The following is a 72,089-nucleotide window of genomic DNA, read 5'->3' as shown; positions in this document are numbered from 1 at the left end:
CTGTAACAACAGTTGTGATCGCAGCTTGCTTGAGAACCCCCTTCTTCCCTCCCAGACCCCTTGGGGTTCAGAGGCAAGCTGCAATATAGGTAGCTTTAGCTGTGTTTATCTGAAGAGACTCCGTCAGGACCAAAGGTACTTTCCTATTAAAAGGAGTCCAGATTTTTGGGTGGAAGAAAAGGACAGTTCGGCAGGCTACAGATTTAGCCTGTGGGGCTCAGGCCTGGCACCTCCCCTGCATTACTAAATGGAAGGAACATTTTCTGTTTGTGTCCTCATATTAATTCAAATCAGTAATGAAGTTGGGAGCATCACAAGGTTTTAGCGGTATACGGGATTAGACCAGGCTTAGATAACTGAATAAATGAACTGACTTAATTAGCTCTCCTGAAACAAATTATTATACAGTGCTCATTTCCAACTCTCATATGAACCCCAAAGAGTTCTAGAAACACATTAATTCCTTGAATAATAAATCTTATATTTTTGCATACCTACTGCAATTATGATGGATAATGAGATTTTAATTAATCAGACCCAGATTTTTTAATGCTGTTGAAGTATGTAGATACATTAGGGACCTATTTATTTGGTAAATCTTGGAGAAAAAAAAAAGCAGAAGGCAACAAGAATAACAACAAAAAATGTCTATGTTCAACTAACCTATATCTAACAGGCTTCTTAACAACATCCATCCTGCAAACATCCCTGTCTTGAATATGAACTCTGTAAACTGTCAAATCCTGGTCAAAATATTAACTTCAGTACATCTCTAAAGGCAAAATACAGTTATTAAATATTATGCCACCTGGAATACACTCCTGGTTTTACGCAAATAAGATCTTTTCTACTGTAATTTGAATGCTCTATGTATAAAGATTATTTTCTTGCTCATATATTCTATGCTTCCAGGTACTTATGAGTGAGAGCCACTTGTTATTATTAACATGGCAAAGCAGCCATTAAACCTTTAATATTTTTCATTTTTTTTCAAACCCTTCTGAGGAGATAGCTAAAGATCTCTCTCATGCAAAGGTAGTGGCATTGCAGTTGTCATTAATTATAAATCAGTTTCTAATATGACTGAGAGCACAAAGATTGCAGGGGGTCTCATTAACATGAGATTAAAATTTCCTTGAAGTGTAATTATTTTGCAAGAGAGTCTTGGGCTGGATTTATGACAACGTATTGCGTCTCTGCACTTACTGCACTGACAAGAGAGATTTTGTTCATCACGGGGAGAATATCAACAATGTACACTACTTTCCTTGGAGAAACTCTAGCACTGGAAGAAAAACTGAAGGAGAAGGGACTTTAAATTCTAATTCCAGATTTCTAACAGGTCCCCTTTCTTCTTAGCTCCTTTTTGATAAAAGGAAAGTCATCGCTGGAGATGGCTGAGAAAGTCAAGAGAACAACACTCTGGCAGTGTAAGGTCAACTCCTGTGCGTGTTTGGAATGGGAAAAAAAGGTAGCGCTTCCAGCTTAAACAAAAATGAATTTTAAGTCTTGATGTGAAACTTTGAGGTTTCAAATTTTTTTCCTTTCTTCAGTGAACCTCGCTGGATTTGACATGGTAAATAGGTTTGGGTTTCCCTTCCTCTTCCCTTCTCTCCCTTAAAAGAACTCTGAACCATTTCCTCTGAAAAGCCACTTTTCTTTGAAAAATAAGGTCAAAAGAAATTTTTTATTAAACCTAGCAATTGGCAGTAGCATATTCAAGCTTCTCTTCCCTCTGGTTGAATTGTTAACCATTGCGCTAAAAAAATGTAATCCTTACTGAGCCACAGAGAAAGGAAGGGGGCAGCAGACCCGTCCACAGCTATGGCACAGCTGCAGGAGTCTGATCTCAAAGTCTGAATTTTCAGAAGCAGTCAGCTGCAGAAGTCCCTCTGTCTCAAGGAATTAGGAAACTAGGTACTTTCAGCCTAGAGGGTATTTTCCAATCTGTATCTTTGGGCTCTTGCATAACTTTAAAAATCTGGGCCCTGTGAGTGCCTCACTGAAGACAGCCAGATGTGTTCTCCTTGGCATTTATTTGTGGAGAGCTTCGGTTAAAGAACAGATTTTTTTCTCTTCATTTCCGCAGAAATGCTCACAAATGAGAGCCAGCTCCTAGCTGCACTGAGCGGGTCCCTGGTTTGAAAAGCAACCACCAAGCCCTGAGTTGCTGTCAGCTTTCCCAGGCTGATCTTCCACGTTCTCCTGTTTGGTGGCTATTGCATCCCATGCCAGAAAACCCATTTCAACAGACAGCCGAAACAACAGGGATACAGAGGATGCTAAATGCCATCTGACCCAGGGAAACTGAGGACACACTGGTCAAATAGCGCTAGGAAATTTTGTTCTGTATTTGCAGAAATAGTCATCTTAAGAAAAAAGGGATCTGCCTCAAGACAATGCATGGTTTTGCTCGAGTCTCTATGGGAAGAAACTTGCCATTTATTATTAGCATCAGTGCTGCTGCAACCCACCTTGTCAATTCAAAGATTCATTTATAAGCTGCTTTGATATGTTGTGCTCAGCTCTGAGTACCGAAATGCTTTTTTGTGCAGTTTCCCCCACCCCCCCAAGTTTGGTTGCCCTCCCCACCACCAATCTAAATTCGCTTTTATGTGCTAGGAAAACAACAAAAAAAAAAGTGTGAATTTGCCACTTCTGAACATCTTGTCCTCTTAATTTGTACAGTGCTGGTTTGTTCAGCACAGAAACAGTACTAGGAGCAGAATAAATTTAGCTGCGAGGCAGGGTGGGGGCAGGGAGGGGGATGGCAAAGCCAGAGAGGGTAAGCAGAGAGGGGCTCTGCAATGGTGCTGCTCCTCTCCCATTGCCCTGCGAGGAGGTTTCATCATGCCCCTGCCCTCCTGCTGCAACCTTCCCTTTGCCAACTGCAGACTTCAGGTTGGAAATGCCACATCCATGCACAGCCTCTGCATCATTTTCTCTTCCTCCCTTCTTCCCACTTTCCTCATAAATTTGCCTTTCTTCAAATTAGCTTTGCTTTAGGTTCTTTTTTTTCTCCCCTCCTCCTTCCAGCTCTTTATTCCCTGGATGCCACATGCCCTCTCAGGGTCTCTTGCCCTCCTTGGGCACCCCGTGCCCTCCTCCCAACCCATCCTCTCCCTTCCCCTGCCCTGCTCCTCCTTGGGCACAGCTCCTTCCCTCATCCACTTTCTGTCGCTTTCCCCCAGACTCTCCCATTCCCATTTATCAGCTCCATCTCAGTTGCCTCCTCAGAGTCCTCCACTTCTCCCTTGCTACGCATTGCTCGTGCTTTGTACAAGGAGACAGACAAGGAGGTCACTGAGCCTTAAGACCAGCATTACTGAGAATATATAATGAATATACATACCAGAGTCACTCAGGAAAAAAGTTGGGGACTGAGGTGAAATGGAAAATTAACTGAAAGCACAGAGCAAATATCTTTGCGCATCTGGGCCTAAAGACTACACAGGGGAGCCTTGGCAAGCTGCTCTATGCAACGTACAGGCAGCTTGGAGGAAATCGGTAGCAGCAAATCCACAAGTTAACCCAGACAACTTCTTGAACCTCTTTCCCATTCAATTTTAACCAACATTTTGGTTGGATAAATAGGAAGTTTTTCTCTTTTGAAATAAAAAGGGTAACTGGAAATCAGATTTTGTTATTTCAGAATATCAAGTCTTAACATTTTATTCGGCAACATAATGAGCTGATGGCCTTTGAAAAGGAGAGAGGGAATGGCCAGCTTCATCTTTACTGTATTTATTATATGTAACAACTTTCTTGGCCGAGATGAAGACAGAAATAGACAGATCAGTTATTAGCCCAAGAGTCAGGACTCCTTACATTTACAGAATAGAAACAGGCATGTAAACCATGAGAAGTGGTTATCTTCAGCCAGCAATTTAACAACAGCTACAGAGAGAAAGCAGGTCAGAATCTACACTGCTAAAAGGGATCTTGCACTATTTGATGATCAGCACCACAATTTGGAGTGTTCAATCTTTTTTCTTGGAGAACCTGCCTGTTCTTTGGGGTCTGTGGAAAGGTAAGGATTGCTGCACTGGTATCAGCAAGTAAATATGTTAATTTAGCGCCAGCGATTCCAATGCACAGACTTTCACCCCCACAACATGAGTGAATGTCTGCCTACCACCACCTGCTGATATGATCTTAAATCCCTGGTACTCTCCAGAGCCTGAGGTGCAATGAGCAGGTTTTGCAATCAGTTGGAGCGGCCTGAGGATTGCAGTAATTTGTGCCTCCCCCAGGGAAGCCCCCACATGGGGTAGGTGGCACCAGGAAGCCTCAGTGTCAGCCCCAGTAAGGGATGGCTGGTGGAGCTGTGGTGCCAGTGCAGCCTGACAGCTGGGGCTCCCTCCAGGAGGTTTGTCCCTAAGCTTTACAGGACAGCTGAGGACTGTCAAAGGAAGACTGCATGCAAAGAAATGAAAAATGACTTTCGATAACATGGCTGATGGCTATCCAGAACAAGCCCAAAAAGGTCTAGCCAGAAACCCTGTTCTTCATTAGCACAATTATGGCCCAACAAATCAGTGCAAGTACCAGGCATATACTATTAAAATAATTTCTGAGTCTGTCCAAAAATGTATTCATTTTGTCAGTATATGTCTATGGAAAGCAGAGTTATGAGAGAACAAATGCATTTGTGTCATTAGCCTTCTCTCATGGCGGTGAACGGTACTGGGCTTGGAACAAATACATTTTCATTTTATGCTTCAGCCACCTCCAGCACCTGTGTGAATAACACAACCCTGACCTACAATGTCACCGCAACCATTCCTTGCTGCAGTCATTTCTGCAAGAGCTGGAAGAGTCTGTTCCTGAAGCAAGTCCAGCATGTGGGCAATAGGGTTTTATTGCCAAGTGCAACAAATATATCCTATTCAGATACTGGCAAAATAACGTCTATCCAGAGATCTCTGTTACCACTTAGAGAGAACTTGTACAAAACCATTCACATGGGGTCACTTTCCTTGTAAACCAACCTCTTGGTCAAGCTCTCTTTCTCCTTGTAAGAGATGCATCAATGTTTCCCGGCCCCACCAACCTCATGCAGCTGGGTAAGAAGGTTAACCTACCCGCTAAAACCATTTGCTCATCTGTCGCGTGAGACCTGCTCCAGAAATTTCTATACCCAGTTACGGTCCCTGACAAGCCATGTCCCCTCACAGCCCTCCCGAGGAAGGCACCTTCTCGGCCACAGGGAAACAGTTAATGACATACTGCTGTGTGGTGGAACATGACTGATACTGAATAAGCCCAGGTACAGGACTTCTGGTCTATAGCAGATTGCTGTCATGATATCATTTTTTAATTTTATCTATATAGAGAAATAAACATATGCACAGACCATGTTTATTTCACTCTATCAAATATAATTTTAACAAACATGACACAATTTTTACTGTGTAACAGAATGTCTCTGTTAAATATTATAAGTTTCAGTGCTTTGTAATTGTATTTCAATAGGCACAAGAAGTATTTCACTGCACAGTGAATGCATGTCATTAAATAGTATAAATTTACACTCTGTTGTAAATGAATGTTCATTTTACATTGTAATTTTTTTTACTGCAGAATGTTGCCATTTTAGTATTCACTGTAATCACTCCACTGTGTCGCAAGCAAATGTCATTTATATGATATGTAAAAATTCAGAGAATTCAATTTAAGGGATCTCAGTCTGAAATATAAATACATGCAAGCCACGTAACACAAATAAACTTACTCCAGATGGTTGCTTATAGCAGATAAAATCAAATCTCACCATCCTAAGAAATTAAATTCCCAATACAAATATAGGCAATTTAGTAGTTTCTGCTGACCAAAACGGCCAGAAAATTAGCACCAATCCAAACATAATAAATGTAATGAAGTTTTTGCCACTAATAACAGACCAAACGTTATGTTTTCTAGATGGTTTAACAGCTTTTCCGTCTGAATGTTTTTGAGAATCCACAGAGATTCCCCCAGCTAGCTGGCCCAGAAAATACTTTACATGTAAATATCTAGAAACAGAAAACTATTGATACAATAAAACAAACTATTCTAAAAGCAACAATGCTTTATTTGCTCCTCTACCATTACAGCTGCCTGGAGTACTTACAGTACAGCCCAAGAGCATTAACAAACAGCCAAGCTATTTCTTCTCTGTTGATAGTCACCTTATTGCTTTCAGCAGCTAGCAAATTAAACCTTCAAAATAATTCTCATGTGCACTGGCTGTAAAGTGAATTTAAATTAAAGTAATACATTACAAGAAAAGTGAGTACGTAGCCAGAGTTCTCAGCAGCCTCTTTCTTTTTCCAAAACCATCCTCAATGCACACAAATATAGTTACACAGTTCACACCTGCCAACATACATCTGCACACGCCATATGGTGCAGGACACACCTTACCCCAGCACTCACACACATACGTATTTGCAAACACCTCCTGCCACTGGGAGACAGATGAGTCCAGCCAAGTTCTACTAAAACCAAACAAGAAATGCTTCGCTGCCCATTTCTCCTCTGTCAGGCACGCACACATCCTCCCTAGGGGCGTGCCAGAGCACAGAGCAAGCTTTAAAATGGCAATATTCACCCCAGCCACGCTAAGCAAATGAAGGCCTGTGACTATCCCTTTGCAGATGGATATGAAGCCAAAGAAATTAAGTTACTCACTCAGCATCACAGACCAAACCTGCATCGGGGCAAAGACTTGAAGAGAAATCTTGCGTAGCCCTGGTATCCTTCTCCTTATATTTATCCATAGATAGTTCCCAAGCTTAAAGTTTGGGCCTAGGAGCAGTCTGTGAGGCTGTCTCATGCCTTTCACTTCCTGGCTGCAGTGCAGAGCTAAAACTTACACTGAGAAGGTTTTAATTGCTTTGTTTTCCTGAGGTAGCGCAAAAAGGATGGAGGTGAACCGATAGATCTGAAGTGCTCTAAAACAGGCTATGGCCTCAAACACAGCTTCTTTGCTTCGAGGCTGATGGAGAGAGCCAAGCCTCAGAAAGTCTGAACAACCTGGTGTGGGTGAGCTGTATTACATTTCTGAGAGGTAGTTATTCTGATGAAAGTCAGCTTAGAAGAGACTTAGGAAACCCACTTACTAACAATTTATTTATTAAATAATAATTAAATAATAAGTTATTTGAAATCCTGTTCCTTTTGTTTCTGTGCACATATAGCTCAGTTCCAGCTTCTTCTGCACCTACTGCTTGAAGATTTTAGGTTAGACTCAAGAACAATCCTAAAAATCGCTGCTCTTATTCTAGGTCAAACTCAAGTTAAAGTTAGCTACTTGCAAGTAACCCCCTGCAAGCGTCTCAATGGGATCATCACAGCAGAAATGGCTTTAAGTCCGGCATCGGGAACAGTCAGGTTGGGAAATGGGTATAAGCAGATTTAAATAGGTTGAGAACCTGACTGCATCAATGCTGTGAAACCTAACAGGCATTCAGTACAAACATACTGCACAGAGTAGGACAGAAAACCAGCAGACAAACGAGAGCAGCCCTTCACATGGTAGGTATTGCTCTTCCACAGGAACACAGAAATACCAAAAGAGACTTTTTCTTGTGGGGCTGCCCAGCCCCTTGCAGAGCAGGGTGAACACTATGAGGCCTGCTTTACAGTGGAGATGTCATGAGGCTCTCCAAAGCAGCCCCAGAGCCATTCAGCAATTCACTGGGTATAGGTGCACAGCCTACAAGTCCCAAGACCCTACCTGTTAGCAGCCAGCCACCTGATCTGTGTCTCCAGGTGTTCTCAGTGGAGTTTGTGCTGGCTAGGGACACTCAGCTGGGAAAAGCTCAGGGCTCTTCCACCTCAGCTGGGTCAGGATGTTACGCTTAGTGCACTGGCACCAGATCTGTGTCTGCAGTAAAGGCCGGCTACCATAACACTGATGCTCACAGTTTTCCCACCCTGTGAAAGCATGTCTCACCTCCTCCTCATTTATGTCCCAGCTGAGCGTGGCTTTAATTATCAGGTCTTTTGGTTTGAGAGAGGTGCAGGGTAACTAACAAGCTTTCTTCTGTAACCTCAGACACTTCAGAGGATTGGAATTTAGCACTGCAAACCTTAACAAAACCAGGTCTGGCTTAATTCATTTCTAATATCCCCTCAATGTCAAATAAGGAATTCCTTCATCACAGCCAACACACAAGCCCTGAAGACTCCCTTTCACACAAAGCTGTACGTCATGACTCTCCTTACCCTTACGCACTAACGCATATGAAGCATCAGCTCATTTTATTACTCTGTGCAGTGCAGATTTGATGACCAAAATCTGTCCTAAACATTCTTGAGACATGCCTGGCAACTCCTGGTGTTAGCACGTAGCTCCTTCTGGATTATTCCTCAGCATTGCAAAGGTGCCAGTGCTGTTGCTGGGTACAAGGTTGGATTTACTGGCATTGCATTTCCAGATTCAGCCTTCCAGGTTGGAAGTTTCCAACCACAGTCCCTTGGAAGCCTGTCAGTTACACATGGGTCCAGCATCAGAGCAGTTTAGGAACCCTTTTATAGGAAGAGACCGATATTGCTGGATGGGAACTGTGTTATCTGCACTGCAGGTCACCAAGTACTCTGTGTTCGCTGCTAATTAAATTCACTGTTGGAAGCTCCTTACATCTCCACATGATACGTAGCTGCAGAGCTGGATGTTGCCCCTAATTGCTTTCTGTAACAGGGTTATAAAAGTCATGCTCTTATGTCCAGATACGGCAGGGACCTGACAACAGTACATGATTGTAGATGACATGAATGCCACACTGTACTGTACCAAAATTGGATATTAATGAGGACACTTCAGTCCTCTTTCAGTATGTTCTTATTTTGGTCATTGAAGAGCTGTTATTTCACAGGAAGATTAAGGAGCATTAAAGTAAAACTCAAAGTAAAGTTTGGGGCTATCCATATGATGTGATAAGTTTAAGACACAAGATATTCTGTATGAGCAATATTATTAATTGCCAGCTTACAAGATTTCTCTAATAGCATATTACCCTTTGTTTTCTTCGACCTAACACTGAAGCAAACTGAATGAATGAGTACATACCAATGCAGCTTTGCTTGCAATGACTGATTACGTTACTTGGCAAGGAGCTATGTGTCGAGCGTTCACTATATACAACGTGACCGGTTGCCTTTCCCCCGCCAAGAAAGAACTGCTGCACAGTTCAGCATTTGAGTAAAATGGGTAAGAGGCACAGAGCCGAGACTACACAAAACCATCCCAAATAGGACTGGTTTTACTCTCAACCATGAATGAACTAGGGGAAAAAAGGAAGTTAACCCAGCCCGAAACAAGCCTCTTGGCACCAGCACTGTTGCTATTTCCAGCTGAAAAGCACATTCCTTGGGAATCTGACTCCTGTGGAAACCTTCCCTGGGCACAATCTCCTGTGCTACTAGGCAAAAGATTAAAATTAAGTCTCAAAACATGATTCATCCAGGCCAAGCAGGAGAAAAGTGTTCCTAATGTTCGAATTACCAATGAGTATATTCTGCCACTACTTGTACTTTTGCAGTCTCACCAGATGTCAGAGGCAGAATTCATCCACACAGGTTTTGATAGGTGAACTAGAGGTCTGGGTTTGCCTATGTAGGGATAGGTGCTACTAGATCATGAAGTACTTTTCTGTGGTAATTGCCTAAAATCGGTCAGGGAAATTGATCTTTAGAAGTGCTTATTGCCCACTTCTGAAAGCAGAGCATCAGCTGCCTGTGCAGATGGAGATACCTCCACTGCAGAGGGTAGAAGTGCCATGCTAAATGATCCCTGCAAACAAAACCCACATGGCGCAGGCTTGCCTAAGACCAATAGCAATTGATTATTAGCTAATTAATCAGTTAATCACATTCTGATATGCATTTGGCCTAGAAAATGCTCACTAGTCCTACATATGTAACATGTTTACATTAACATTTTGGAAAGCTCAGCAGCTTTCAAGTTTTTTTATGTTTGCATACAGCAGAGATCTCTAGGAAAATCTGATCAGGAAGCATAGTGTAACTAAATTATTATAACAGACACCTGTCTGAAAACAGTCTCAAAGCCAGGCAACTACAATCACTTTACACACAACTAACTTGCTGCTATCTAATTATATTTTCTATCTATTGCTGAGTCAAGAATAAAACCCAATTTTGCCAAACATTTTAAGCAAAAAATAAAAAAGACTGGGAACAGCCCTGTCCCAAATGGCTTTCGTATTTAGAATCATAGAATGCTTTGGGATGGAAGGGACCTTTAAAGGTCATCTAGTCCACCCACCCTGCAACTGGCAGGGACATCTACAACTACATCAGGTTGCTCAGAGCCCCATCCAGCCTGGCCTTGAAGGCTTCCAAGGATGGGGCATCTACCATGACTCTGGGCAACCCGTTGCAGTGTTTCACTACCCTCATTGTGAAAAATTTCTTCCTTATATCCAGTCTGAATCTACCCTTTTTTAGTTTAAAACCATTACCCCTTGTCTTATCGCTACTGGCCCTGCTAAAAAGTCTGTTCCCATCTTTCTTATAAGCCCCCTCTAAGTACTGAAAGTCCGCAATAAGATCACTCCGCAGCCTTCTCTTCTCCAGGCTGAACAGCCCCAGCTCTTTCAGCCTTTCCTCATAAGAGAAGTGCTCCATCCCTCTGATCATTTTTGTGGCCCTCCTCTGGACCCTCTCCAACAGGTCCATGTCCTTCCTGTACTGAGGACCCCAGAGTTGGAAGCGGTCCTCCAGGTGGGGTCTCACCAGAGCAGAGTAGAGGAGCAGAATCACCTCCCTCACCCTGCTGGCCACCTTCTTTTGATGCAGCCCAGGATACGGTTGGCTGCCTGGGCTGCGAGAGCACACTGCCGGCTCATGTCCAGCTTTTCGTCTATCAGCACTCCCAAGTCCTTCTCGGCAGGGCTGCACGCAATCCCTTCATCCCCCAGCCTGTACCGATACCGGGGATTTCCCCAACCCAAGTGCAGGACCCTGCACTTGTCCTTGTTGAACCTGACGAGGTTCACACAGACCCATCTCTCCAGCCTGTCCAGGGCATTTAGACATGCCCTTATCCAAGGCCAGGGTAATAAAACATTTTAGCCCTTTCCAACAGCCAGATCTCAACAGACTCAAAACCATCAGCAGCACATCTCTAACTAAAAAGTGCCACTGAACAAAGCTTGCCTTGCTCAGGAGCAGTAGCTCACACAACATTAGATCAAGTTTTTCAGCTTATGGACAGAGAAAAAGATTAGGTTATCCTGTCTGTCTTTGCATCTCTCCCTGTCCTTTACATTTCCACCAGGAATCCAGGTAGGACTTCAATGGCTTTGGTTTGTCTGAAGCATATTTCCAAAGAAGGCATTCAGTGTCAATCTGATCATGAGACTGAGGCAAAGGGGAGAACATTCACACAACTCACTGAATGTTTCTGTTTCAAATGCACGGCAGCAACTTGTTAAATGATTTCTCAGATGGCAAAAAGAAAACCCTGGGGGATCAAGGCATTATTTGCTGTTCTGTGCCTGGAACATCTGAGATTTCCCTGTAATGGAAGAGGAGACCATGGGGAGCTGCAGATGTTCCCAGCAGCATCTCTCTGCAGCAGCAGCAAAGGCAGTCGCTTCTGGCAGCTCCCAATATGACAGCTGTGTCACAGAGGCCTTGATGACACTAACATGTTAAGGTCCCAGTTGAACCGCACTGGTGTTCACCAGTTGCAGGTGAGGGGCGATAATACCCAGCTGCACATTCACATTCTTACAAGATAGTTGTAGAAACACTACGCACTTGACTACACCAGCAGCTTAGCACCATTTCTTAGACCACTACTACTTTCTTATCATGATACAAAAGATAATAACTGCTCGTAACTCAGGTGCAATAGAGACTTTATGTTAGGGCTTCCTCAGTGTTGCGTCACCCTGGCTCTGACAGGATGGCCATTGTGCAGATAGGAAGGTAGAACATCTCTGTTTCAAGAGCCTCTACAGACCAAAAAGCACCATTTTGCTGGGGACGAATAGCATTCAATTTCACACATTCTTACATTTGCTTACTGGCAATATATAAAAAAAAAAACAAACCAAAAAAACCAAAAAGAGTGAGAACAATCTCAGCATGTACATTATGTAAACAATCATATGAGAGCAACATTAGAGGGCTGCTGAAAGCTCAGCAGACCAGCTTACAGGGGTTGGTGGGAACATGTTTACTGAGCTGGTTGCTGATGCTTATTTGCAATTCAAGGAGTTTGTGATTGATCAGACCATTGTTTCTTCCCCTCTGACCAAAGTCTTTTCCACCCTCAGGGAAATACCAAAGAACAATTAGTGAATAATGCGCTTTAAGTATAAACCTGTGGCATTTGGTGGATATTTTAACTAATGGTGGCATTTCACTTAATGATATCAAATAAAGAATTATACAGCCTGATTTCCCTCGCATTGTTCCAATCAGCAGCAACTGCAGTCTGAGTCTCAAGCTGAAGATTATATTTGCAAATCAGATCTTGGGGGCTGGGGGAAATAAATCTGTTAGTCCATGGCTTGATCAAAAGTTTGAAAGCTAGTCTTATAATGAAAGGGTGAAATCTTGGCTGCAAAGTCAACATGAGCCTCATTCAAAATTTCTCACAGCTCTTTTAATAGCATAAATGTTTCAAGCTAGTACATCTGGGTCTCTGAAACAGTGGCAGCAGTATTTCAAATATTCTCAAAGCCAGCTACTTGGATGGGCTTGAATTGGTGACAATAATTGTGAAGATTAGCTTCTCAGGCCAAACAGAAACAAGCCAGGGCCACGCAGGCAGGCTCAGTTCTCTCACAGGAAACACGTGAGCAAAGCAGGATGCCAGGGCTCCAAAGAGGAAAAGCTGGAGGGCATATCAGCACACGTGCCGAGTGGCAGAAAATTAACAATTTTGATACTGCAGCTACTCCAAAACACATATCGCTGAATAGAAAAAGGCAAAGAATAGAATAGTAGAAATCAGTGCAAAACTAGAAAATATCTGGCATGTTTTGGGCACCAAATAATCAATATTTGCTCCCCAAACTGTCTGAACTGCTGAACCAAAACTTCATTTAGGCCACAGGAGGGACCACAAGGGATGCATCAAGCAGCATTCAGCAAAGCAGCACATACCAGACCTTTCCCATCAACAGGATTCTCCAAACAGACCATTTAAGGCAGGTCACGAAACAGCAAGATACCAGATGCTTGCATTTGCTTTTTTCTTGTCACATTTCTAAAACAAACTTCTTCTTAATACAAATCTGACCAAATTTAGATACAATGCTGCCTCTTGCCCCAACCCTTTTAATCAATTTGATAAGCAAGCCAGATTGTATGCCAATGCTTCCAACAATTAACTTGCAAGAAATCCTGTGATGAACCTTAGTCTCTTTTCACACTGATTTTATTATACGCGCAGATCTTTACACTTACTCATATACAATTTGAAGATAAAACACTGCCAGGGTAGCAGACAAACCAATGACCTAAATGTTCCAGAAAATTAAAAGATATATGCCTTAGCTGTCCTGCAAGGCTCGCAGAAGCAGGAAGAAGTATCACCAAATAACCCGAATTCAATAATTTCCCAGAAGCACCAGTTCTCCTAACCTTAGGGAAATTCTGGTGCAGCTAGTAAGGGAAAATACATCTCTCCAGCAGCTAACTACAAACGGAGAAAGTGGGATGCTCAGGAAAAAGAAACCATTGAAAGAAGATTAATACACTGGAAGATATCTATGAAGAGAGGGGGCAGAAGATTTCTCCTCTGCCAAGGAGTACCCCAGGCCAGAGGGTTACAGATCCATCCTGTGCTAATGCTTCCTTTCCGCTTTGATCACAACCACCGTTATTTTTTTATTTCTTTTAAATACTGGCTTTGAAGTTGTCAGTTATGGGAATGAAATAAAAGGATGTGTTACAAAACATCTCTTGATTAGCCATCTGACCAGCTCAGCTTCTTTTAAAGTTATGCAAGAGAAGCTGAGCAGGCCCTCAAGCACAGGATGCTCGTGGCCTTAACTGGAGCCTGATCAGATTGTTCTCTTCCTATTGGAGGAGGCAGTCTTGCAACCCCACTGCTGAAATGGTGCTTTGATAATACCTTGTGGAAAATTGGCAAGAGCAACCATTTAATGTCACATTTCTGCTTTTACTGTACAGCTCTTATTACTTTATATGCATTAAAAATGCATGGCTCCTTATAAATCTTTGATTACACTATGCACTAGACCTGTTACATTTTTCACCTCCCTTCCAGGATAAAATCTACAAAATGCACATATGCCATACAGGACATGGGATACTTTGCAAATTTCAGCACAGGCATTCATTCAGTGGAGAGCAGCAGCTGTTCCCAGGAATGGTACCAAAAACAGGAAGGCAGAATTTGTCCTTTTTAGCAAGCAATTATGTTGGAATTGTGAGAGGCAGTCTCAGTGTTTCAGGGTGGTGCGTTTGGAGGCTGAGGTGCCCTCTGTCTCTCATTGTCCCTCCTCTCGTGTTCCCGCTACGAGAGAGAGCGTGACTGGAGACTCCTACCAGATGAACTGTTATGACTTTTTTTTTACAGCTCCAGGCAAGAAAAATACCCCATGAAAGGGACATACTTGTCGGGATAGCCAAGTTTCCTAAAAAAGTGAAACAGTAGCCTACAAACCTACCTAGTAGTTGGAAGGAAGCGCTCATAAAAGACGCATAGCAGCTACTGACTGCATTTGTTGATCCTACCTCCTACCGACAGCTACTCTGGACAAAGCCACCAATGTATTGCCCTATTTGCAAGTGTTCTCCACCCATCTTACCCTTCAGCCCTACTCCTCATATCTTCTGCTGCTGCAGCCCCACTTCCATGTAGCCATCACAATCCTGTGCTGTTCCTCTTGCCACCCAGTCCTCAGCAATCAAGCACTACCATCACAACACCTCCTAGCAAGGCCAGGCAGCCTGTATTAAACTTGCTGCAGAGACAAGAGCACCCCTAAGGAACCTCCTTACTCCCTGAGAAAGGAGAGGTGCAAATCATCCCAAGGCCCATGAAGCTGCAGAGGCATCCTAAAAAATGGTTTGATAAGCCGAGAGAACAAGGCACTTAGCAAGGGGAATGCTAAGAAGAGGAAAAAGCAAAAATAAATGACAACACACAAAGCAAATATTTTGGAGGTATACATCACGCTGCCTGAAAGAGATCCCACTGTAATTCTTGCCACGCCACCTGTTGCCTTGAGACTTACCTCAATAAAGTAGTTGTGCCATTGTCCAGTTTAAAGCTGGTTTTGGAAGAAGGAGGTATTTCTCTGTCCATGCTTATTTTTTTTTCCCAACAGAGGTAGTTTGACTGCATTTAGGAGTCTGAAATAACAAGACAAAAAAACACCCTGACTTAAAGGAAGGGGTGGGAAGACTTCTTCAATCACTCAGGTGGTGGTGAAGCAAGATTTGCACCTGGGCTGATTACTCATTAGTCTGCAGCAGGTCCTGGTAGAAATGCCCCACTTTGCTCTTAACCCTTGCAGTACTGGCACCTTTCCTGGCCCACTTGGTGTCACCTCCTTGCTGGCTGCTTCACCACTCTAACATACACACACTGCTGTGTTTTATGCTTTAAAATAATCTCCTAGTGCTTAGGTATTGTGCAGATTACAGCTAGCAGGCTCTAAGGTTTTTCAGTCTCCTTTCTTTTTTAAGCCGGTATCAGGACAGCTGCTCCTTGGAACTGCCTGTTCCATGTATCAGGAGATTATGAAGAAAATGTGTTATTTCCATGAGGGCTGAGACTGCCATTTTCTCCACTTACTGATTTTTTTTTTCCCCTGATCTAGTGCATTATATGAGCTCCTCTCTCAGTTTCATTTTTTACAGCCATGGTTTAATATCCTTTAGAAAATGTATGCATTATTTAGCATACCGCAGAGTGAGGACAGGCCAGGTGTGAATCATTTCACATTGCAGAAAAACAAGTTCTCTTTTCTGTATCATTATAAAATCCGCTTCTACAGAGAGCGTTTCTCTACAGCTAGGCTACAACATTCAGTTACCTTATGACCCTTGATAAATATTCAAAGATCACTACACCAGGATTTCCTCTGAAAGGCAGGGTATTTAGAAATAGGGACTAGTCAAGGTTAGGGGAAACAGTTCTATGTGAAGCTTGGCTTCTTCAACAGAAGATCAGAATTTCTCAAGAGTTAGAGCTGAATATTGAGACAAGGAATAGCTTTGCCTCTGGTTCCAACGCTATCTGAGGAATATCAGTTATCAAAGAGGAAGAAAGACACAATTTTACCAGGAGTGATAATGTGTTATAAAGTGACAAATACTTCTTTTTTTGGACTTGGTGAAACATAGCAGATACAGAAACCACCTGAAAGGTAGGTGACACTATGCAATGTTGCCATGCAGGCACAGTATCACTCCACCTGTGTCAAATTCACCTTGGATGATGTTTCTTTTTCACCACAGCATTGAAGCTTTCCCCTTAAAAATCCACTTTTTCATGCTTTCCTTTCATTTTCTCCCCAATTAGCTTTTTCAGTGGAGTTAAACTGGAGGCTAATCCCTTTGATTTGAGGGTTGTCTACATGAAGGTACTTGAGAGAAATCAATTCAAACCAATTACGGGTTTAAGCTCAATGCAGAGGAGTCAACCTGCATGAGTCCACCTTATGGATACCTGTTCATAGCAGCCTGACCACAATTAAGCAGAGTTTGTTTCCACAGAGGACAATGCAGGCTACGTGTGTGGGATGCACCTGATTTGTCTGGGTGCATTAGCTGTCAAACTTTCACAAAACCTGCAATAGCCCGTTTGCTCAGGACAACCTCCCCATGATAGCACAAAACCTGCCCCTGCAAGCACTGGTTTGTTTACCTCAGTGCAGACATGTGCTTCAAATAGTTCTATACCTAAATCAAACGGCAGTGCCTTTAGTTCCCAATGAGCATCTACCTGGAGCATTAACATGGCTTACCACAGTATAAATCTTAGTTCAGGCAAAGCATCCCTGAGCAGCCAGCCTACGCTCTCAGGTGCTGCTACTTCATGTGGTCAGGAGTAGCTGGGTTGCAACCTGTTGCTTTTCATTTTCCTGAGCAGGGACTAAGGCCGTGAGTGCAAAGTGATCTGAAAGGCCACTGTCCTCTCTCAGATTGATAGGGCCAACAAGGGAAATATGTGCGTGTGTGTTTTAGAGGACAGATTTAAGCTGCTGGTCTGTTTTCCTTGGCCACAAAAAAGCCTCAGTGCCATGTCCAAACTGTTTCAAAATGCCACTCCATTATTTGCACACAGGAACCTAAATAATGTGCACTATCTAAAGCTCTTCTGCACACTTCTGCTCCCGAGACATTCCAGCACCAGAGATGACTACATAAAGCTTCTTCCAGCCATCTCCCCTTTTTCCCTTTTCAGGGGAGGCCTCATCCCTGCCCACTGGAGCTGCTTTTTACAGACCACCCTGTTACAAACAGCCCAACGATTGTGTCTATAACTGGGGAACTTGGCTTTCGACCTCTGCTCAGAGCACTGCTTCCCCACTAGTGCTGAGCAATGCAGACAACATGAGCAGACTGCTCATGGATCCCGTCCTTCCCCAGTGAGTGTCTTCGCTGCCAGGTTACAAAATCACACACCAGCTTGTGCCCTATTTTTGGCCCGGTGTGTTTGTTTTTTTCTGTACAGGAGTTGGGCTTGCACAGGAGGAGGACAGAGCCAGACCTTACACACACCCTGGGCACCTGACTCAGACATAAGGCAAGGGACTGAAGTTCCTCTAGACAAGAGGGGAGATGAACCCAAGTCCTCTACCTCCTTGGAAAGAACACTGACCACTAGGATATTTTAAATTGGAAAGTACTACCTCCTCCATCTCCTTCAGCAAATAATAATACAGTTACATGTAATAATTTAGTTTTGTAATAGGAAATATTAACAATGCCAACAACCTTTCATGCAAGACCTCCTAAAAAGAACTTTTATGCTTTTAAAAATCAACAACCCAAAAATTAAATGGGAGGTTAATGTGATCCTCTTTGTACAGTTGAGTCTGCTACATATGCAAGCGCTTTGTGTCACTTTTTTGTACCAGCATAAGCATATGGGATCAGACACAGACGAGGAGTCCTGAACTTTTCTGCACAGATGAATTAATTCAAGCTGAAGCAGCAGCACAGATCTTGCACTAGCCAGTTCAAAAATAGTAAAGAAATCCCTTTTCTACATTTAGCACTGTGTGGAAGGGATTATGTGTTCATTGATGAGCTCCTAGGCTAGCTAAAGTTTTACAAGAGCTATCTCTCTTTATTTCTACAGTCAAAAGGGTGTAGGAGTTTTGAATATTTGCACGATATTATCTCCCTTTTTGCTTTCATTGCATTCAGGAAGGCTGGCTCCACTAAGTAGCACGTAAATCTTAGCTGTCTGTAATCTGTAATAGAAAGATGTTTTTGAAAAAGGGTTTCTTGGCAGACTATTATCCATTTTGTACCACTTTTTCTTGCCTTGTTCTGTCTCTTTTTTCTTCTATGAGAAGGAAACAGGGATTTTTTTCCTCTCTTTTTTCTTTTTTCTGGCCTGATCTTATTCTTGTGGCTGATACACAAGAGCACTGATACAATGTAGTTTTTCATTTTGGCAGCTTTTTTTTAAATGGATTCCATAGCATGATCTGACCAGTGACAAATGACCCAGCACTTCGACTTGGCATACTAATGCTGAATTATCTGGCTTCCTGGGGTCTGATGGAGATGCAGTGAGAATTAAAAAAAATTACTGCACAAGAGCAGCGGTGACTGATGTAGGGTCTGCATGCTGAGCTTTTGACCTCAACCGTTTCTACAGTAACTGTGCTATGTATTGTGCTTTCTATTCTCAGACTCACATTGGAAGCCAATTAAATTAAAAGGCTATTCAGTTCATTATATTTGTCTCCAGGACACTCAAATAGAAATGCAAACGATTCCTGTTCAGAGTTTCCCGCATCACAGAAACTGATATTGTACTGCTAATTTGTGATAACAATATAAACCAATATGCAATCTGCACTGATTTAAAAGATGTGCATAGGATGTACACTGAACTTACGGCACACTGATTAGGAAGATCATGAAATTAAGCCTTCCGAAGGGCACTTGTTTCAAACCCTCAAGGCAGCTCTTTTTCTTGGTTTAATCAGATAGCTAATCATTGTAACTCACACTTTCCAAGAGCCAGATTCATCAATACTGGGAAACATGGATTTGTAATATTGAACAGTTACAGTCTCAGGAAAGCTTGGTGAAAAAAAAAAAGCTGTAGAACGGTGGTCGGTAAGCACTTTGCTGCTTTATTTTTAAATAAATGGAGGAAATGAGAGAATATTTCCTACTAAAAATAAAGCAAGAATCATTTGAGGACCGATCCACCAATTTGAACAATAAAGAAACATATTCCCAAATGTGCGGTTCTCTTAAGAACTGGTCTTATCTCCAGCTCAGTGAGAAATTAACATTTTTGTCAAATCACAGAAAAAAAATGGACAGGAAACATTATTCTACTGCCTGTATTTTTATTCTAAATTAAGCTTCTGGTATAGTTCCCCATGTCACTTAGAGTGATAGTAATTTCTGATCTGGAGGAATGACCTTCACATTGAAGGGAAGAGAGAGGACTTGAACACCATCCTGCAGGATACAAAATAACAGCCTGCAACATGCCATTTGTAGATCATTTTTGCAGGCTAGCGACCACAAATTGAAACTTGCCTATCATCAATGGCAGATCAAATTTTAGGGCTTTTACAATGGTCATGGTACTGAAGGCTTGTTGATAGAGTAGATGTGGGCTTCTAATGGAGGCAGCAGCCTTCATTGCAGTTTATCTAGACATGGCTGGCAGGATATAATAAGCTAAACAAGGTTGAAATGACAAAAATGTCTCCAGGCTTATGAAAACCTGGAACACTATTTCTAGGAAAACCTGGCAGTTTAGATGAAATTGACAAACACTTAACTCCCTTTTCAGATAGATGAAATCATTCTGGGCCAGAATCATTCACCTGCAGTGCTGAAACTCATGGACCTTCCACCAGGGGTGAGCTTGAAGACAGTTCTCTGGGTTGAGAAAATGAACTTGCTTCCCCCAATATGATTAAATTAGTTTTGTTTTTTTCCCCTCCCTGCCTCTCAATAAAATTTCAATCAGTTGTTGAAGTACTCAAGGTGAAAAATTTAAAGTGAAAAACTTAAAGTAAAAAAAGGTTTCTTAAAATGGCTTGGAAATAGAAGCAAATATGAAAATTTCATGAAGGACACATGAGCATGTCTAGTTATCCTCTACTACAATAACTAGAAGGCACTCAATAAAATGAAAGGCAGCTGATCTAGAGATGACTGAAGGAGAGGATCTTTTCAACGGTGTATTATTAGCCTGAGGATTTTATGCCACAGAGTACCAAACAGGCCAGCAGTTTAGCTGGCTTCCAAAAAAGCGTGAAAAAACCCATAATGTATTGCAGCCAAAACAGCAGGGGCTTCTGTATGTGTGCACATATGCATATGTATTTAATATATCAATTTAATAGTAATAATTTAATATTTAACAAGTGAAACAGCAGAAAGCAAGCTCTATACAATAAGGGACAGAAACTCTGTGCAGGCACATTTTTCTATAAATTGCCCTGCTGTAAAGTTTCTGAATTTGAAAATCCATAGGTCTATCTGATACGGAGCTTCCAGTCTTTCTGTATCCTTTGTTGCCTAATTTCCTTGCTTTGAGACAGTTTTCCTTACTATTGTAATTCCGTTGCAGAACACTAACCTTGAATTTGATGCAACAGTCATGGGGCAAAACTTTTTCTTCCTACCCCAGTTTTACAACTTAGATGACGAGGTCTCCAAGAAGGAAGCTCTGTCTTTGATAATTTTTGTTTGGTTCTCTAAGTATAACAACCGGTTTCTAATAAAAACTCCAACAACTTTTTCAAAGCTTTTATCTTTCTGTATGACATCTTCCAAACTAAGCCTTTTCCTGAATGTGAGCTTATTTGAAAAGACAGGACAGGAAGAGTTCATCCTGGATTTCTCAATTCATTTTTCTTAAAGACTAATTTTTCTTTTTTAAAAAGAAGGTACTTTTGGTGATTAGAAAAACCTGGAGGGAGAAACTCTAAGTGGAACTCATTGCTGCAATGTAGTTGTGGCCAAAGACTCAGCCAGATTTGAAGGAGGACTTGATTTTATAGAAGCAACAACATTCAGTTACAATAGCTGATGATAAAAAGAAGTATAATGGAAGGAAAAGAAAACTTGTTTCATGTAAGAACTTAACATAAAAATGCATTCAGGACAAGACCTGATTAGGACAGATTACCTTATTTTTTTTCTTTTTATAGAATCATAGAATCTTGGTTAGAAAAGACCCTTAAGATCATCGAGTCCAAGTGTTCTGCACAATCACTTCAGGCATTTTGTACTGTCCAGTGGTATGAGAAGACCTAAGATCTGGAAGTTTATTCCTGTGAAAGCAACAGAGAAACACACTTTTAAATGTGGAAAAGCACCTGACCATCCTGATAGCTCTGGATATTGACAGTGTTAGCAGATACTGTACCATGCACATATTCTATTACGTTATTCTGCTTTTGTATTTTTGTTAGGACAGAAAATTAAGTACTTTTTGCATGAGAGTCCTGAAAAAAAGGAGAAAACAAAAAACAGACTCGATTTTCTCTGCAAATGTCATCGTTTTTTAAATGCAGCTCTTTCCGAAAATAAAGAGCATTATAAAGAAAACAATTTTTGGTAAAGAATAAATCAATGGGAGTTTTTCCTAACATACTGCAGTAGAGTGGCTAATGTGCCCCAACTGTGAATAGACATTCAATACAAGACACCAGCTAGTCTACAGTAACCCACTTAAAAATCCCAACATCAGGGACATGGGGTTCCCAGCACTGGCAGTCTCACTCCACCCAACTACTTCTGCTGTGTCTCAGGACTTGCTAACATGGGCACAGCCAAAGGTGAGTAAGGAGTTTCCATGATATGCGCAGACAAGAGAGAAAGTTGAAGACAGGACATCTCAGCCCAGCCCAGCCCAGCCCCACAGAATTTAATACAATCAGAAAATCCACAAGCGTATGCTTATTCTTTAGGTGTGGGTTTATTGGGTTTTTTTCATCACTGCTGAAGGGCTTGAAACTCACAGTATTATAGGGCTTGTATCATTGTTATACAGGTAATATTAGCATATTTTATTATTTTTTTTATTGAGGGTTGACCTTTAAAGGTCCTTTCCAACCCAAACTATTCTATGATTCTATTATTTAGAGCAACATCTTGACTCAATTAAGTTGGATGAAATCTCTAGGTGCGCTTTTCTGCCTTCACCCTGATTTCCACTGCGGCAAAACCAAACCCAGATGAAGAGGAGACCAACAGTGAGAAGCACACTCTCTCCAAGGTTTATTACTTCCACTGAGAATGAGGTGGAGACCAGTTCTTCCCCACATGCCCAAAAGATACTCCACCACCTTTGTATATTTGGCATAAAGGCAACTGTGAACACCCGGACCTGACCTCCGGGACGAGGGGTAGCAATCAGGGGGATGCAATGTACTCAGGAAGGGGAGGACTTAAGATCTATAAAAATCATCAGGAGACAAGCACAAACAAATTACAACACAGTGAACATATTGTGAAGGGCAACTATCCCTATGGATGCTTCCCCCTACCAAAAAAACCCACGAAACCCCCCCAGCTTTTATTCATTGAAACATGGTAACTCCTTTTAGGCACTGTTGATTCACATACAATATACACAAGATGGTGCTGATAGAGAAAACCTATTTCTTACTAAGAGTAAATTCAGCAGGCTATTCTGTCCAAAGCACCAATCTTTGGTGATACAGAAGTAGGACAACTCTAAAAACAAGCCTTCTTGTAAGGAAGATTAAAAAAAAGTCAGTCACATCTTCAATAAAAGCTTACTAAAGAATAAAAAAAGTCCCCTGAGACTTAAAACAGAAGCTTATAACGAGGCCCTTCTTAGTTAAAGTTATGGTGCTTTCCAAGGAAAGATATGGAGAAAGATATGGAGATAAAAGGAGTATCACTGATAATTTTGTTAGTTCATTTGTATAATTAAAGGTTTAAGCTATGATGATCAGCCATGTCCTGGCTTGAAATAGTCAAATGTGAAGCTCTTGAGTATTCAGATTTTAGGAATTAGACCAAAAAAAGTTTCAAAATTAAAGGGTATTTTGACCAAACCTTTAGTTTAAAGTCTCTCTCAGGTAAACCTAAGTGAATTAAATATAATTTTTCGTGACTGATTAGAGTGTACATTTGACCATCAGTTGCAGCTCACATTCTGCTACCTACCAGCTGGAACATTGATGAGACTTTTTATAACTTTGTTACAGCTACCTTGTGGAACAATTTAATTGTATAAAATCTTATAATACAGATGCACAAGCGAAACAATACCAGCTGCTGGCTTCTGGTCTTGTCATGCTGCTTTACCCCTTTACTTCTCCCTGTGCCATACAGCACACCCCCACTGCACAGGGACTGCCTTTGAAGGATGCTATCTGCAGGAACAAGCTGATTTTTTTCTGCCTAACACCCAAGATGCACAGTCCCTGAAGGAGCAGTAGAGACACAGGGCTTCAGAGGCTCAGATCTTTCCGAGGGAGCCTCCTGAGCAGAGATTCTCTGATAATGTAGGGATTTTTTTTTTCTTTTTGGTGAACAGATAAGTTAATACTGAGAGGACAATACCCACCTATCTAACTGCTTGAAATGATTCTCTTTTCCAAAGAAGAATTCTGCAAGGCTCTGGCACAGGGCTGCCATCTCTAGCCAAAGAGCAGAACAAGCCTTGTCTAAATTAGGCATTTGGATTTTCCGGATAAAACGGCTTAATGTCATCTTTGTCGTTGGCTCTACAGCAAAACAATGGAAGATGAAGCAGCATTGCAAACAAGTAAGGTGACGCAGCTCATCAACATGCAGCGCTTCTTACTATGCAGCACACTCGCAAGTGCATCATATTTGAATGGTACCATTTATCTTTATAGCCTTCTCTTGCTAGACTGTATTTCATTTCTTCCTTTGTCTGACCTGCAACTCCTCTGCCAGAGGTGGTACAGAAAATATGCAGCAGCAATGGGAAGGAGAGCAGAGGCAGAGAGAAGTATCAATTTATACTGCAGACTTTGTGACTAATCGCTGAGTAGCATCTCTTCAGAATTAACATAATCTCTGAAAGGTTCCCATATGTTTGAGGCTGACTGTGTGCATGTATGCTAATCAGCTTCAAATTATAATCAGGATATTAGAACACAACTTTGCTAAGCAAACGGCTGAGAAGATCAGCAAATATTCGTCAGTGAGAAGAAAACAGAGCTTTAGAGGGGAGAATCTGATTCCCATCAGCTTCTGGCTGATCAGCACGCAGCCTGGGGAGGGAAAGAGCCCTTGCAGAGGGACCACTGAGGGCACTAGGCCAATGGGACCTCTCCCTCACGTCCGAGGAGTGTAGCAGCCAGGCTTCGTCTCTCCTGTTTCCCTCCAACAACAACAACCGCAAAAAATTACTTACCATGCAGAGTGGCTGTTGTCTAGATAAAGCCCCCTTCCCACAACTGGTGAGAGGATTTTTTTTTTCTTGCAAGCCCCCAAAATAAACCATACAAGTAGCCTCACAGAGCAGCAAGGTGCCAGGTGATTCAGCTTTTCTGCACAGCAACAGCAGGTCAATATGCTTCACTCCTAACAGGCTGGCATCAATCAGTCTTCTCCCCCTCTAGGCCCGAGGACTCCTCTTTCACAGGACTTCTCCAACCCCAGTAGTGCAGCCCATCATGCCATGGGCATGCAACCACAGAGATCGAGTGCATACACTCTGCACGCTGTCTGGGCTCTGTTTGCAGCAGCAGCTACGTGCAGCCTCTCTCACATGTGCATACCTTACATGACACAAACAGATTTGATGATGATAATTTAAACCTCACATTTCTTCTGCTCTCCACTTGGTCCCTTTCTTTGGTACATCCTGGAGGCCTCTTTGTAGGAAAGAAGAGGTGTGGAAGTACCTAACAAGATATTCATTAAGACCAGATTTTGATAGAGATAACAAGCCAAATCACTCCGAAACTTCTGTTTCTCAGCATCCAGGTTTACGGATCACTTTATTTACAGCTAGAAAAATTACCTGCAGCAGTATTGCTGGGGAGCTAAAGCCTACAGTAACATTTAGCTTCCATTTCAGCTACTCTACATTGAATATTCCCCTTGGAAATTCAGAGAGCCACTACATTGTCTGTTACATGTGTTATATAAAGGCAATCAGAATGAGGTATTTGGGCACTGACCTGCTTGATTTTATTTTTCGGTATTCTCTCCTTCCCATCCCCAACACACATTTGTGAAGCATGAAATACATTCACCCTTCCTGACTCAGTTCTATTCTTTTTCAATCCTGACAGAACACTTGAGGTTGGTAAGTGAACTGTGCTAGGCTGGGTCATGTTTTCAAATGAAGAAAAAACCCACAACCCAGCAGTGGATTGATATAATTTTGCTTTCATAGCTGACAATCATTTTTCATCATTGTTTCAAGCAAGAAAGATTTAGCAATGGCTGCATAAAACTTCAGTGGCACAAACCTTTGATGTTCTGTCAAGCAGCTTTGTTTTTTTCCTTGTCATACACACTGCAGCCACAAATTACTCCCTGGCAATCCTAGTTGAGGATTATGAAGATTATTAGAAAAAGCTGAGGTTTAAAGAGTTATTAAAAGTACCTTCTCATTTCAGCAACATGCGAACCAGCAATTGTGTTCTTCACAAAAAGCCTGATTTTCTTATTTTAACGTGCTGCTGATTTTTCTCTCTCAACTTGATCTCTTTGGCTGGGCATTTTCACCTCAAATTCCAAGTAATCAAACTGTCACGAGCATCGCCTACTAAGAGAAAGCACTGAAACAAACAAAAAAAGAACATTAGCAATCTGCTTGTGAGCTGCAAACACATGCACAGAAGCTGAGGAGAGCACATGTTTTTCTGAAAGGCCAGTTGTGCTAGTTGCAGTGTGAACTCCACAGGATAAAGCTATATGGCAATATAGAATTAGAATATAGAGTTCTATTTTATTTTAAACTTCTTCCCTCATGAATGGACATACCATCTATTTCACTACTAATAAAACAAAGCAAAGCTAAGCGCTCTGAATTCAGGACAATTTTTTGCCCTGGCTTAAGCTCCATGGGGCTGTCCAGAGGTTTCTTATGGATGCCAATTTAAATCAAACAGGTAAAATGCAACTGACTTGTCACCACAGAAGTTGGTGCTTAAAAATCCACATCTTGTCCAGGAAAGCCTTTCACCTAAACAATGTGTACTCTTGCTTTTTTTTTTTGTTTTGACTTGCAGTTTTACTTCATCAACAGCATCTGCAGATCACTGCATTCTGTATTTTGCAATGACACTGGATCTCTGGATAGAGGTACTGTAGACCCTTGGAGCATGTGTTCCCCTAACTACAATTGCAGGTTTGGGGATGCAGGTCTCTGAGATTTTTGCTTCATGACTACAAGTAATTTTTATCATCCAAACAGGCTTTAGTTGTAAGATGGGGGTAACAAAACTTCTCTAAGCAATTGATCTGCCCAAGGTTACGTAAGGAGGGGAGGCTAAAGAATATCAGTGTCTTCCTCGGATGCTAGAAGAGGTTTCTGAGGCTTCCTCAAAGCCTTGGAAATTAATACTAAAGATCGTTATTAGGATCTTTAGATTTGAGAATGATGCTTAGGCTCTATTGCAAATATTTTACGGGAAACTGCCCTTTTTGATTAAGCTCTAATACAATCTAGGAGGAGCACAGCAGTTTGATGAAGGGATGGGAGGGAAGGAAGAGTAACAGTAAGTCAAAGAAATAGGCTTAGTTGTCTTACAAGATTTGCAGATGAGTGTTTCGTACACATAATCACATGCAGGCAGACAGATATTCAGATCCCCAAAAGCTGGGTTTATCCAATGATGACAGGACTGGGTAATTCACTCCAAATGCCTCCAGTTTCATTGCTCTCAAGATTTAAATTGACCTCTTCAGAGACTAGACAGTGAAGAAAGATCAAATCAAACAAACTTTCCCTGTCTTACACCTTAAGAAGTCAATGAGACTATACACGCACCGTTTATGTGATTACTTTTTGGTGTGCTAATGCTCTCACTTCTTTCTCAGCATTTAATTATCAAATACCCAAATGAACTCCTCAGGATAAAGCTACAACTCAAAAATTATTCACTGAAAAGAGCTGTTGAATAACATGACACACACACGAATCCATTTGTAGATAAACCCCAATCAGCAAAATTCATTGACTAAATTATACGTGGTGAATTATTCACCCATCTCGCCACACAACTTTCCCCCTCTCCTCTTTAGACAAATTCCTAAAATGATCAAAATGCTGATCACAGCCCAACAGTTTATACAGCCTCTTGCCTGTACGTCTCCCTTCCAGTTTCTTCCCCCCGGTGCTTTAGTAAGCAAACCCTTCCGGTTCAGTAATTTGGCAAACCAGTGGAATTTTTACTTGCAGTTATATAACTGCAGCAAGGCACTCCAGTCAGTAGGAATGCCATCCAGGAGATTCACAGCCATAAAAATGCATAAACAGCCACTGCTCCCTACCATAGGACTTCTATTGGATATGCAGTCTGTAGTTCTGAACGCTTTGATTTATTAGAGTGAGAAGCAATGTGAAAACACTGTCAGGCTTCTGGAGCCACTGAGACTGCTCCATTCACATCATGCTCACGAAAAGCACAGGAATCTGGTAGACTATAAATTAGAAGATCCTGGAGGTGTGGGGTGGGAGGAGGAATCATGAGGGTAAACTTAGGTTGTGATTAGCTTTATATCCTGAGAAACATTAAACAAATTCTGGCTGTTTCATGACTTACACCTTCCCTTTCCCACTGTTCCTTTATTTATAACTTTCCAGCAGAAGTGCAGACCAACACTCCCCCTGCTCCTGGCTTGCAGCCACTCGGGCCAGCAGGATCCGCCTGCTCCGTCGAGCTCTTTTTGCCATGTCTTCTTTGGAAACCACTTATTAAGGTCTTAGACCTGATGTATTTTTAATTCTGCTGTGAAGGTCTTGCTTACAGAAGGTGCTGCTTTGGCTAACAAGGCCTTCCACCCAGCTGTGACCCCATACCACTCTCTTTTCTTCCCCTCACAGCTACTGTAATCCCACTTTTTGAGGGATCGCTTTTACCCAAGAGAAGTGAGCTCTCTTTTCCCACTCAGTTTGCACAATGCCTGGTTTATAATATTAGTATAACAGCTCTGTATTAAAGGGTAAACTGCAGCCACAAAACTCATGCTGCATAGATTTCTAAACCCGAATTAGCCTTCAGTCTATAGTGACAATTTGTATTAGATCCCATGGTCCAAGGCTTTGTTGACAATTTTCAGTCCTGAACCAGCCCCATAACTTCCTTCACATCTGATACCCTATTTCTGGAGTATAAGATTCTGAGAAGGGCCAGCCCTCATTTTTGCTCACATTCTGCACACAAGCGTGGAACCACTGAAATTCCCTGCTTTCCCATCCCCATCCTTGCAGGCTTCACAGCCAGGTGTGAGACTTCCTTTTAGCTTACCAGAACTCAATGGTGAATCCAGCTGGTCCTTTTGCAGTAGCACTGAAAGCTGACACTACCAGAGAAGCCAAACCAAAGTCAGAGTTTAGAGCCAGGATACTCTACTATACCAAATGCTTACAGAAGCTTATACAGCAAGGAAGGCTTTAAGGAGGAGAGAAAAAAAAAAAAAAAAAAAAAAAAAAGTCCATATCAGTAAAAAAACCTTTTTACCTCATTTCCTTCTTACTTGTTTTAGAGGTTTCTCCAGCAAACTTTATGAACTATTTAATCCTGATTCTTTTCAGCTACAGAATATTCTTAAAGAATTCTTTTTCTTACTGTAATTCTTTACACAAACACCACCATTCATACCTTCAGCTCCTCAGACAAAAGGGACCTTTTCAGCAGAGTACGTTGGACTAGACCTCCTTATTGCAGAGTTGTCCTTTTAATATGTTTCCTTGGGCTCACTCCTTGGTTGATGAGGTAAGAGAAGGCAGGTGAGACTGCAATTTTGGGAGGGGCAATTGCCTGCAGCCCTTAACTAGTCATTTTGCAGCTAACTCTCTGTAAGGCAGCCCTCTTCCACATGGTAAATAGGCTTATTTACTCTTCTCACATCTCATTCCTAATGCTTTCAATGTATCCTAAGTAGACAAGCAACCAGCTTCTGTCCTTGGATACCAGCCAGTTCTCCTTGACTTCACCAGCATGTGTAGACTATCTGAGGAAAGGATTTAGCTCAGTATAGTATTTACACTACATGCTAGTCATTAAAACCGCCACCAGCTCCTGTTTCATGAGCAAAGATATAAATTCCAGGTCATTACATAAACTGACTTTATAGTGCATTTGCAGAGGCCATTAACTCAGCTACAGCCCTCTGCTCACCCTCCAGAGGAGGAACAGGGACGACATTTTCTGAAACAGCAATGTCCTACTCTCCTCTCCTGCAGAGGTGCTGGTATGAACCAGGAGGAACATTGCACATCTCACTCACTGCCTGGTCCCCAGTAAGAACTTGACCTCGATTCTGTGGTGCACCAGGAAAACCAATTTGAGATCTTGCAGCTGAGCCAACTAACATGAAAAGGTGAGAGAGTGCCTTCTTGTGAGTAAGACTGTGCTACAGAGCAGAGTCATTTCCAGGACTGTCTCAGATGTCCTGTGCCTCATTTCTCCATCTATAACTCAGGGCTAATACTTCTGCCTCACAAACAGGTGATAATGAGATGAGAGATGCTCAAAGATTAAGTATAGTCCATAAAAACATGACAAGTTTAATTTGGTATAAGCTGGCAGCAACTTTAAAGTTTCAAAGGCAATTCAATTCACAGTTTTTTAGTGCTGTTTCAAAATGTTAATGCCTACTCTGCTACTGCAGTTTGCTTTGCAAATCCACAGCTGTCAAACAGAAGTCATTAGGGGAAGGGGGAGAAGCTGGAGTTTTTGTAAGAAATGATCAGGAGCAAATTAATTCATGTTGGCTATGAATTTTGCATCAGTAGATTTCAGCGCAAATCCAATTGTAGTAAACAGTTTATATTCCCCCTCTAGCTATTGTTTTGAGCTATCTTCAGATGCATATTGACCTCCCTGAATTGCTTTATAGGCTGTTCACATTGCAGCTATTTTCTTTGCAGCTGATACCCCAAGGCTGGTATCTTCAGGCTAAAAACTGACACTGTGTAGAGCTCATGTATACCAACTCAGTGGAGCTGTGCTGATTGATAGCTGAGGGTCTAACTTGTAATTAAAGAGTAGAAAAACTGGCTTCTGAAGAACAGTTCTGGGATGAAGGTAGAGTCTGCTATGAACTCGATGGCTCTGGAGTTTCAGACAACGGCTTTTAAAATTTTCTGTGCAGGGAAACAGCCTGTAAGAGGTACCTGTTTCCATCACCTAACCAGTCACAACTTATTGCCCACACAGTTGTGCCAACAAACTGATCATAGGGTGATCCTATACATGAAATCAGTAAAATATTCCAAGCTGAAATTAAAAAAAATTAATTCTAGGTCATTTACCTAATCCAGTTACAGCGCAGCTCCGGAAACAATTTCATGACCACAGACAAGGGAACAGGAGTGTGTGAAGATCCCTAAAATTATGGAGACTGTTTTTGGAGAAAAAAGCCACTTTTGGTGGCTTTCCCAGCAACCAGTCCTCAGTGAGATCATCCTCACCTGCTAAAGCGAAAAAAGCAACTGATGAGAGCCCTTAGCCTAGTAGTAATCAATTCAAAAGAAAAAAAAAAAAAAGGCATAATAGAGGCCCTCCTCATGACATTTACTCTTCAGGGCTGCATGTCCATTGTTAATAGCCAATAAAAAATTCCTTCCATAAATTCTTTGTGCCATTTTCAATGTCCTTCGTACTTCTGGTTGTTGGCATGCCAAAGACCTCTTCTTGCCAGATCTTCTTGCCAGAGCTTTAAATAATGCACAGACACACAACTCACTCCAACTTAGATTTGACACTTTTCCTCAAGATTAAATGGACTACTCGCAGAGACAGACAACTCACTAACTTCAAAGTTCCCTGTCTTAGCTAACAAGAAACAAATTGCTTCCCCAGTGACTCCTCTCAAGGGAACAACGCAGGATAAACCTGTGATATTTGCATTAATTCGTCTTTAAAGTGGAATAGATTCCATTTCTTTAATATATTTTCACATTATTTAAATGGACTTGTTTTAAAAGCCAGTAACATGTTTGCTTTGGGGATATTTTGCATTTATATTTACCTTTTGGCTGGCAGTTCATTTTATGGGAAGATCTGTTGAAACTAAAGCAGTTGAGGATTACAAAGATTTTAGAAAGGATTTACATCTGAGGCCACTTTGATCCTGATTTTCAGTAATGCTACTTTTCTCTGTTTAGTGACATTTAAGGATATTGGAAATCTTTCAATGACAGAGCACACCAGCGATCTTGGCTGCCTGAGGAAAGCAGGGCTTTACCGCGCTTGTCCTGATACCTGCTACCTATGGAGCGGTTTTGATCAGCAGATATCAAAGCACTTTGCAGAAGCAGTTGATTTCATCCTCCCATTTTTGCAGCAGGGGAAACAGAGATATGGAGGCGTGAAGGGAACAGTATTGTGTGAAAGCCAGTGGAATAAGGGTTGATTTTCTTGTTTGCACACAACAAACACCATAGATTACAAGGTGTTTGCTCCCCCTGTTCTCTCCAGTTACGTCAAAGTACTTTGAGACCATTACTAAGGTATTCCTGCCCTACCTGGTCTTGTTTTAGGATTCACTGTCCAGTTACCTACACTTCCCCCTGCTGCTGGGGGAGCTCTGTAGCAGAGCAGGTATAAAAGGGGACCACGTATCAGTCCAGTGCACAGTCACCATCTTTTAGTTTAATCTGACAGTAAAAGTGGACTTTAGTAAAATGCTACCAATGGAAGGACCCGAGGCATGATTCAATTCTGGAAGGAAGAGTGCATGTATGTGCAAACCTGTAAGATTGTGTAAGTTCAGACATTCATCAAAGTGAAGAAAAACCTTTCTGTGGCTCAACCGCCAGCCACCTCTTCAGCCCAAAGAGCTTCCAGGCTCCAGGCACTCTCTCATAAGGATTGCTGTCCTAAGGAACCAGAGCTGTTGTGCTGCTTTCATTGCTGACCTAATCCACAGCAGCAACGCTCGGTGTCACACAGTGTCAGCGATGACACCCCATTGCCTGAACAGCTGCATCACTCCTAGCCTTTGTTTTATCTTCTGATTAGCTGCAAGAAATTTGCTATCACACAGGAATCATATTGACTCACATTGCATTGTTTGGGAACAGTATTTGTGCAAAGATTCACTTAAGGCAGACATGAGGTTCTGTATTTTTTAATAAAGTTCACAATTCAATATTATGACGTGCTGGGTGGAAAAAAGAAAATCAACACCTTGATCACTAGGTAAACGCTTTTGAGTTCTTTACTGGCTTTAAGATTTACTGTTTAGCCACTCCAAATCCTATCATGTGCAAATGTTTCCTATATTAACAGGAGAAGAGTGATTTGTGGGCAGTGAATGGGAAACAGGACATCAATTTAACAGGGCCATTTGGGGTTAGCACAAAATGACAGAACAGCAGGAAGCAGTTAAAAGCTTCCCCCCCAGCAATCAAAGCCCTGCAATTTTGAGTCTTTTCTTCCAATCAAGTAGTGTATTGATGAGAAACCAGTTCTGATAATGACCTTTGAAAGATCTCATTCTGCCCTTCTGGGGTAATTCATTTCTCTAACTGCGGTGTCCTAACAGGAGCTCAGCAAAAGCACGTCATCTACACAATCACTTGAGCAGCATGACAAATGGCAGAAAACAAGGGTAAGAAATTTCTTTTCCCTTAACTTGTCTGACTTTTTTTCCTTTGAAGGGTCCTGATCTCGGCCTGATTATGCAAGTATTGCTTTTTCTATGTGCATCTTCCTCTCTCCTACCTGTCTGTCCCAGCTCATTGAAATTATGGATACACTCTCCTTATTAATTCATCAGTCTTACTGTAACCTAATGCACTAGTTCCTTCCTGTGTTGCATATTTTTAAATTTGCCTCCCAGATCAAGTCATACTCGCATTTCCTTTCACGCTTTAGTTCAATTAATTTTTGGCAGTGCTGAAAAGAAACTCTTCTTCTTACAAAGGCAGACACGGAGTGAGGAATGCCAGCTTTCCTAGGTGGGAAACAGTAGGTGTTTGCTCTCAGCCCTTGGCAGTCATATTTCATTACATGAAAATCCACCTTCAACCAGTGACGCCAAGCCTGCCAGTGCAGACTGCATTACTGGAAAATGCTAGGAAGGCATCAGAACAACACAGTATCTTTCAGCTGATTTTATTGACCATTGCACAACTTGCCTTTAGAGCTCCAGTTTTCAGTTTTAAGTCTCTGCCTTTTCCCAGTACCCCAGAGCTAGCGATATCCATGAGCATGGTGACTGCTCTTTTGGGGAGTTCTGCTTGTAAAATGGGAACAAAAATAACTGCCATGAGCTGGTAGGAACCCCAACTTTTAAATATCTCATGTTGCACTTCAATGATTTTGAAAGCTCCTAATACCAGCTCAGAAATGCCGTGAAATGCTAACCCAGTATGAACACACTCTGTCAGTTCATATTTGTTCAGAACATCGGCAGGCTTTATGGCAGATCTGAGATCATCCATCCCCCCCACAGCTAGCAGAAAGGTGGCACAGAAGCCACAGGACTTGCAAAGGCTGTCCTGTGTGCCCCAGCTAGTTCACCAGAAAGACAGCACATTGAGCCAACGCCTGATTCACATCAAATCGGCATGAGTGTTTGATAAGTGAATACAGCACCCTGCTACTGCCGTCCTTGGAAACACCATGGGGGTGCAGGGAACGCTTCCTCTCCCAGCCGTGTCTTGGGACTCCTGCTCTCTGCCGGCTCTTTGCCACCTTATTAAGAGCCAACGAAGACGGCGTAGAGGGGTTAAGGAGAGTGTTTGATATGACAACTACAGGTTATATTTGAAAATTATTTTCCTAAGCAGGGTCACCCAATCTGCTCAAGCCCTGGCACTGAGGAGGAAAAACAGCTTATGCAGGATATACTGTAAAGAAACTACTATATGAAGCATGGAGGACAAAGGCAAAAACATGTATGGGCTTTATTCTAAGGCAGCAAAACAACTGCTCCCTTTGTAGTGTCTAGGACAGTCTCAGGCATAAGCAACTTTTAAAAATAATTTAGATAGCTGTCATGACTATATTCTTACCTTGTATCTGTTGATTCGGTTCCTGTGATGCCTGAATAGTTCTCCTGAAGCCAGTTTACTGTCTATTGTCTGTGCCTGATGAGAGCTGTCATTTCTGATTAGATACTTTTCCTCTGTATTCCACATCCCTCACCTTCATTTCTCTCCCTCAGCATCACTTCTCCCTAAGCAGTAACGGTGCTAGGGATGCAAATACCACTACTAGCATGCCCTGGTGGGTAGGAAGAAAAGCAAGAACATGTCACACCTTAGCTTAAGACTGCAACCAAAAGGCGATATCCTCACATCTGGAAGTGCCTTTATATTGTGCTACCCCCATGCTCTGGAAGTTCTGCAGGATTTCTAAGCTAAATGCACTTCCTTGGTTCTTTTATTCATAAAAAGTCCCGCCTCAGAAACAAGCCAGATATGCCAAGCTCCAGCTCTCTAGGAATTTATTTTATTGCATCACAACTTCCTAAGAACAAGGCATTAGAGAAGCAAGCAGGTGTTTCCATGCATGCTTTTAAGGTACACACGAGTCCGGTCCCCCACTACCTCCCCCGAGCCCCCTGGGACTGTTGACTTTGTAAAGACAGGAGCATGAATTAGCCTTTGCAGAATCGCAATTCTTATACCCTACAAAAAAAGTGAATTAATGCTCATTTTCCCTTCTAAGCACAACCAGCAATTGGCTGGAAAAAGCGAGGCTAGGGAACACTGAAATACATACACACACACACGTAAGAATTATCCTGCCCTCTCCTGCTATTCTAGGTCAGTGTTCAGCACATCCAGGAGAGCTTGCGCTCACCAGAGCGCTGGGTTGTCCCACCCTCACTCAGCCAGTCCTTTCCATCAGGTGCTCCCAGTCCTCTCAGTCTCAGCACACAGGGAATCGCTGGGCTTTGACCACATGGAAGCCTCTGGCACAGAGCAGGAATAGGCAGCTCAGGGTAGAGGAGAGCTGGAGACCCTCACAGAATAACAATAAAACGCAAAATGGGATTCACAGTTGTGAGAAATCACAAATCACATGCCATTCAGCAGCCCAGCTATAACCTTCCATCACTGAGAGCATTATGATGCAGGATCCCAGTTCTTTGGCTCAAGAAATCAGCTTACTCGCCAACAGCCCTGCATCCGGGAGCTTCCCCTGCTGCTTTCATGCAGTGGTCCCCCATTGCATTTTATGCCTTGCAGTTCTACATGGCTACTGAATTGTTAGACATGATGTCCAGCACATGGCTGCTGTCAGCATAAGGCAACACGAGGTGTTTCCCCCTCAAGGAAATGGAAACCCTTCCTCTGTACTTACCCACAGCATCACCACTGAAGATATGTCCCCATGCAAGCCCTTGTTTGTTGTTAGGCTAAAACCAGCCATGGCTATTTTTGAAACGCTGATGCTCCCCAAGCAGCACTTAACATTACTGTGAAGCTTTAAAATGAGATCTAGAAAATTGCAATTACTAGTATCTGTTCAAATGTAAACCCTATTGGACCAGGATGGAGGATCCCTGAAGGCCAACTATGTTATCTTTGTCTATAGAAAACAATTAGAAAGCTAATTTTAAAATGCTACAATTAAAGGCTTAATATAAATGCATTTCTGATGGCATCAACAAGCTCAGCAGACTTCAAGAAGCTCTTTCGAAATACCAGTGCCTTCAAGCAAAATAGCTGGTTTTGTTTTTCTTTCATACTGAACAGACTATGGGCAATTGACACACACTTTCTAATCTTAAAAATACTTCATCCATACTATGCAACTTATGTGCTATGAATTCCATACACAGATTGTAAAAATCTACATAAAGCCTCATATAGATTTACTGTTCTGCCTACAGATTCATGGTTGAAGATGCATACTAGTAGAAAAGCTTGGGGGCAGGCACATAAAACCTGATGAGCAGGAGTTTTGTAAGATTTAATAGAAAGGTTTCTACCTGTATTTTAGATAATCAGATTACAGTGGGATTTCAAAATTAGTTTCCCTTTCTTGGGCAGTTTTATGTTGTGTTTTAGGAATAACCACACAAATTGAACACTGCAAATGAAAATCCTGGGTTTATTGAGGTCACTAGGGCAACTCCTACTGATTTCAATTCGGCCAAGGCCTCGCTTTATGGGGAAGTCTTGGGGAGAAAATAAATTCAGACTTCTGGAAATGGAGCAGCATGCCAAAAAGCCTTTTCTTAGTTTTATTTTGAACATGGTTATACTGCCATGTGAAAAAGCAGCTCCTTTCATTGCCTTCAGGAAATCAGCAGGTATTCCTGCTCCCATTGATTGCTTGCAAGCTTGGTAGAATAGGCTGGCTTAAAAGTCTCTGCTTTTCACAGTGGCCAAATACCACTGATGGGCTGAGTCCTGTCTCACCCCTGTGGCAGGACCTCAGCTTCCACTGAGTGCTGAGCTTGGGAGGTCCAAAAAGACCCTCCTCTTTACAGCAGCCCCAGTTGCCTTCTTTAAGGAGGTGCAGGCCTGTCCTGGGCTGTAGGATAAGTAATCTTGCCTATCAGAGGCCAAGAAATCTTGGATTCCTACTCCGGAGAGCTGAGCACTCACAAGGAGCCTGTTTTAGATGGGACCTTGCCTTCATGAGAGGGAGTGGCTGTCAGCTCCTCGGGAGTTTCCAACTAAGTGGGAACAGAGAGTCCTTCTCCACCAAGCAGGATTTTACCTGTGAGACAAACAACTGAATTCAGCTCTTGAAGTCTTCTTCCTCCCAAACCCAGAAACATCCTATCACTTTTTTCCTTCCGCTTCAAACTCTTTTTTTTCCGGTGTGCATACACACATGCTTCTCTGCATCACCAAACACAGCACAAGAAACTGACACAGCTCTACCCAGCATCAATTTCCAAAGCAAGTGTCCTAGCACTTCTGTCAGATTTCAGCCAGAAAGAGAGGATAATGTCCCCTTGGATGAGATAGGCCACCCTTTATTCATCTTGTCCACTTACCTGTTTATCAGAGAAACCAAGGCTGCTAGCAGCATCGATCTCCTCTAACATACCTAGCTAGACTGCTACCACCGATGTGGTCCTTGCTGCACCACATCACACTGGTATCTACCACACATTTAAGAGCTGGTATCGTTAGTACAGAAGAAGGCATAGGACAGTTCCTGATTGAAGCCAGTTCCAAACTAATGAGAAGCTCTGGACAAGTAAGAGAACTTGGATCAAGAACGTAGCAGTGTGGTGGCAAGTATAGCAGTAAGAATTCTAGAAAAACAACTTACCAAAAGTGACAAGTTTGATGCCTGTAAACATGCTTTAATCAGAATTTTGGATGAAGTCTGAAGGTACTGTTTTTACTGGGGAAAACTTCCTCAATTAAATTTCCATGTCTCTATATCACACTCTGGAGTATTTCTTATCATTAGCTAGTAATATCTGAAAAGTCTGGGAGATGGGTATCATGGAAGTGGGACTTCAGCTTCATGGACCATAAAAGTATTTAAAATGAAGTTTCAAATCTCCTGGAAGAAAATGGTTAAGTAAGAAAACAGTCAGAATTCTGAACAGTATTACATAATTAACTTTTCAGCAGACAACAGCCTCTTGGCACTAACCATGTCCTTTATTCTGATATATCAGAGACTGAAAACCATGGCCTTTCCTGTGCCAGCTGTCTTTTAGAATAAACACGAGACCCTCCCCCTTCATCTCCACATAGTTAATAATATTAATAGAACATTAAAATATTAATGCTAGTAGACAAGGTCTTTCATAAAGCACATAAATGAATTCATTCACTCTATCTCATTAGCTTAATCGTCAACCTTTTTACAATGTAGCTGATTAACATTTTCATTGTTCTTCCTTGTTTTTTCCTTAGACTTTTACTTCTTTGGGGATCAAAAGATCTCTGAATACATAAGCTCAACAAATATCTCTGCACAACTGCACAACAACAGAAATTGCTAAAAGAGATAACTAAGTAAAGGCTTTCATAGCTCATGCTTCAAAGATACTGCAGGAAACAACCATTTAAGAACCATTTTTATTCGTATGTTTAACGCGATTATACACATTCATGAGTCCAACAAGATCTGCACTGTGACATTAAAGATACAGTACAATAACATTCAACATGAGGTACTTCATAATTATATATATCTGTCCTTTGTAAATAATGCTGTAAGCCTGCTAAGGTCAAACACTGCTACAGCACAAATGGGTGCTGGGACCTGAAGTTAGCTGAATTTATCACAACAAATTAAAAAAAAAAACAACACACAACAGAAAAAAAAAAAACCGTTCAGTGCAATAAGTATGTAGAAACTAAAATGTTCACTTAAATACTATTTTAGATATGCAGAAAGTATATTATGTTATACTCTCTTATCAGATTCCCCTCCCCAGGAAAATCAAACATACACGTAGCAAAGATGGCCAGGTACAGTTTAAGACAGAATCTACAAAAGGATCTCTATCGACATTATGCTGACATTCCAGGTTGATATAGCTGACGCTTGCAAAATGTCAATCAATGTATTCAAGCTTGGATGCTACTGCTAAACCAACCAAATCCACATTTAGACACCTACCTAAGTGCCCTGATGTCCGAAGGGGACTGGTACCAGTCACCTTTTTATATACCAGTACTTGTTAGCATCAAGCAGTGCTCAGAATCAAGTCATGCTGTAAGCATCAAAAGGTGTTTTGGGGTGCTTATGTTCATTCTTCCATATTGAAAAACTTTACATGCACCAGCTCCTAAAACCTGGAATGGACTCAGAGGAATTAAGCTAGAGGTAGCTTTCATCCTACTTCGTCAAAAAGATTCATAATAGTAGCAAATAAAAATAATAATTAAATAACAGCTCATTTTCTACATATTACAGCTACACAGTATTCTGATCTCCTAACTTCTGTTCCAGCCAGTCAATGTAGTAGATAGCTCACCTTTATGTGCAGGTAAGTAAAAACCAAAAAATAAATTAAAAGTGAGAAGCCAAGTCTAGTTTTACCAGTACAATACTCTCTGATTTGCCCCACCAGCTGAGGCACCTGATTTTCTTTCCAAACAACTCAGAATGCAGCTTGCTACTGCAAGCAACTTGTCAATCTGATCATCAGAGTAATTACATCTGCATCAACCGCTTGCTGTAAGAAAACTTAATCAGCTGATTAGCATCTTTCTCTGCTTTCAAATGTATTTAAATAAATGGAACTGCTGCTCAGATGTTGTCTAAAAGTAGATGACCATTACCTCATCACAATCTTAGATTCCTTTTTGCAGTCTCTTCAGCAACACTTCCTCCAGTCCATACAATTATACTCTTGTCTATTTTAGGCTGCAGATCTAAATATAATTAACTGGAGGTTTTTTAAATCTCTCTGGGAGTTTTCCATGGAGCATTCTGTTTAGATTTCGCTAACAGTCTGGATTATGTACATCTGTTACAAAAAACCAAAACATTTTTCTATATATGTTGAGGGTATTTACATTGAACGTTGCTTACACACACACACACAGAGGCATGTATGTATGTATGTACATAAAACATTAAACACTAAGACGGGTGAAATGCATCGATCTTGCAAGGCAGTTTTTTACCTGTCTCTCCTTTTATTACCTAGAGAGAAGATCTGGGCTTTGGCCATAAAGTATTTGACGTCTACGCTTGTTTTCCTTACTTCAGATGGTATTTTGGATACTGGAAAGATGTATTGGCACTTTACGATGGCCAGGGGCCAGGATTCCAACCGTCAAGAAACACTTAGAGTAATAGTATTAAACTGGTAAGAAATCATATGAGAAAACCATTTTTATTACAAAACTGACAAGTGAATTTAGAGTTATGCTGCATTAATGTGTTGATGTACTATAATACTAATCTTCAGTCTGTCTAAAGAATCATTTGGTCCTCTCATTTCGTTAAAACACACACAACAAACAGAACCCACTTCAGAGATGAAATAAGAATGAGGTGCTTTACAATAGGTAGTGTCCCTCTGAGAAGCAACTGTCCCAATGCAATGGTGAAGGATTTTCTTATGTTTAAATAGTACCTGTATTTGTTATTTATACTGGTTTCCTTCCCTGATAAAGGAGTCATGATCCCTAATACTTTTCCAAAAATGATACAGACATATGACAGGAAGTTTGTGAGGAAGAAAAAATAATCAGACAAGAAAAAGTTCTGCACCACATAATTCTCTGATTGATGTATAACCATAAGCAGTTGCAAGAGATCCAACATTAACACATTAGAGAACACTTCCTCCTCCTCCTCACTGTTATCTGATGATATACACTAAGTGTAATATGACCACAGTTGGGAATCTTCTTGTCTGAATTTCCACTGATAATGTATGGTAATAAAAAGAAAAAAATCTCACACTGCAGAAAAAAGTCCAAGTCAGGATTGGCACATTCTTTCGTTCCTCTATAATCTGCCTCTTCCATGCTTAGGAGGAAGAAGAAAAACCCACCCAAAACAAATAAAAAATTATCCTGCATCGGATGATAGATATTAATTCCCATTTATTTAGCAAGCTTTCAAAGAAAAGCCATTTATATAGCAAATTAACTTCAATGTAGCAAAAACTAGCTCATGGGAGTAGAGTGTCAAGAGCTGCATATACAATTTGAACACGTGCAACTACTTTCTGGCCTTCGAGGTGGGATTCCTAGAAAATGAACTCTGAGGGTCACTTGCCAAGCCCACATCCTCCCCTCACTGTAAACATGTCCATGCACTGTGGACACGGTCAGCGTGCTGTGTAGCTTCCTGAAAGCTGCTTGCTTCTCTCCATCTTCCCCTGCAGCCATCCCAAACAGCTGGCTGCAGCAGAACCTGACAGGATGAAGGTTTAAACCTATGCTTTTTCTGCTTACAACTGAAGCACCTCTTTCAGCTCCCATGATCAAAAGCAGCTCATTACTGGAATCTTTTAAGTCTGAGGAGGAGAGAGAAGAGAGAGCTATAAAACAAGGCTCTTCATTTTCTACCCCTACCTCCCCAAATAATTACAAGCAGAAAGCACGAAATGGAGAAAGAGAAAATGGATCAATGAAAACAGTGTTTAGTGAGATACAAGATTGGGACATCCTCTGGTGATTCACAGGTGCATCAAAGAAACGGTCAGCATCACCAGCAACCAGGCACCTCTCTTACAAAGCCTTTAAGACTTGTTTGTTCCTAAGAGCTTCCAGTTTAAATATTAGACTTAAACTTTATCACCAACAATGCTACAAGTATAGCAAGCCAGTAACTTGCCCGTAGTGTTTAGTTACATATTACCTGTACTGATCACATATCTGCAGATAAAAAGCTAAGTGTCAGTAGGTCTGAACCAGACAGGTTCTTCATAGCAAAATGCTTCGTCTCCACAAACTTCCATTCAAGCATAAAATATGAGTTCGGGAATTTGCCCTCCCTGTACCCCAGTGCCATTTGTACTGTCCGAAGAGCACTGAAACTGAACAGTCACCTTCCCACACTGAACTTCTGTCATTCCTTCTTGTCCAAAATAGCTGAGTTCGTTACCATCCAGAATCACGCTAGCTGTGTAAAAGGTGTCAGGCTCAATCTGCACTGGATATTCAAACCACACGGGAAAAGTGTTACTAGAACCATCTGAGAAATATTTACTCAAGTTCTGGCCTAGGATAACTCCTTGTCGTTTGAGTTCAATCTTGGCACTGTACTCTGCTGATCCACAGCTGGAGCCATACAGCCCAAAGCCAGCAATAAACACTCTCTTATCAACAGCAAACTGGATGCTGTCACACCGGCCCCTGTAGCGCCACTGGTTGCTGCGGTAAGCGCAGGACTGGAAACGGTGACATCGCTGAGGAACGAGGCCTTTCCGGGGCTTGCTTACAAACTGTAACTCTGGCTTTTTGGCAGCCGTATACCAGAGGAAGATATCATTGGTTTCGTTGAGAGTCAGAATCCCAGACTGAGCAGCGCCATTTGCGAAGTCGTCCAGTGCCATGGTAGGGATGCGTATCAAGTACAGAGCCTTCCCGAGGACTTTCCGCTTGTTCTCTATGGTAGCTGTTAGCTCTTGTCGCTGACACTCCACTTCAGCCCAGTTCAGAGCTGCTTCGAAAACAACAATTTCTTTGGCATTCAGAGTCTCCCTTCGGAGAATGCTTTCAAGTGTCTGAAAATCAATGTCACAGAACCCCTCCGACTTCAAAGCTAGCTCAGCTTGGGCGTCAATCACTTCCCAACAGCGCTGGGTCAGGTCAGGTTCCTCGAATAGGCAGCTCTGGGAAAGCAGCACACAGGCATTCTTTGCACTTAGACTTGTCTCTAGAAAGTTGACGCAGGCGCGGGCAAGATGAGGGACGATATATTTCTTGGCAGCATAAAGAGTGGCCAGTACGGTATCTGCAGCCAAATCAATTTCATCACAATATATGTATCTGAAATAAAACACATGCATGTAACACTGCCGCCTAATGCAAAAACCATCATTTGTCAACAACATCTGAAAATTATAAACAAAGAATATTTAAATGGCTCCACATTAAAACTAAGCAGTGCTTTTGGGGAACATTGATTAAATCCAGAAAAAGTACAAACCAAATTCATCACTCATGTAAGACCATGGAAGAGAACAGGCTTAAATCTAAGGTGAATACAGCTTCACATTTAGGGTACATGCTATGTAGACAATGGTTCTGTTTACAAACTATGGCCCCTCCAGCTCTGTCTTCCTTCCGTACATGCTTTGGCTAACGAGAGGCTATCCGCCCCAGGCAGTAGCTCCTCAAGGGCTACCTTACTTGGCTAACAGAACAGTCAGGAACACGTGTTACAAAGAGTACTTGGACTGGATGTCCCGTGATGGTGAATGATGATTTATTGAGGTGTATATATAAATACAGGAATGAAAACAAGTTTATTGGGAATAACTAGCTAGTCTAAGAATAGAAATACTATCAAAATATAGCAGGTGCTACCCATCTTCGTAACTACTGGGGGGGAGGTTTGGCAGGGGGAGAGGGAAAGAGGTTGGTTTTATTGGTTTTATTTTTTTAACAGGGCGATGAAACATAGGAAAAGGCAGAGAATTCTAATTTTCAGGTTTATTAATGCTTACAGCATCCTAGCTCCACTGCCATGGTGTTTTCTCTCAGTCTCATTGCATAAGGAAGAAAAAAAGCTTTACTGCTACGCTAGTGTGGTGGAAGAGATGAAGGTGAAATTCTATTTATATGACTAAACTGCTGGGATTCATTGCTCAGAGAAATGAAGCATTGTACAGTTTGTTCTTTTTAATATCTCATGCTTCAGGGCCCCATTTGCAGCTGGTGAATGCAATGTGCTAAAACCATGCCAAATGCAATTTTACTCTTCATAGGGATAAGCAAGTCTTGATGGCTATGGTTGATAAAAGTGCCTTCCTCCAGTAAAGCTGAAGTTGTATGCAACCCTGTACTAATTAAAATTTTCTAGTTAGAAGGTTTCCCAACACAATGAATTTTTTGCAGAACAGATGTGCTTATAAAGTGGAATTACTACCTACACTGATCTGATTATAGTTGTAAATATCTTTATTTGTATTTTTGAAGGTGTAGGGTACTATCTTCCAAGCCATGCTTAGAAAACACGCTCAGAGCTGATACTGCTCAAGCAATATAATAAAATCTAAGAAGTTACAGAGAAAAAGAATACTTACATAGACCCAAACATTATTTTTTTTTTTTACCTTTATTACTTGGTTTCGTCTGGGCTATTTGTAACAACAAAGAGCACATCTATATATCAGTGGTTACAGGCTTAGCTCCTTTACTGTCCAAAAAATTTTCAATGTATCAATTCATTCATTTTTATGATTCTCCTCATTGCTTTCCAACTCTTTTCTCCCTTCTATTACTTCTCTTGGCCTGCTGGTACAGCAGAGAATGATGACATCTGTTTTAAATTGAAGTAGTACAAAAGTTGCTAGTTTAATATTCATGAAAGCGAAGAACTAATATCACTGATTTACAACAGACACAGGACAGATCAGCTGTCAGCAATATTCGACACTTCTCACTCTGCCAATGCACCTCGACTCTGGGCTACAATTACTGATATTTCAGTTTCACCCTGTTCTTAAACAGAGGATTCTGCTAGACCACAGGGTCTGACAGTTTAGTAACACATTCATCCTGGGATGAGACCACGGTTCTAATTTGAACAGTCAAGATTAAGATAAGATATAATACATTAAAAACACCAATTCAGTCTGTCAGCTAGACTATGAATTTAACCCTATTTTTTAAAACTGTAGAGAACAGCCAAATCAATTTTACTGGGAGAAGAATTAGTATCTACCAATCGAGATATTATTTCCTATGTTATATCTGGCAATACCTTGTCTCATGTTTGTTGTCAGAATGCCCACTATATAGTAAAAGACAAAAAATATTTATGCTGTAAGAATTCACTGTGCAGGGGCAAAAAAAAACAAACCAAACAAAACCAACAAAAAAACCACAAAACCAAACTCAGTGTATTTTCTGACAAAGATTATGATGCATTCCTCCTGACTGCAGAAAGGAGCGTACGAAGGAGAAGGCTGCTCTGGGATAGGTCAAAAGTCTTTTCCTTCTGCAACAACAGCATCATGAGCCTTCTGCCATCCGCTGCTCACAGCAGCTGCAAGCAACACTCATGGGGACGACTTCCCAGGAGGAGAGGAGTGAGGGGGACTGTGGCTCCCCCCAGGCTCCACCCAGTGCAGCACATGCACTGGATCCTGCCATGAGGGGAATGCTGCACTGCTGAGCAAGATCCCTTCCCTTTCCCTGCACTGTCACGGCTGCAGACACCCCTGGCGTTCGCAGACACAGGAGCACTCTGCAGGTTCAGGCACACTGCATCAGTGGGAGTTAGCACTGGCAAGGTTAGCTCAACATCCACACAGACCACAAACTTTTTGTGGTGGTTTTTTCTGTTTGTTTTTTTTGTTTGTTTGTTTGGTTTTTTAAATAAAAGCTGAGAAGGTAAACAATTCCATGGTTCTGGCTATGCTCTCAAAGATAGTTTCCTAAATTGTCATGGGCTAAATAATATGCCAAGACCTAGATGTCAGTACTGATACTCTCTTTTCTAGGGTTGTTTTCTGAACACATTTCTTAAAGATAAATTCAGAAAGCATTCAGTTTTTATATGGCAAATCATGTTTAGCCACAGTGAAACAGATTTGTTGTTCAAAAAAAAAAAAGGGGGGGGGGGCGGGGGAATCCAAGTATCTTGTATTTGTGCCTTGTAAAATTCTGCAGGAAAGTAAAGCACAAGTCTGAGCTCTGCAGAAAACACCTGCAAAACCAGAAAGGCCCAAAGCAGGGATCCATGACACACCTACTTACATAATGTCATATCTTAACTTTATATATATTCCAGGTCTATAGAACATTTGTGTGACTTCAGCTTTTCCTGGCAGTTATTGATATTTGCACAGAACATTTCTGATGTTCACGATAACCTGTAAAAATTCTATGCAACAAACTCTATATACAACTTTGAACGTTCATCTACTGTGCCACTGAAATGTAAAAAAGAAACCATTCTGTAATCACAAGCTAGTCAAAACAATCTATGAAATATAAGAAGTTGCTCGCTAGTCATTACACCATTACATGCAAAAAAACCCTGCAGCATATTAAACGGATCACTATGAGATACTAATGCATATTCTTTATCAGAAAGCAATGACAGTTACTAAAGCTGAAGGGAAAAAACCTTCAAAGCCACAGCACTTCTGTGATAGGGCATTTGCCTTTAACAATCATAGTTTATAGATACATTCAAGGACAATTCAGCAGGGAAGCTGCTTCATTATGCTCATTTAGGAAAAGATAGCATTTCTTATGCAGTTTGCAAGAAGAAAAATAATGATCATGTAAACTGACTGGTTTTCCCCTGTTAGAATTAAAAACACTATTCATGTAAACAGCCTTTTTATCACTTTCCAAATGCATCAATATGATAGATGAGGAGAAATTTAATTTTCAGAGGCTATATTCAATAACTTAGGGTCATTTTTGTAAGACAAGACCTTCATACAGCAAGTTTATAAAAGCGCTGGAATGATGTCAATATACAAACCCAACAATTCTGGGGTTTGGGGTTTTTTTGTGTGTTTTTAACTTTTCACTATGCTTGCAAAGTAGAACAGGTTTTTTTTGTTACAGCTGACAATTCTTTTTAGTAACTCCATTCCATTGTGTAACGTGTAGTGACAAATCAGATCAATAGGCATTACAGTATACAATGTGCCCAAAGATCCTCTGTCAAAGTCATTATTTATAACTGCCTACATTAGTCTAATATATGCGTGCCTGGAAGTAGAGGGGAAGAGCAAAATGAGGTAAAAGTTTAAAACACTTGAAACACAAAAAGAGGAATATTTTAAGCAACTGCTTTCTTTCTGTTTATACGCAAGTCTAATACTTTAACAATGACATTACCAGTGTGTGTATACATCATAAAGAAAAATATATCCAGCAGATGAATGATGCTTACTTCAGCATTGCAAGAAAAGCAGCAGGCTCAACATCTGGTATACGGATTTCATCTTTGTCCTCAGCAAGCTCTCCGTAAAACATCGCATGGAATACAGAGCTCCCAACAGCCAGGACATACTGTTGAGAAAGGGAAATCTTATTTCATGCTTTAAACTGAAAGCACTGCCAACAAAAACAATGTAGAAGAGCCACTCTAAGCATACTGAGCTTTACTGACACACTCTATAGAGACACTTCAGTAAGAAATGAAGTCAAAGTTAAGAACAGAATTACACATTTTCTCTCATGGGCATATATGCATTAGCTACTGGAAAACGCTCATATCCACTACAGAAGTTAACTATTTCTAGAAAATCTCAAGAGTAATATTAATCAGCAGCACAAAGCAGTATTCCTAACTTTATAATGACTGCCTTAGCGTAAGTGTACTTGTTTAAGCAAAAACACAAAGAAAAGCAAGGGACAGACTATTCCCCTGCTTGCAGCCTTTTAATACACAGAATTATGCCTGTCCCAGAAGAGCCAAGTCTCCCACGCTGTGTCCTGCTGTAACCGTGGGAGCTCTCTCCGGCTACTCCCGCCCGAGCTGATAATGCAGCTGTTGCTTACTTTGTGTCCTGGCAGCCGCTGGGTCCCACCTGGTGGCCCGACCACAAAATGAACATCTGCCATCAAGTCATTGTTGAACATCACTGCATTTCTACAAACAGAGGTGGCATGTTAATTTATGGCACCCAGTAACACTGGGCTTGCCCCAGACCCAAGAAATGCAATTTCTTAACAACTTAAAGTTGCATGTTAGTAAAAAGAAGCAGGTCACTATTTGTTTTAAGCTAGTTTACACATCATCACGCAAATATACCAGAGAAAAAAAAGTAAGGGGGTGATGTGTGTGTGGGGAAGGGTGTGGGGCATGTGCACGCACGTGCAATAAAAAACAAAACAAAAAACCAAACTTATGAGAACTTTTAAAAAAGTGGAAATCAAAGTCAAAAGCATGTATCACTCAACATGCCCACTAAGGTCTAAAAGCAAATCTTTATGGGCACGCTGTGGCTTCCAGCAACATTTTTATTTACTCAAGACAAACAGCTGCACTGTCTGGAAAAGAGATATTAAAATATTTTCCATTACCAAAATACTTGTTTCACACACACAGAGTAAAAAAAGAGAGAACTGCGTTTTCTTCAGCAAATAAATGAATAACTAAACATATGTATTATGAACACTTTGCTAATTTTCACCACTCCATTCAAACAGCAAAAATAAACTGCCCTGAACTTACCTCTCTCTGATGGTTGGATAAAGTCCTTGCCAATTAGGTGCTGGAATAGTGTTGTTGTTATTGAGGTTTTGCTGGTGGTACTGCTGGACAGCAGTTGTATTAGTGTTGGCTGGTTTCTTTCGGGGAAAAATATCAGCAGCCATCTTCTTCTTCTTTTTGGTCTTCAAGGTAATGATTTCATAGCAAACTGGAGGCAATTTGCTGCTGCTACTGCTGCTGCTATTTCCTTTCTTAGAGCTCTTCTTGGACCTGTTCTTGACCGTCTCTGGAAGCATCAAGAAGAAGGTGAGACATTTCATGTTCTTTCCTTTCTCATCTACCATGAGTATACTTGTCTGTAAAGCTAGATAGCCTAACTAGACGGGAACATTAAGAAATGCACGTGGAAGCTGTTAAACAGAAAGCAGCAGAGCTGAGAGTTTGCTTCTTTTCCAGCAAGACAAGGTGACCTTTCCGGTGCACCGAGTAAGAAACTGGCTTTAAGTTTGATCCAGTACTTGAATCGTTAAATACATCCCCATCATTCCTGCCAGTTTTATTTCTTTCCAGATCTCCTGCTCAGGAATCGCCTGAAAGCGCTACACCCTGCAAGGAGAGTACACGCCTGGCTGTAGCACCGGCTTTCTGAAGGGGGCCAGCAAGACGCGCAATAGCACTGCCAGTCTGCTCGGCGAGCGGAGCTTGTGCGTTGAACGGATCGGAACAGAGTAGGTATTGCAGCCCTGCAGATGGAGTCAGCCAGCGTTCGGAGCCAATAGCTGAAGTCACCGATAACGATTGGACCCAGCCGCACAGTGACACCTATTGTAACGTACGCCGCTCTGACATTAAAGCGACAGCAGTTGCGCTCTTCAGTTAATACGTAGCGCTAAGTAATAAAGTAATAAATGGCATGCACAGTTGCGTAAGTGCATGACTGGCCAGAAGCATGTGTGTTTTAGCTCTCCTGGATGCTGCTTGAATTTTCACAGGGGAAGCAGTAAAAAGTTGAAATCAGGTAGAGAGATGTATTTGAGCCTAAGTATTTCCGTGGGAGCTATTTCCACATGCAGTCGATATTAACATGACTTCATGTCTCCAGTATTCCCACAAATCCCTACCATAACAGTTGTTCAGCAAAAGCACGCTATAGATATCAGAACCAAATGAAAGCAATCAACTAGCGGCAGCAAAGACAGTGATGCAGTTAAACAATCCCTTTCAGCGCAGCTTCTACTCCAGTGTAACATGAATAGAGATGAGGTCACAGCTTTAGCTTTAACTCCTTATGTTTCTAGATAACATAATAGCCTTTGACAAGGGTCCCAAATCACTAAGCAGTGCTAATTAAGCTAGCTTACCACCAGACATGGCTGCACCTCATCAGAAGAAAACTTCTAGATGTGTAATCAGATTAAAGCAAATCAGAGTGAATATATTTAATCAATATTTCAAAGCATTAAATGAAGAAGTCCGAATGATTCAGAGAGTCTCAGGCAGAAATCACTCCTTGAGATGCAAACACGCTCTGATTTTATTCACAAATACTTTCTGAAATAAACAGGATATAAGCTATGCCAACCACACCATTTAAATAGGAAAGACGACTAATTTTCAGTCATTAGTTTACTGAAATTTAGATCAGATTTCCTTAACAGTAGGTCAAGTGTATAAAAAAAAAAAAAAAAAAAGGCAAGCAAGCATAGCCACTTAAAAATAAAAGCAGGGAAACAAAAAATATTAGGTATTAAGTGTCAACATTTCACACCTTAAAATATTGGGGGGGGGGTAATTAAAATACGATTTCATAATTATTTTCAAGTTTTAAAGAAAAAAATCCTCTTTGCTTTCAAGGCAAATTTAGCCACTTCTAGCCTTAATTAGTTTTGCTGGACAAGACCACAACAGTGAAATTAAAGTGATCAAAGGTTGGCGGAGAAATGGCTGACCTTGCTGAAATCCCTGACAGAAATCTGCCACTGACTTAAACTGAAACGCAGAAATGTTACGCAGGCTATTTATCGAAACACCATCACAACTGCTTGAATCACAGCTATGGCTTTGTAACATGCAATCTCTGAATGTCTTTAAACCCAAAATTGTAAAACCTAAGTGCAGGTATTTCAAAGATTATCAAGTCTCCTTGGGAGACACTACCTATTAAGCACTAACTAAACACCCTGGCAGCTGGCCATCTAGAGACTTTGCTGCAGTGGCTGGAGATGATACCGTTTCCAGAGACACATCTGTCCCCTCTGTCTGAAGTTACTGCTCACGGAAGGGGGAAACAGAAGTATACGCGTCCATGCCTCAGCTACTGCATTTCACGGCCCAACCTCTTAGTGCAAAATCTCCTTCACCAGTAGTTTAAAAGATGGTAGATTATGCCTGGTGTGGCTGAAAATCAGTTTTGTTCCTAAATACATTGAGAGGCAGGTTATGCAATTTCCAAAGAAACATTTTCTAGCAAGCTTTTCTTTCTTTTCTTCCCCCTCCTTCTCTTTGTTTTCCTTTTTTATCTGCAACAGACTGATTCAGAAGGGAAACTAACAAACTAACAACCACATTGAACTGTAGAGAGGTAAAAGAAGGGGTAAAGGAGAAGAAACTCATCCCACAGATAGGATGTTTGTAACTGCTCACAGCTGAGAGTTTATAATGGGGACACAGCAGGTATTCTCAGCACAAAATTTGACTTTGTTGAGTTTGCAGAAGTTTTTTTACCCTCCTTATGTAAATTTCCAGCCCTTCTAGTTACAAAAATAACCCTTTTGCCACTGCACAGGACAGACATTTCAAAAGCAAGAAGTTTTAAAAAAACCCTTAAAGAGACAGAAAAACCATGCACTCTTCAGAAAATCTGGTTCTCAGCATTGCAGTTGGCAGAAGGCGAAAGATAGCAGGGTTAGAAGATCCATATGAGAGATCTGATTTTCATTCTATAAATCCATTTATAGACTACCAAAGTATATAAAAATCACAGTCCTTGCACATTTTATCAAACCATTTGACCGGTACAAATCCAAAGATTATACACACACCAGATAAGGTCACTGGGAGGCTACAGAAGAGAAAGAGAATGACAGACGGACTGACTGGTCAACTCAATCTGGGAAAGACAGACTGTAAACATGAACCCATAGGAGTCCACCATACCTTTGATTTCTGTAAAATACAACATATGCATAGCATGCTGTGCTTCTTGGGAAAGGAAGGGAGGGAGAAGCTGCAGCTGAAGCATGTTCTGCCTGAATCCAGAAGTCAGACAGACCCCCAGTAGACAAGAAGTATCTCCATGACAGGATAAAAATCCACCCCAGAAAATAAAAAGCCTAACTGCCATCTTTGCCTGTTCTGTCTGCTACAACTGGAAAATAGTGCTAATTCCACAACAGACTCCAGAAGTTCCTATGAAAAACTACAAACCTGTTACAAGCTTTATACCACCTTCCATTGCACTTCATCAGCTCAGAAACTAAGTCTCCTAGACCAATCATTAGATGCACGTGAAACAGTGGAAAAAAAAACCAACCCCAAAGAATTAGTGCTAGTTGCACTCACTATTCTTTCCATTTTGGCAGCAACTTCCATTTATTTTCCTGTAACATAGTTTTCTTCTTTACTATAGACATACGGTCAATGAATCTACAAATCAATACATTAGCAATCAGTAAAAGAAACCTATGAACTAGTCCCTGTTGAAAGACTAGTCAAAATCGCAAGTTCAAATCAGGCTGTCTCCAGCAAGATCATCAAGGAAATTGACCTTCTTTCTCCCAAAGATCTATCAATTTCTGAAAGCTTATTACAATGTGTTCCTAATCTTTTTCAGCAATTCTCATTTTTCTTCATTAATTATATATTAACAGAACCAACCTTGATACAACTTGATACAACTTAGAAAAAGGGAAATACAGTTCTTCGGAGACACATAAATCTTCATTTTATAAGCAAAGCAGTCACACCAGAAACATTGTAACTTAAAGGGTGTAGGAAATTCTACCTTTAAATCTTAACACCAGCCTAATGAAAATCCAAAATGCCAGAGATGAAGAATTAAGCAAAGGACTATATTCGGAGTTTGAGATACTATGCATCAAGTTACATGCCCCTTTCAAATTATTACGAGCAAGTTACAAGCCCTTGGAAATCAGCTCCTGACTAAATATTGTGAACAACTGAAGCATTAATTTTGCTGTTCAAATCCAAATGTGTGCAATATACCTGCAATCCCAGTTTCATTTATCCCTTAAGGCGATCATATACTTTGACACCATTGTGAGGGTTGGCACAGGAGTCATATTATAGCCCAGCTCTTAATACAACTTCTAATGTATGCTACTACTATAATTATGCCTTTCTAAAGGTAACTTCCGATTGAGAAATCATTTAATTTCCAGGGCTGATAAGAGTACTCTTCCTTATATTACATCAGTCTCTCCTGACACAATAGCAAGTATACCCAAGTTTTTCTCCCCCCCGCCCTCTAATAAGTTGTGCTTTTCTCTCTCTCTCATTTACAGGTTCGTTCTTCATGTCATAGCATGAACTGGACAATTCTATAAAAAAACAAGCTTTCATCAAAATTCCCAATTGTCTGTTACAACCAGATCATGAATAAAGGAATGAATTCCAAGTAGGCAATGAGAAAATGCATATATTTCTTTTCTGTAAAGTTGCCAAGTCTCTCCCTTGGCAGTTATTATGCCTATGCATTATTAACATTCTTTGTTTAAATTCTGGATTTCCCCTTAGGAGGAAACAAATTTCAGACTCTACATCTCGATTAACCAAAATAAACACTCAATGTTACTGTGTAACAAATCTACCTGTCCACTGCTAATTTTCACTGAATTTAAGTTGACTTTAAATGCTCATTTAGAAATGGAACGTACAAGTTCAAAAAAACAAAACCAAAAAACTCAACAAACCACACAGCTGAGGAGCCTAGTTCTGTTTACCTATCTATGAATTATTTAGTCACCCGGAAGAATCCTTCCCAATCACAATTCCAACCCTTCTGTTTGTAAAAACGCTCATTTGGAAAGGGGACTGATAGCTCTACTCTTGATTTCCTCAAGTGAAAAACGCATTACAGTTGACAAAATCTTCTAACCTCCTCTCTCACACGTTTCAGATTGGCAGCACCGAAAGTAACCAAGATTGCATCCGCTTCTGTCTGTTACATGGAAAAGCTGGCCCTGAAGGCTTACTCAGAAAGGTCTTCTATGGGAAGGGAAAAGAAAAAAAAAAAACAACCCCCAAAAAACCCCACCAACTAAAAGCAGGGAGAAAGACGGGCAAAACTGTAAAGACTCTCAGAGAAGCCAGAACATAGGGTAAAAAAAATGAGAGAGCACTTCTTTCCCAGAATAGCCAAGAGCTGGGAAAGAGTAGAATAGTATCAGAGTAGAATTGCACTTTGAACCAATATTAGAAGCTTTAAACCAAAGTCCAAAATAGCTAAATTGTATTTTGTTATAGCTCTTACGCTACACTAGCAACATACTTGTTGCCAAATATTCTTCTTAAGTGCTTGAAGTATGAGGTTTTAAACGCTTTGCATAATATTATCCGCTAAGATAGTTTTTACGTTTTTTTCCTAAATGCTCTTAATATTTTAAAGAAAACAAAAGCAGAAAGCCCTGTGCAGCCCAGTCAAGAGGTAAATACAAACTTACATAAAACAGAAGTTTAAAGAATGACTATTCACATGTCTTTTGCTCTCTCTTGTATTATTTGCTAGCATATAGGCTATGTATCTGCATAGCACTTTATTGGTCCCCTTACCAAAGCAGCCTTAATCTTTTTAATATGTCCTTTTTGTATCTGCAGTCATTTTCATTTTTTTTACAGCAATATCCTTTTTGAGACAAAGCAATCAAAACAAAACCTATTTAAGAATAACATTTAGCCCTATGTTTACTTGTGAATAAACATCCACCTTCCTTCTGTGTGGATTTCAATAGGCTCTCCATGAACCTGTTCCTACACCAAGTGCAACATCTCCCACTGACATTTTTTTCCTGTTACTTTCTTGCTTAGCTGCTTAAAGTTAGCAATTTAACCCCAGTGAGAGGTTCGATAACTTCATATTTACGCCCCAAACACAACATAACACAAAAGACTTCTCTACACTGTTGAGTTTTGCTTTTAAAGTTAAAGGTTTTGTTCTCAGCTGGGTCAAAATAAATATAGCTAGTGTATTAAAGCGAGAAAGAAAAAAAATGTTTAAAATTCTCTTGTATTTTCATTATGATTTCAATACCATGCTTGCTGCACGAATGACAGTCCATATAAACCACAACCATATAAAGAAAGGCTCATGTTTAAACAGCCTACAGTGAAGAACATATTTGATCCCGTTACAGCGAATTATCACACAACCATTCTCTTCTGTGCATATGGAAGGAAATAACATGAAATGCTTCATTACAGCACGAAATACATGATTTTACCAGCTTGCTGAGACATATTCCCCAATGTCATAGCTTGGGAACTGCAGGTAGAAAATATCTCGGAGCAGAATTTGCAATTTATTCTATAAACATTAATTTGCTTCTTGATAGTTCAAAGTAAAAACAAGAATTATAAATTAACTCTGAGATGAGAAAACCTACAACTACAAAATGAGAATCCAATTCAAGGTTACAGGAGATAAACTGTTTTTCTACTAATTTAAAAGTGACGAATTATGCATTTCTTCCCCATGGCTACTACTCTAGCTTGTCCATTTCATGTCATGTTGAGTTTTGCTCTTGACAATCTGTGGGCTCAAAAAATAAGTTCTTTCTTAGTGGCTACCATTTTTTCAATTTCTTTCTAAACATGATATTGCAAACCTGAAAGCATTCAACCCTTTTTCTAAGACAGAGGTCAACTTTAATTCTACTCTGCCTCTTACCAAAACTGACTTACAAAGAAAAGATCAGATAGCTCAGGAAATTGGTAATGAGATACAGTGGTTTTCGTCTCTAGGTCACTAATTCTAAATTGACCAAGGTCAACAGTAATCAAAAGTCATTAGCATTTAATGATCATTCAGTGCCCTGTGAGAAAGAAGCTAGGGATCTTGGTGCACTTCAGAAAAACCACCACTACAATTAGTACTCACATGCTGCCTATTTCAAGGGAGAGATCGGGATCGGATGACTACAGACAGAACTTCCTATCTTACAGACAGATCATGCCTATGCAGACAAACCTTCATACTAATTTTAACTTGGCTCAGAAATTATTCTTTTTAAACTGAATAGTTAATATAGGCTCTGATAAAGGGCAGGTTGGAAGGTGACTGGTCCTACTCCTTTACATCAGCAGTTCGCAAATGTCTTGGTCGCCCTACACACAGTAAGTCTGCAAAACGCAAATGGTAACACAGATAAAGAGAAGACATTTTCTCAGCGAGTCCTCACTTCTGAGAGCTGATGGCACTAGAAGAGTAACTACCCCATGAGTATCCACATGGGGACTGCATTACAGTTGATTACATTGGCATATAATTCAAGGACTACATTTTTCATGTGCAGATAACCTACATTCACCACGTCAAACCACAGCACTGAAGTACCCTGTGGGACAAAAGAGGGGGAGAGGATATTGCTATGACCCACGCCATACCTGTTCTGTGGCCTACAAACTTCAGTCTCCTGGGACTGCCAGGCTACCAGCACCTTCCAACGAGGTTAAGAAAAATGGAGGGGACTTTTGGAAAGCTTGGTTAGGTGTTGTAATGTAAATGTCATTAGGGTCTGTCATAGGAAAACTACGTCATGCCAATCCGTAGGTCCCTAAACTTCACTAGATGTAAAACATGTGGCTTAAGAACGCAAAGCAGGTCAGTGATTTGCACACTTGTGTTTACAGTAGAAGAGCATACCTGGAACCATTCAGTAAAAGTATTTTAAATGACCTTAAAAAAGGGGATAAAATGGTACAGCTTCTTGTTTCTACTACATTTTAAATGACAGAAGAGGAAGACTTTACCCCAGTTAGCAAAGGAGGAAGCAGTCAGTCCTTTGGCAAAACAAGCATTTGATAAGGAATGCCTTCTCCAACACAGTGGCTCTCACTTCTCAGAAGTGAGACTCAAAACCCATGAACAACAACTCTTGCAATTTTTTTGACAACTGTTTAACAACCCCAATTTTTAGATATGAGAGACTGATTGCTGCTAACCTGAGCTGCATCCAAATAGTTCAAGGAATGGAACCAAACATTAAGTCCATTAAACTGCCCTGTACTGAGTTAATCTTCCTTTGCTACACGTTAGAAGCTGTGGATCTTGTGACTTGCCCTGGTTTCCAGATTTCACAGCACATGCAGCCTCTGTTTGAATGGCTGTTCCACAGGGGGATAAAGACGTTGCCAAATTTTTATCTTAACTGTTTTAGAAAATCAGATTTACTTTCCTTTGCTGCAAATATTTCAGTCACACTTGATTATTAGATCAGTTACGCTTTAGTATTTCTATTAGTTTCTCCTCCTCTTTACAAGTGAATGTCAGCTACTTTGCACTAATCAAATTTTCAAGACGAACATACACATACTCCTCAAATTCTGGTTTCAGAATATGCTTGCAAGCATTAAGATGTATTTACCTAGCAATATTACGATATCCCAAATGCCTATTCTCCTTCACAATAACTCTGTTTCAGAGACCCTAGGACATGTCAGAACTTTAGTAGAGAAAAAGAAAAAAATCAAGGAAGGAGCAAGTAATCAAACATAAGAGCATAAGTAAGGGACTGTGCAAGGTAAACATACATACACATTAGTTTTATATATTATAAAGTTTTATATAGTATGAAACCCTTTACTTTTTCTTGGTATACGTGGAGTAGTATCACCTTGGGAGAGTATTGCTGAAGACAAAAATCATATAGCACTACGAAATCGAACGCACCTAGGTGCACTTTGTACACGCTTAAGTGCATTATATTACCCTAACATCACGTGGTATCCCTTTGAGCTGCGTTCCTCCGCAGAAACTGAGCAAGTTGTCTAATAGGGCAGTCATTCCTTCCATCTCTAAGTTGAACTGTATGCTGAGGAGTCCAAAGGAAGGTAAAATACTGCAACAAGGGGACAGCTGTAAATAATAGGCAGCTAGCTTCAGCTCCTCCCCAGTGTTGAAGTATATGGCTTGAGCTTTCCTCCCCCTCCAAGTGGACGAGGTGACAGGCTGTTAAGTAGCATGTGGTGTATTATGGATTAGATTTGAAAGTGATTTTGTTCCATCAACTATTGAAAGCCTACGTATAAAATCTCACACCTATCAGGCACAAGCAAGCACACTACCTGACTGAAGAGTTGCTTTCTTTTCATACTCTCAGAAAACCCTTGCAACTAAGCATGCTTTGTGCAAACGAGGAGGCAGCGAAGCTATAATTCCAGCGAATGTAGGTTTTTTAAGAAAATGACTCCTTTGAATTGCTTTGGATGTGAAGAGGAGAAACTGCAGCTCAGGTGGATACAGAGGGTAACCTGGTACATAAATATCCCGTCACAGGAGAATGCTATTAAAAAGTCATTCAGCCCTGTACTGAAGTAGTACACGATCCTCTGGTGAAATATTTATTCAGGATATCAAGCAACCTCAGGATACAGGTAACAGGGCTGGACAAGGTGATATCTCAAGATACCTTCCAAATTTGTTTTCTGTGATTCTACACCCTACAAGCCCAGGACAGCCAGCAGACATTCACAGATTGCCAAACAGTTCACCAGTGTTTGAAAACACACTTTCCAGATGGTGGACTCGCTTGGTTTTCTATTTCTCTAGCTTGCTGAGTTATCAACCCTGATAGGCCAGCAGGATCAGAAAACAGACAAGCCAGGCCCAGAAAATGGGAATTTTGCAAATTTGAATGAAGTGACCTTTTACTTAAGGTCCCCCCCCCCCCAGTTTTCTGACATACATACGTATAATTTGGTTTTGTAATTAAGGTACAGTATTGAAATTCAACTTTACGGCAGAAAACAACTGAAGACAACTTCCACCACACAAAGCTTTTAATCTTTTCCTTCCAAGATTCCCATCTCTTTATTTCCTTCTTTTGCCTTATCTATCAGCTCTCTGAGATAGAAACTGTTGCTAATCTCTTACTTATATAGTGCCTCATAAAACAGTGCTTCCATGCCAGTTCAGGTATCTGAACATTTGCTCGTGTAAAACAAAACAATAGCCTGCAAGCCTCAAGGAGTTAGTAGAGAGAGTATCACAGGAGAACTATCGTGAGTTATCAGAGAAAGCTAATGCTGGGCATGAATGATATTCTGCTGCAAAACTAGCGTCATTTGCACAAGTTCACACAACAGATGAAGACCTAAATTTCTTCCGACAACATAACGCACGGCCTATCATCATCAGACCTCTGTTTTAATTGAGCCTACCCTAACACTGATCCTTTCGTTGTAAGCATAACAACTGTTTGGTAACTTTAGAAAAAATATTTGCTCACAAGCTCTAACAAGCAAGCGCCCAAAAAATAAAAATTACTGTTGCAACCTGCATCTTTTTTCTCAGCCTTAAAGGGCAAGTTAAAGGAATTCCATATTGCTTGTAAAAGGTGTTTCCTCCAGGGCAGAGCTGAGGATCGCTGGAGGGGAAACACACGGAAAGTTATTGTGTAGTTAGCTGCAGCGTACTTACTGTGGGGGATTTAAAAAAAACTACTGCACTCTACATTTAACTTTGGCAATCCTGCAGAACTTATTTCAAACGAATAAGGTCCTAAGAGATTTGATATGGAAAGTTAAATTACCCAGTGAAGCCAAGATATTACGCGTTATGACATACTGCACCTCCTTTCTATAGGAAATGGTGAGACTAGTTATTTCCCACGAAAAGAAAAGCTATTTTAACCCCGACTCTAGCATAAAACACTTAAAGCAGCATCAAATATAGCATTGTATACCTATAACCCAACATCACCTCTCTCTACAAAAAACAAATGACAAGCCCAGGACACGGATTACAGTTTGACGTATAGATTACATGCTGGAAACAAAGTAGAGTGAGGACTAACAACAATGCAGAAAATCTGCACAAGCACCCTTCAGAGAAGACACAGTCAGTCTTTGTTGTTTTAATTAGGTATGTCAGTAAACATCATTTTAGGAACACTTAACTACCATAACTTCAATTCAAACTTTTTCTTACTTCAAGTGAGAACAACCCACTGCTCCCTCCTATTTTCAAATGCACCACCACTCAGGAAACACCATAGGCAAACGAATTTATAAACTTAACCTGAAGGTTACCACAGATGGACTTTCTTGAAACAAAACAAAGAGGAAAATAGTAAATTGTAAAGGTGTGGGCCCTTAACTGAAACTACTCAGTCATCAGACATACGTACCTAGGGAAGTTTGGCCAACATGGGGAAGAGGAGGTGGTATTTATGTCAAACCGGATGCAATTATTAATTGTTCCTCTAGGAAGTTTTACTTAATTGATACTTAAAATACTACTTCTTTTAAAGAAGTGTTACTTTAAGCAGAGAAAAACAACCCCAAACCCCAACTTTTAGGTTTAGATAACTTTCAATTTCTCCAAGGCGAAGCGCTAGCCCACAGGCACAGCTCTGGAGGAGGCCCTGGCCCGGGCGGCCAGGCGTGTTGGCACTGCCAGGTCCCAAGCTCGGGGCTCCTCGCGCTGCCCGTTTGATCCCAAACCACCCGATTTTAGAGCGGTTCATCACCGCCGGTTCACTCCCGGCACCACAACAAAGCCAACCGGCCTCTGCACAAAAGGCAGCTGCAAACACTCGGGGAGCCGGGGGGCGGAAAAGTAAGGATGAAACCCTTCGAAACGGCTGCAGGAACAAATAACGACTTTGATCGGGCAAAGACCGGTTTCCAAGGAGCTCTTTGTGCCGGCTCAGCCGACCGCCTCAGCGCCGACCCGGCGGCAGCCGGCCCGGGCGCTGGGGGCACCGCTCCCCACACCCGCTCCCCGCCTCTCTCTGCCCAAGTTTCGCGGCGGGCGCGATGCCGGCGCTCAGGTGCGGCCGCTCCCGCCCCGTCCCTCACGGAGGCGTCCTCTCAGGGCGGCTGGGGACCAACGGCCGCCCGCCCGCCCGCCTACCCCCGATCCCCCACCGCCGGGAACGGCCACCGCCGTCCCCCTTCACCCGGCGCCGCGGCAGCTCCCTCCCCCGCCGCAGGACGCCCCCGGCCCCGCAACGCCCGGGGCCCAGCGGAGCCGCCCCGGCCCCCTCACCGCGCCGCCACCGCCTCCCCTCAGCGCGGCGCGAGCGCCCGGTAACGGCCGTAACGGCCGCCTCGCGCGCGCCACCTCCCCCCCCCCGCACTGACCTGAGGGCGCCCCCACTCCCGGGGCGGCGCGGCCCCTCGCAGCGGCACGCGCGGCCCCGCCTCGAGGACGCGCCCGCTCGCCCCGCGCGCACGCGCACGCCACGGGCGCGAACGGGGCGGGGCGTGGCGGCGGGGACGCGCGTGGGTCGGCCCCACAGCGCCGCGGCCTCACCCCGGGGCGGGTCGGGGCCCTCAGCGGCGGGCTCCCGCCTCCGGCGGGCTCCCCCCAGCCGCGCTCCTCCAGTCTGGCGGGGGTTTTCCCCTCAGCAATAAGGCCCCGCTGTACCGGAGGGCACCGCCGGGCCTGGCCCCGCGGGAGGCCAGTCAGGGCCTGGGCCCGCGGCCCGCCGAGGCGCTGGGGGCACAGGGGGCCCCCACAGCAGCAAAACCTTCAGATTTCACCACAAAAAATGGGGCTTTGGCACCAAAAAAAGTTGAGAAAAGACGGGACAAAAACTAGCAGCACCTTTTTTTTTTTTTTAATTAAAAATCCAATTAGCACCTGAAATAGAAGCATATTCTTGGCTCAACCCGTTTTGAGGATTCACCCTCTAAAAAACTGATACTTTTTTGTGTGCACTGATAATCTGTGACGACAAGAGCTCGCCATTCCCTTCAGACAACAGATTTCATCGATTTGCAACGTTATAACGACCAAATACTTTTCTATATAAAACATCGCCTTTGTTCATCCAGTGTCACTCTCTAGAGCTCTAAGCAAAAAAAAAAAAAAAGAAAATAAAAATAAGCCTTACAGCAGAAACTCCTCCAGCTGTGGCGCCCACATCTCATCCCAGGGCCAGCAACAGGGGGTGAACCACCCTTCCCCCTCAGGTTTTTTTTTAGGGTTTTTTTTCCAAATAAACCTAATCACACAATGAGATACGAATGCCGTACATCCTTCCTTGCGTGAGCTGTTCCCGTTCTGCTGTGCGTAGGGTTGCCAGGTTAAAAAAAAAGAAAAAAAAAAAGCAAAGTACTTTTTATTTTTGAGCCACTGAAGAAATAATCAACAGGGATAGAGGCATTTCCAGGATCAGCACCTGGGTTTATCCAGGAGCTTCATAAATAAGGGATTTCTCATAATGCTGGCATATAACGACGTGGGAAATTAAAATGCATTGCTAGCATTTATTTTTAAAAGCATAGCAAAAGGCTTTATTTGAAGCTTTAGAGGGGGTTGGTTTGGGTTCCCCCCCCCCCCCCAAGAAACAATTCTTTTGGAATTGCTGCTGTCTTCCAGCTTTAGTCTCCCATGAACATTCCTTTACCTATATTATATACATGTTATTTTAGCAGATACCTTCGCTATGTGAAATTAGGCGTATCTGTGGATAATCAGTACTTTGCTCTTCCCATTTTAATATTTTAGTTATTAAAATAGATAAGAAACTAAATAGCAACAATAACGACTGTATACACACACACACACACACTTTATAGCTCTTACGGATTTTACTGGCAGAGTACATGCTTTAAATTATAGTATGTAAATGATGATTTAATTGGGACTTGGGAAGCCAACAAAATATTCATTATCTGAAGTGAACTTAAACCTGCTGCAGATAGCCACTGTCATTGCCCACCCTGTCTTCAGACTGGAGGTAAAAGGCCCTTTTGCAGCTGGGGTAGTTTAAGATGGGCAAGTGGTGGGGAGAAGCCCCTTCCTCCAGTTTAGAGGAGGTTGTTTTGCAACCTGAATTTGAAACCCCATAGTAGGAAGACATCTTCCAGCCATAACCCCAGCACATCCAGGAGTTAGAAGATAAATCCTGCGACGTTTTCTGACTGAGAGGCAGCAGGAGCTGCCCAAATTAGGGGCTCCACTCAATAACATTTGTTTTGCTTTTTTGGGCTCCTTAGAGCACTCCGGCATTTCCAGCCCGGTTTGTTCAGCTGTGCACGGGGCTTGGACCGTGACTGCCTAGCATCCCCCAAAGAGCTCCAGGGTCTGGTTTAATACTGATACCAACACTGAATTAAACTGCAGCAGTCACCGCCACCTTGCAGCGGACTTTGCACACCCAGCTGAAGTTGCTCCGCTACAGCCAGTGGTGCGGGAGGCCGCACACAGCACCGGAGCGCCAGTCCCACCCCATCCTCAGCCCTCTTCACTCCTGGGGACTTACAGACACAGGATGGTGGGTTACACCTCGTCCGCATGGTCCGGCTCAAACACACGCTCACAGCGCTGCTGCTGGGCACCAAAGCACTGACGTTCAGAGCTGCAGTCTCTCCTCTTCCTCCTGCAATTGCACACCCAGGATTAGTTACCTGCTTTGAAGCACACAGACGTGTGGTTACCTGTCCGAGTTAAGTAGACCTCCACGCAGCTCACTGTGTTTCTCAGGGTTGTGTTTAGTCACTTAGCACTGCAGCTTGCTGATAAGTTTCAGCCCAACTCCAGAGCCAACAAGCCGCCAGATAAGCCAGACCTGGCCAGAGCCGCAGTACTGGGCCACCAAAACCATCTCGCAATAGGGGACAAAGTGCAAAGCTTCTAGTGCTACTGGGTGTTGATGTCCTCTCTCCTTGTGCTGTCACCCTCCAGGGTGACTATATATATAAAATATGTATTAAAAAGCTCATGAGGAAGAGGAGCCATAGCCCAAGAGCAGCTGCAGAGAAGGTCTTTGGGGTGCTCCTTCACAGCTTTGCGGCCTTGCCTGCTCCTAGCCCAGGTTTCTGGGCAAGCTCCAGCATTGCCTGTTGCAAACCAAGGGCTGCGCTACTGGGGAAGGTAAAAGCTGAACCAGCTGCGTGTTGGGGAGAGCTGATCAAAGTATTTTAGTTGGTGTCTGCAAAGCCATTTAACTGGGATAGGTTCTGCTCTGCGGAGGTGGTAAAATAAAGCCAAATATTTGTGTTGAGTCACATTCAGACTCATCTGTTCTCATGTCACAGGCATATTTTCCAGGTATTGAGCAGCGCTTTCCAAAGACTTACTAACTTGAAGAGCCGTTTAAATATTCATTTTCCAGTTCAACTTGCATGCTGGGTAGGTTCTTCCAAGTGCTCCAGGGTATAATTAGTTTCTCCAAAAGCATCTTCCCACCAGGCACTTTGCTAGTGCTGACCGTGTTTCCCCTCCACATCTCCCCTCCTCCCCAACCTCTTAAAGCTTCACTGAATTTCTGTGCACAGCCTCCCACAAAGGTTATCATTTTATGTTTAATAGGGGGAAAAAAGACAGTGCAAGAGATTTACTGCAAGTGGAAGCCATTACTGGAGCAGTTATCAAATGAAAGAACAATGTAATAACGTCTAGTCATAAAAATACGAAGAGTTGTCTATCGGAGGCAAACCCCTGAGTTGTAAAATTAGCCTGGGCAGCTGCTGTGAGCTTTTGGCAGGCAGGACAAGATCCTTGCAACACACGGTTAAATGCCCAGGTGTTTTGCAGCTATACAGGCTGGAAAGTGGGCCCCCAAACTAGGACCAGCCAGAGGGAGACGCATCAGCATCCCAAGGCCACAGGAGGCTTCCATGAAGCAGAGCCAGAGGAGTCAGCTCAGCACCATACCAAATGTCCCCAGGGGGGTTACCACATCCCCTGGGTTTATGCAGGCATTGGATGCCTCCCAAAGATAAACCTATTGTCTCCAGCGCAGCTGTAGCTCATTGAGGCTGCCAACCCCAACTTTTGGGTTAAGTATTAACTAACTAATAGTAGATGGTGTTGAATTTCGTCTGCCCCTTGACCTGTAAGGTCAGGTCACACAGGCTATGAAACTGCAGCTAGAAGACACTGATTGCCAGTCTAGTGTATTAGTACAGGCAATTTTCCTCATCTCTTCCAGTTCTGCCCTCCTGCCACAAGCTGGGGCAGAAACCCCTTCAGGCTTAACCAAATGGCCATTAACCTTTCCAAAATAAAAATACATGAACAAGTGGATACCAGCATCCATCACAAGTGAGGAAAATGTTATATTAGCAGAGGAATCTTTGACTCCTATCTGAGAGCCAACATCTTCTATCAAGGACTGTCCAGCCTCTCTCACCACATGCACCAGCACCTCTCCACCACACCCTAGCACCAGCACCTCAGCTCTTCCCCCCCCCCCAATCACTTACTTTCAGCAGCACAGTCAGTTCTCACACCTCCTTTCCCCCCAGACATATGCTTTTTACGTGTCAAGGCTACTCCAGACCCCAGCTCCTAGTCTCTATTTCAAGAGCTTGTGCTCCTCCTGCAGCCTTTTATAGCTGGAGCTCATCATCATTAGGCCCCAGGTGCAACAGTCCCAGGTGCCTTTTAACCCTTCCTCACCTGTGTTAGAAGAGCCAGTGATACCAGTGGCAGCTACAGGTGCTGCCTCTCTGTTTTGTGAGTGTAGTGCCACTTGGTTTAGTGTCTGGATGGGAAAGTGTTGGCCACTGTGATTTGTAAAACAGCTTAAGACATGGAAAAAAGCATGACGGGAGCCTTCCCCATGCCGGCTGCTAACTGAGGCGGTCAGCCTAGCCTGAAGGCAGAGAAAATGCTATCACATCCTTGTTAGCAATACCTGCTTTTAAACAGCCTGAATATTGATTCCTGCTGTCTTTAGCCATACCTTGAGAGCTTGAGAAAGAGCTGAAACCCCTGTGGTATCTGTGGGAGCATCTGCTCTTCTGAAACATGCCAGATTAAGGCATTTGATGCAAGCCAAGGGATCCAAAACCCCCAAAAACTGCTCTTCGGCATTGCCTTTTGGAGACAGAGCTCAAGGATTATCTCAGAGGGAACCTTAATGTCCCCAGAGGTTGAAAGGTACGGAGGAAGGCTTCCCTTAAGTCGAAACTTTGGCTCAACCATTGAAATTACAGAGACAGCATTGCCTGAATGCCCAGTGAACAAGCTGCTGCTTGTGTCAGTAAAAATATAAATAAAAAAATGAGCCACAATTTTTTTTGGAGCCAAGACTGAGGAACCACGGTCCGTGGTCATGATTTTTCCTTCCTAACAGGGCTGTCCATCAAAAAAGGGAAAGATAGAAAGTTGAGGTTTTCCCGTTAAAGGCGGGCTGCTGCAGGTGGTGGCTATGGCCGTGGCAGACCGGTGGTTTTCCTCCTGACCTTGGGAACACAGAGAATTAAAAAAAACCTCCTCCACTGGGGAGGTGTTGCCCAGGTTTTTGGCTCTGCGTGCCCATGAACTGGCACGGGGCTGGACATGGGTGCAATGCAGCTGCAGGCAGAGCCCTGCCCAGTACGTGGGTGCCCACATCCAAGCCGTGCTGGTGGCGTGCCGAGAGGCTGCACGCCTCTGCCCCATGCACTGGGGAGGCGAGTGCTCCTCAGCCAGGACTCTTGGCTTTGCACACGGGCAATGTATAGGTTGAGTGGTGTATCTTCTGGATTCACGTGCCTGCTGCATCTACCAGTGTGAAGTTAGGAAAAAAGTATCCAGCAAAACTAATAGACCAACAGATGACTCCAGAAAGTCTGCCTCAGTGCTTGACTAGTCAAGCCTCCTAAAATCCGTGGGTGTTAAAGCCTGCCTCAAAGTCCTTGGAGAGACCCTTATTAGCTGGGAGGGTCTCTGCAAGCAGCTGCTTGCGGGACCTGATGAAAGAGCTGCACAAGCTCCCCCAGTTTCTGGCTGGGCTGTCAGCCCCGGGCAGAGGGAAGCACTAACAGCAGACGAGTTTCTGAGCTCTGATGGAAAAATAAGATGGTGCTTTAATAGAAAAATTAGAAAGGAAAATGGTTATTGAATTTTACTAAAAAACCCCAAGGCAGGATGAGGAGTAGGATGTAAAAATGTTCAAGGAAATTAAACCGGCAATAGGGAAGGGCAGAGTGTTAATAACAGCAGCCTTAATTATCCTAACTTACAATGGGTGCACCCTGTAATAATTTTCAAGTATCATTCAAGTGATCACAACAGTTTGACCCACCGCTTCTTAAGTAAAATGCTGTAATTATTAATATGCATGTATTATCAGGAGCTGCCGGGAACAACATCTCGAGTCTGTTATTGCCGAGCAAAAGATGTGGGTACAAATCTTGCCCTTGATAATTTCGTGTGCGCGGGTTATGGACCAAGCAGGAGGTAGAGGGTGTGCAAGAGGATGCACACAGCATCTATACAGCGTGCCAGGAGCGTGCGGGCAGGGGGCATGTACGAGTCTTTACATCCTTCAGAGTGACTGAAGAGGTCAAACGCACCTTGTTTCTGCTCCAGAGACATTAGCTTGCTCTTCCCCATCCATCCCTTTGCATGTTCTTTGACAACAGTGTACGAACAGGGCGGATAATCCAACCTCAGCTCTGTGGGGAGAGCTGGTCACAGCGATATTCACTGGCTTTGCCTCTTGCTGACTAAGTATGTATTTTTTAATCCCATCCTTTCGGTGCCCAGAGGAAGAGGACAGGCTCCCTCTGCTCCCCTGCACAGCAGAGGGCATGGATTAGCCCTGAGTGAGGCATCTTGAGAGCTGTGACCATCTGGCTGTCATTAGTTTGATTTGATTTGATGGAAATGGGCAAATGTAACAATTAGTATAGCAAAAACTCCTAATTAAAAAAAAAGAAAAGAGATGATGGTGATTGAGGATGGATGTGCATGAATGAAAGAACATGTTAATTAAAATCCAGGGTTTATTTATTTGTTAGTCTCGTTTTATAGCAAGCTGCTCCAAGGTCCCTGAACCTGGCTGACAGCTCACATCTTTGTACCATGGCCCTTGAAATCCTCCACGCTGGATTTCACCCCGGCTCCTCTTCTCCACCTCTCCACTCATCTCCGCTCCCGCACCTCCTCCCTGATGGCCCCCGGCCCCTCTCTGGAGGGTGGGTGGTCGCCTGCAGCGGGAACAATGTGGGGACAGGAAGGTACAGGGAAGGCTCTGGCACCGTGGGGTATTTCAGGACTGCTCTGTTGAAGTGTCAACATTCCAATTACATGTTGTGGAAGAAGGCAGCATTCAGCCCTTGACATTAGCTGGCATTGGAGATGCCTGGGTTAACAACTTAACTTTCAAGCTCAATAGGTAGTCTAAAAGAAGCTTCAAATGGGAACTAAATATACTGCCAGGTAATGACTACAATTCCCCAAATGCAGAAATAATGCCAGCAACAAATCCAACCGTGATTTATTCCCTGATGGCAGAGGATGCTTTGACCTGATTTGGGAAGCCACTGGATGGCAAATGCTTTGGACGTGATTGTCCCATCGTAGCACCATTGGTGCATGGCGGGTGACAGTGCCACTAGCCTGCTGGGTCTTGGCTGGAAGAGGGGTGACCGCCTCCGGAGTGAGGCGGGCATCGCGTTGCTGCTCTAATAGTTTTTCCTCTGAAATGCTTTTGTTCTGAATAAATACTGTGCTTTAGGAAAGCTGGCTGGCCAGCAGGTAGCCCGGTAAACTGGTAAAGTGCACATCAATCCCAGCCAAACCCTGTGTGTTTCTAGAATCACTACTGGAAGGAATAGTCCCGTTTTGTGAGGAAGCTACCACTTGTAGGAAAGCTCTTCCCAGCATGGTCACATTAGTACCCTGAGAGGCCACAGAGTCTGAAAATTCAGCATTTGTAAGAATAGCAGTGTGAGAAGTGCAATGTGATTACGGAGGAGAAAAAGGTTGTTTTGATGCGGGTTGGCCTCGCGTTTGTGCCTGCTCCAGTTCTGCCTGGCAACATGCACATTCACAGCCGAAACGGGCGGTTTGGGCGGAAGTTACCTGAAAGCCTAATTGGAGGTATACCCAAATGCTGTGTTTTAGCCTTTTTCCCCCCCATCTGAGTTATCTTTAGGAAATATCTGCATGAAACGTTTCAACTTTTCATTTTGAAACTACATTTTTTTGTCGATTTCATAATAAAAACCACAAAAAGAGTTTTAAAAGGCCACGTAGCAAAGAGGATTAAAGAACCTGAAAATGAAACCAAACAGTTTATGGGGTTTCTTTTTCCTCTAGTCTCCTTTGGTTCAGCCAGTGAACCAACAAAATACCCCATTATTCCTACAGCTGAAACGAGCTGTACCAGCGTTCAAGAATTAAATGCAATTAAATTTGTGTATGCAGCCTAACAGCAAGGTGATTTCTCTGCAAGTTGTCTAGCTGTGTATTAAGAGTTGCTGTTGGTGGGCTTGTCGCCGAGTTACATTATTTCCCCTGAGATCAAAACAAATCAACATTTCCCCGCTCGGTGTTTCTGAAGATGACGTTTCAGTAACAGCTGAACAGCAGGGTCTGGAAGTGAACTGGATTATAGACAGAAAGAATATTAAAGGGGAGGAAAAATTCAAAGACTACGTGAACTCAAGGAGAGGAGATGGAAGAAATTATTACTTTTTTTTTAAATGGTTTGGGTTTTAATGATACAGTATGTGATTTCTCATGCAGGTCACAAATGTAACGCAACTGTGACGGTGCCCTTGCGAATTACCAACCCTGAAGTAATCTGATAAAACCAGACCATAATACGATCAAGAAAGGAGATGGGGAAAAAAAAAAAGGGCAGGGGTTTCAGAAATAAGGGGACTAACCTCTAAACATGCCAGATGTCCTGTTCTGGAGGAAAAATCACAAGAAAAATATAAGTGCAGGCTCTCAGAGTGGGATACCGTGCAGTGTATACAGTACTCCCATTTAGGAAATAACCAGGACATTATATTGCTGTTTTTTCTTTGATTTTACACACTTCTGTCGAGGTCAACATCTTAAGATTATTTTTTTTTTTTATACAATGTTCTGGGAGCTCTTTTGCTGTTTCTTTCCCCCCGTCAATCTGCGTCTTTCCTCTCCTGACAGCTGCCGGCTTCACTAAATGAAGGACAGGTTTTTCTGCAGTGAAAGATGCTTTTTTCTTTGGGAGAGAAAAAAAAGGAGAGGGGGATATAATTGTATTCATCACCTGCAGGCAGATATATTGCATTTTTTATTTGGTTTTGCAAGGATACGATGAAAAGTCTAGTTTGCTCATCTGGGTTTAGTGGAAGAAATTGAGATGGTTTTCTGCAGAGGCATGAGAAACTGTGTTAATAAAGATCCCCATGGTCTTCGAGTGGACTGATACCCACAGGCAACATCCCTCCTCCGTCAGGACCGTATCCCATCACTTATGCTACCCGGTCCCCATGAGCGATGTGCTCCCAGGATTTTACAGGACTGGTAACTGCTGGAGGTGATGGGGCAGGCTCTTTGCTGGTGCCAACAGTGGGGTCCCTCTCAGTTTTTAGGGTGACCACTGCTCACACCATGCGAATAACAGCCCAGTTTGACCTCACTGAGAGCAGGACAGGTCTTAGGGTCAGTAACAGCCCGGGGATGCTGTGCTGACAATGCAAGCCTGATTTTTTTTTTTTTTACTGTACCAAATAATATGTGGGTGTATGCATGACTTTTTGCCATCTTTAATGCTCCTGCTTGCAAATCACTTTGTCAGAATTGACGTGAGACGTGAATATCCTTTAATTTGATCAAATAAGCAATAAAACCCAGCTGGCTCAGCTGGCATGAGCGCCCTCCAGCCAGAGCAGCTGTACCACTTTACACCTGCAGAGATTTTGGCCCAAGTTTTGCTGTAGCTAAGCTCCAGCCAGTAAACTAACATTGATTTTCAATTCTCCAAGTAAAAAAAAAAGGATTTTTTTTTTCCTGCAGGCAGGTTAAAGAACGTTACCACCAGCACAGCTTTTCTTAGCATGAAACTGGGCTAATCAACCTGCGGCAGCCTGCATGGTAAAGAACGTGCTTCCACAGAAATGCATATTTGTTTTGCTTTGTTTTTAATAAAATAAAAAATAATAAAAAATTATATAGATCTTTACTAAATTATTATTTGCAATCAGAACTTTATAGTAGGAGGGAGACAAACCAGAAAAACACCCAATGAAGGACAACAAATGTCCTAAATAGGTATAAAACCACCCATTGCAGTTTGGGACTTCTCCTCCCAAATCAGGGGGCTCTTGTTTTTGTCCCCCCAGCATCACACATGCATCTCTGCATCCTTTGCATCTCTGCTTGCTGCCAGGTCACCTCCACACGAGCACAGCACAGATTTTGAGACAACGCTTCTTAGTCTACAAAGAGACATAAATGGGAAAAACCGATGGGGGGTCGGGGGGAAGCATGGATTTGGAAGAGCGTGTCAAAAATTGCTAGAGAAAAAGAGGAGGAAAAGGGATGGGGTGCTAGTTGACGCGCTTTCAGGTGTTACGTACTCGTAGTTGTAGTTGTGTTTAAAAACAGTGGGTTGCTATCAGCCTGCAATGAGCAGCAGATGGCTGTGCTGTAGGAACCATCCATTCCTCTTGAAAACAATGGTGCCTATTTATAAGAATAAAATGAAGTATTTGCTATAGGTAAGTGTGCTGACAAAAGGAGTGAAACTATAAGAGGAAAAAAACCCACATTCAATGGAAATGTTTCCTCATATGTAGAAATGCCATTGATTTGAATCTTGGACCTAGCATGGGACTGGTAGGAAATGGTTCATCACAGGTGTTTTGCTTGCATGAAAAAGACTGCATTTCAAGCTAGCTTCCCACTATATATGCAGGATATAGGTGTGCCCCACCTGGGAACACATGGAAAATGAGAGTTAGCTGCCATTCCTTGTTTCTGTTGGAAGTACCTTAACATTTTTAAGGCTTAAAGATGACTGAGATCCAGGACAATGGCAGAAAATACCAGATGAGGGCATCAATGTCTCCAGGCTTATGTTTTTGATGGACTAAATGAACTCAGTGGGCATTTGTGGACATTTTACAGACATTTCACAGGGACAGTCCATAGACTAAAGGAATGATATCTGTGTATTGTATCAAAGGATGGGAAGGGGGGTGGTGATTAATGACCATGTATTGGATAGTGTGGCACCTGAGTATGACATAAATGGTATGGAATAACGGGTGGAGAATGTGCTACTTTTGGCTGTGATAGAGTGAATTTTCTTCAGAGTAGTAGCATGGGGCTATGTTTTGGATTTGTGCTGGAAACAGTGTTGATAACACAGGGATGTTTTGGTAACTGCTGAGCAGTGCTTACACAGAGTCAAGGCCTTTTCTGCTTCTCACCCCACCCCACCAGCGAGTAGCTGGGGGTGCACAAGAAGCTGGGAGAGGACACAGCTGGGACAGGTGACCCCAACTGGCCAAAGGGCTATCCCACACCATATGATGTCATGGTCAGCAGATAAAGCTGGGGGAAGAAGAAGGAAGCGGGGAGGCATTTGGAGTTACGATGTTTTGTCTTCCCAAGTAACCATTAGGTATGATGGAGCTCTGCTTTCCTGGAGATGGCTGAACACCTGCCTGCTGATGGGAAGCAGCAAATGAATTCCTTGTTTTGCTTTGCTTGCATGCACAGCTTTTGCTTTACCTATTAAACTGTCTTTATCTCAACCCACGAGTTTTCTCATTTTTACTCTTCCAATTCTCTCCCCCACCCCACCAGGGGGGAGTGAGCGAGTGGCTGCGTGGTGCTTAGTTGCCGGCTGGGGTTAAACCATGACAATTATAAACCATTCTGTTTAATTAAAGACCTCTCCTGAAGCTCCCAGCGTGAGACTATTTATAGATGGTGGGGGAAGGAGAAGCTCCTCTAGCAATCTTGTGCATCTCTTTCGCTTTCCTCAAGATTTCCCCACAAGTATTCATCCTACCGCATGTTGAAGTAGCCTATTTTTGATCTTTTCTGATAGTGGGGTCTTATTAATTTATTGCAAAGAG

General features: G+C 42.2%; 1 protein-coding gene and 1 long non-coding RNA gene across 4 annotated transcripts; both read right to left on the bottom strand.

Moving 5' to 3' along the window:
* Positions 1 to 15,248: 15,248 nt before the first annotated feature.
* Positions 15,249 to 29,074, bottom strand: LOC148053086 (uncharacterized). Its single transcript, XR_015708996.1, has 6 exons — positions 29,004 to 29,074; positions 28,650 to 28,793; positions 26,930 to 27,090; positions 25,781 to 25,955; positions 21,344 to 21,488; positions 15,249 to 15,348 (listed from the first exon to the last, which is right to left on the bottom strand). It is a non-coding gene; the product is annotated as an uncharacterized LOC148053086 (long non-coding RNA).
* Positions 29,075 to 38,344: 9,270 nt separating this feature from the next.
* Positions 38,345 to 64,515, bottom strand: BTBD3 (BTB domain containing 3). 3 transcript variants are annotated; one of them, XM_087776638.1, is made up of 6 exons: positions 64,500 to 64,515; positions 62,555 to 62,671; positions 48,126 to 48,390; positions 47,450 to 47,540; positions 46,839 to 46,957; positions 38,345 to 42,745 (listed from the first exon to the last, which is right to left on the bottom strand). In XM_087776638.1, exons 3-6 carry the CDS (start codon positions 48,266 to 48,268, stop codon positions 41,713 to 41,715), a joined length of 1,386 nt encoding a protein of 461 aa, XP_087632764.1. In that variant the 5' UTR covers positions 48,269 to 48,390; positions 62,555 to 62,671; positions 64,500 to 64,515; the 3' UTR covers positions 38,345 to 41,712. The 3 variants fall into 3 exon arrangements, with proteins under 3 accessions (XP_087632764.1, XP_087632762.1, XP_009474443.1); XM_087776636.1 differs by lacking the exons at positions 62,555 to 62,671; positions 64,500 to 64,515 and adding an exon at positions 60,426 to 60,506; XM_009476168.2 differs by lacking the exons at positions 62,555 to 62,671; positions 64,500 to 64,515 and having other exon boundaries at positions 48,126 to 49,002.
* Between the last annotated feature and the right edge of the window lie 7,574 nt (positions 64,516 to 72,089).

Source organism: Nipponia nippon, unplaced genomic scaffold, assembly GCF_047370975.1.
Source record: "Nipponia nippon isolate SJK-2023a ecotype South Korea unplaced genomic scaffold, ASM4737097v1 scaffold_4, whole genome shotgun sequence".
NCBI classification, from domain to species: Eukaryota; Metazoa; Chordata; class Aves; order Pelecaniformes; family Threskiornithidae; genus Nipponia; species Nipponia nippon.
Note: the sequence above shows the minus strand (reverse complement) of the source record. Positions and strands in the feature narration are given on the sequence as shown.

Excerpts from the sequence above, each read along its gene's own strand:
- BTBD3 (XM_009476168.2), bottom strand. The coding sequence starts at position 48,448 with ATGGTAGATGAGAAAGGAAAGAACATGAAATGTCTCACCTTCTTCTTG. Across the intron at positions 46,958-47,449 it reads AGCGGCTGCCAGGACACAAA|TATGTCCTGGCTGTTGGGAG; the intron begins GTAAGCAACAGC and ends CTTTCTCAACAG. Across the intron at positions 42,746-46,838 it reads GCTTTTCTTGCAATGCTGAA|ATACATATATTGTGATGAAA; the intron begins GTAAGCATCATT and ends GTTTTATTTCAG.